General features: G+C 44.2%; 1 protein-coding gene and 1 long non-coding RNA gene across 3 annotated transcripts; one reads left to right on the forward strand and one right to left on the reverse strand.

The window, feature by feature from the left end:
• Nucleotides 1–14,041: 14,041 nt before the first annotated feature.
• HAND2 (heart and neural crest derivatives expressed 2) lies at nucleotides 14,042–19,985 on the reverse strand. The gene is made up of 2 exons (XM_053257942.1): nucleotides 18,708–19,985; nucleotides 14,042–15,020 (listed from the first exon to the last, which is right to left on the reverse strand). The coding sequence occupies exons 1-2, from the start codon at nucleotides 19,287–19,289 to the stop codon at nucleotides 14,922–14,924; spliced, it is 681 nt and encodes a 226-aa protein (XP_053113917.1). The 5' UTR covers nucleotides 19,290–19,985; the 3' UTR covers nucleotides 14,042–14,921.
• A 131-nt stretch (nucleotides 19,986–20,116) lies between these two features.
• Nucleotides 20,117–48,931, forward strand: LOC128328196 (uncharacterized). Of its 2 annotated transcripts, none has more exons than XR_008309072.1 (5): nucleotides 20,117–20,219; nucleotides 21,053–21,108; nucleotides 25,991–26,139; nucleotides 46,923–47,027; nucleotides 48,676–48,931. It is a non-coding gene; the product is annotated as an uncharacterized LOC128328196 (long non-coding RNA). The 2 variants fall into 2 exon arrangements; XR_008309073.1 differs by lacking the exon at nucleotides 20,117–20,219 and adding an exon at nucleotides 20,270–20,338.
• The last annotated feature ends 23,158 nt before the right edge of the window (nucleotides 48,932–72,089 follow it).

The following is a 72,089-nucleotide window of genomic DNA, read 5'->3' on the forward strand; positions in this document are numbered from 1 at the left end:
GTAAGTTCTATTATTAAGTTAAATGGGGCTTACTCCCATAAGACATAAGAACAACCCTGCTGGGTCAGGCCAATGAAGGCCTATATCTAGTCCACCATCCTGTTTCACACAGTGCCTCACCACCAGATGCCTCCAAGAAGCCCACAGGCAGGGGATGAGGGCATGCCCTCTCTCCTGCTGTTGGTCCCTGCAACTGGCTTTTAGCGGCATCTGAGGCTGGAAGTGGCTTATAGCCACCAGACTAGTAGCCACTGATAGACCTGTCCTCCACCATGACTTTATCTAAGCTCCCTTTAAGCCCCATCCAAGCTAGTGGTCACCACCACATCCCCTGGCAGAGAATAAGAAAGTGTGGACACTTACAGAGCAAGCACAGTTACTAAGGGATAAGTCCTATTGAAATAAGTTGAGACATAAGCTGTAATCAGACATTATGTTGTCCAGATATTTGTACACTCTCACATTTGTGTGTGTGTGGGTGTGTGAATGACTGTACCTACATTCATTTTTAAAGTGAACCAGGGTACAGGCCCCTCAAGTGCATGATCCAGATAATATCATAGTGCTGTACGTTCAGCACAATTGTTCCTGTGTACAAGTATGATCCTGTGTACATTGTGCATCCTTGTATAGTGTGGAACATCAAGTGTGAATAGGGCCACATTTCTGAATAAACACACTTTGTGCTGCACAGGTTTCAATCCTGTCCCCATATATTTGGGCGCAAGTGGCTTTAAATACAGTAGGATTTAGTTCTGAGTAAATGTTCATACTGTAAGATTGGGCCACCTGATCCTTCCTGATTGTAACCCTGAAAGAAAGAGTATTGGCAGCGGCTAATTGCAGTTTTTGGAAAGCTCTTTTGGGTTCTTCAAACACTGGATTCTTCCAAGAGCAAACTGTTTGTGGTGCACTTCAGAAGGAAAGTGTCTTTCCCAAACCGTCATCAAATAACCCCAGGACTGCTGCACATCCATACGTACATTATCATTTTGTTCAGTTAACCAGCTGGTTCTCTAACTTGCATCACCAGCTGTTGTTGGACTACAACTCCCATCATCCCCATCCCCACTCACAACGGCCTTTGTGGGGACCCGTGTTTGAGAACTCCTGGGATAAAAGCGAGAGAAGAAATGGCTTCTGTTCAATCCAAAATGCTTTCAGTTGATTCCAGCAGGACTTAACTTTCACCTAAATGCGTTTAGGATCTGGTATCAGCCCTGTAACAAACTGACCCCGAGAGCATCATAAGCTCTGCTTTGCATAGCTGAAAGCATTAAAAGCTCGACATTCTTATAAGCTCCACATTCTATAGCAGAGGCTTAGAAGAACCTCATTGTGTATCCTTAAGCATCTAATCTCCTTTAATTCAAAAGACATTTGATGGATACCAATTAGGAAAGCTCTCCAAAAGCGTGCTGAGGGCTAGGCTTCTCTTTTTCGCAACTAGTGACTCGTATCCTCCTTTCTATCTGGAGTTCAAAATTAAAAGGGGGAGGCTTCTGACAAGCCACAACACTCCTTGTTTTCCTTGTGGATCTGGCTGGATCAGAACCCAAATCCTCCCTTCTAAGAAAACGAGGGTTTGGATTTAACCACGTCTCACTGTCACGGGCATCCGGACTAAGTTACTCGGTCGTACTACTCGGGAGTTACTCTAAAGGGCTGCTGAATTCCAATAGGACTACTCAGGGGGTAATTTAGTCTGGATGCCAGCCAATATCTCCAAAGGCAAAGCCACAACTCGGAGAAATTGTGGCTTTGGCTTTGGAGACAGTGAAACCTGGCGATGTTATTGGCTGGCCCCCAAAGAGGAGAGGCTTTCTTTGCGCCAATCAAAGCTCTGCTGGAGGGCGCTTTAGCCAGGCTTCGGCGTCTGGCCTCCGCAGCTGTTTAATCCAGCGCAGGGACAACACAGCCCATCTCTGCAGACAAAAGCACCTTCTCCCTCAGATTTACCAGTCCAAAAAGACCCCCTTGGCTACGAAAAGCTAAACGTGGCTAAGGAGAGTCATTGCATAGTGAACTTGGGGACCAAGGTGGCCCACCTGGGGTGTAGCTATAATTGGGCAGATGGGTTCAAAGAACCCGGCTCCTGAGGGCCCCCCAGCTCCACCTCTCCTATCTTCTTCAACATCTCCTTCACTCGAGGGGCAGGGCAGCCAGAGAGAGGGTGAACACAGGCCCCCTCTCCCCTAGCTACGCCCCTGTGGACCACGAACAAAACGGGGCTTAAGCGGAGTCAGGGTTCAGTCTGGAAGCTGCTGCTGGCAACGGCAGGCCTGAGATCCAGAGCTCAGAAGTAAAGATACAACACGGGTGAGCACTTACAGAGTGCGTTTCTCATTGGTCAAAGATCATAGGCAAGTGGTAGCAGAGGGTAGACTAACCACCCCCTATTTAGCAGAGAGCGATTGAGCCTCTGCAGCCCAGCATAGCCTCTCTCCAGTGGCTTTGGATTTGTTTAAGATTGTGAGTTCTAGTGGGACCAGGAACTTTTTATTATTATTATTCCGTTTACTCAGCAACCCTCTTCGAAAGCATTTTTGTTGTTGTTGAAAGCGGTGTATCATATTTTTCAAATGTCTATGATAATTTGTCCTGTGATTGAGTCACCACAGCCCACTCCGACACCAGGATTTGGAGCGGGATGGGTTGGATCAGAAGTTTCTGAGCGTTCTCTCTTTTTAGATAGTAATGTAGAAAGCAAGAATTATAGAAAGCACAGAGGAACATAGGAAGCTGCCTTATACGGAGTCAAAACATTGGTTCATCTGGCTCAGTATTGTCTACACAGACTGGCAGCAGCTTCTCCAAGATTACAGGCAAGGAAGCAGGAGTCTCTCTCTCTCTCTCCCTCTCAGAGACCTATCTTGGAGAGGCCAGGAGGGAACGTGGAACCTTCTGCATGCAAGGGGAATTTCTGACTGTGCTCACACAAGTGGTCTCCAATTCAAATGCCAACTGTGGCAGACCCTGCTTAGCAATAGTGGCTGGCAAGCGAGGGTGCAGAAGGGTTAGGTGACAATTTACCTATAATGTATCTTCATTATGTATTGTTTGTTTTCCTATATAACCCGCTTTGTAATCTTTGGTTGAAGAACGGTATATACATATTCATCTTCGTCCTAGTATTTGTGGAATCATGTTGTGCTTGAAAAACAGATTGCAACATTCGCCTCACTCATGCTCGCCGCACTCAGTGCCGTGAAGAAGATACTCTAATGGTCCTATAACAGATCGGGTGCACAATCCAGAGAGCATGAGGAGCACCGAAACCTCTTCCGAAGATAATTACAAGGGTCTTGTAGCATCGTGTTATGACATGGTTAGTCCTTAAGGTCCTACAAGACTCTCTGCTGTTTTTGCTGCAACACACGAGCAGGGCTCTCTCTCTCTCTCTCTCGCTCTCGCTCTCTCTCTCTCGAATGTGAAAATAATGCAAACTGCTGAGGGCCGGTTCATTTCGGCTTCAATAGGACTGTATATGCTCTGCGCTCATGACTAAACTCTAGGTGGGTCTTGTAGAAGAGCAAGGTTCTGCTACTGTGTTGTTCTTAGGTTCTTTTACCTTTAGTTCCATTACCGGCCGCTGTGTGAGAGGTAGATATTCAACAGATACAACATTTCCCACTTTTATGATGCAGAGACTGAGAAAGCTATATCTGTGGGATTTCTGTCTGGTATGCAGCTTGTTGAAAGTGCGGCTAGTCCTCACTCTTAGAAAAAGGTGGTCACACACACACACACACACACACACACACACACACACCCCTTTTCATGGATCTGTGTTCTGAAAAATACAAGGTGGGGGAAGTAAGGTGAGGAAGCCTCCGTAATACTAAGTAGCGTTATTCTCCAAACCCTCTCTAGTTTTGCGCGCCATGTGATCCATTAAGATTCGCTAACAGGCAAAGATAGCCTCCTTAGGATGCTGCTTTTTTCAGCAGGTCCCACCTCCCTCCCTCCAGGAAATTCTTCTAACAGCTGTACAACGGTTCTGAATTGAAAACAAAGCAACACCAACATGCTGTTGGATTTCTTTGCTTCAGCTAATAAGTCAGAAGAACAGTCTGGTCGGTACTGGTTTTGAATTTGCAGCAGAACTAATCAGATAAACAATAAAATAAAAACTGGAAGGATTTATTAATATGCTCTGCTCAGTTAACTCTCCTGCTATTCTGGATTAGCAGGTGGTTTGGCTCTGCTCACAAGCATTATTCTTCCTGATAATCGCCTTTTTCCTCACTATGACTGTCCTTATATGTCAACTCTCTTTAGTTCACATATAGGGGTTTAAAAACATGTATTTCTCTCTATCCTCTTTCCCATCAGGTGGCTTTTCAGATAAGCGTTTTCCAGTACATCATCATCATCATCTACTATTTTTGTTATTACGTTCTGCATCGAGCGTAATACTGGGTTGCAACAGTCTCCAACCCACGAACAGAGAATCAAATAGCTACTTCATTCTTTCGGTCCTTCTTGGAAAAGAGGGGAACAACCATGGTTTCAGCGTCTTGAAAGTATATTCACTAAGAACCTGCTGAAAAAAGGGGACTTCAACAACCTTCCTCTTCTGCGAGTTAGTATCTAGTAAGACGGTCGAAACTGAAAGCGAAAGGCATCCTCAAAATCCTCATCCCTGGTGGCGCAGTGGTAAAACTGCTGCCCTGTAACCAGAAGGTTACAAGTTCGATCCTGACCAGGGGCTCAAGGTTGACTCAGCCTTCCATCCTTCCGAGGTCGGTAAAATGAGTACCCAGAATGTTGGGGGCAATATGCTACATCATTGTAAACCGCTTAGAGAGCTCTGGCTATAGAGCGGTATATAAATGTAAGTGCTATTGCTATTGCTATTGCTAAAAGACAGCCCTAGTACTCCGGGACTTCGATCAACAAGGAGTGTTTCCCGTGAAAGAGACTACACAGGACAGCCGGCCTCTACAACATCTAAAGCTAGGTTGGATGGAGGAGGAGACTGCTGAGCAGTCGCTGCTAAGCATTTGAAACGATGAGTTTCCATTATTCCAAATGGACGTTTTCAAAAATAATTTTGAAAATCGCGGGATCTCATTTCTACCTGGAAGACATTTCTAATCTGGAATGTCTCAAATTGAGATGGGGAGGGGAAAGAGTTAAATGAACTGTGTTTACTCGGTAGGAAAGCAAATGAACTCTGCACATACTCAGAGGCCTTCTTTAATGGTAGATTCTTATTGCACATGTTTCAGGGCAGAGTCCTGGCATTAAATAAGATTTTGGAATCATCTCGAATCAGGTGCCACGTGGGCCAATTTAAATAAATTCTTTGTCACCGATGATCGGTTTGACACATAAAACATCTCCACACCTTTGTAAGTCTTGGAGATTTTTCTCTGTGCGTCTTCTCTAGCTGGCCATAAGTCTGGATTTCCCTCCTCTGGTTGTCTGTGCTAGAGACTTTTATTTCATAAAAATAACATAAGCTCACCGGTTAACGGGCTGCAAAACCTCAATAAGCAAAAGTTGTCTTGGATGAAAATGCAGAATTAAAAACAGAAAAAGAAAAGGCGGGGCGGGAGTGGGTGGGTGGGTGGGGGGAGAAAGCCTTTCCATGGCATCCGCATTCCAGCTGGTGGCCTGGACTTCAGCTGGGGTTTGGAAAGCGGCTTGGTGATTACAGCCAACTCTGGAGTAGGATGGCTCCTCGCCGTCTGATCTGACGTCAGGCTGTCCATAAAGGCTCTCCTTGCAAGACAGAGCAAGCGCGGGAGTGGTGGGCTGGGGGGGAGACGGTTCTAATCACTGCCAGATGGCCTTAATAGCAAATATCAAGACTTATATGGTGCCTAAGAATAAATTTGTAATCAATGCTCCACAAGACCATCATCAAAGCAGCAACATTGCTTGAAGACTATTTGGAGGGGGGGGTGTCACACACCCAGAGCTGCCTTTGGAGGAAACAGAGGGAGGGTGAGATACAGACTGAAGGGTCACCAAACAACAGCCCTCCCCTGAAAGCCACAGCTAGCTAGCTAGCTCGCTCGCGAGATCGCATTCCCTCTCTCCGGGTAGGTTCCCTCTGGTTTCGATGCTTTTCAGAATTTATGTGAATATATAATTCAGATAACAACTGCGCTTTAATCTCCATTAGAAGGGGGAAACTGAAACAGCTGAACCGTAATTGGCCAATTAGAAATCGAAAAGATTGAAGCTGCTTGGGAAAGAGGACATATTTCCTAGCCAAGAAATAAGAGTGGGGTGGGTGAATGAATGACACGTCTTAGTTATAATAGCAGAAAGCGTTTTTAGAGGCAGAAATGTGGACAGTGAGCTCTTCTCCAGTGATGGCGAAGGCATAGGATTAAAAGATGTCCCGCACCTCAGCCTCGAAGACTTTTGAAGTGCAGTCCACTCCCCATGGGTTACAATGGGCTGGAAGGAACCCTTGCTTGTAAGTGCATCCCTTTCGTTCAAGGGCAAGGGCACTTTCTTCCACTTTTAGTGGAAGCTCGAGTCGGGTGCAAATCCGAGAACCTGCTTCCGAGCGCTGAAGACTGAAGGAGCACACATAATAGCACATGCACATTTTAAGCGGCTGCAACTCTGCGGGTCTGGAAGCCAAAAGGGCTTGTTGTACAGAAATGACTCGCGGGTCGCAGCCCAAGGGGATGCCAAATGGCCCCTAACGTCATTCTGACGCCATCTTTGACGAAGAGGAGATTAACTATCATTATCTGGCTCCAAGTAAAGTGTCTTTCCATTTCAGGAGGGCGTTAGGGCGGGAATCGGATTAGGCTTCCATTCAGGCAAAGGGATATGAAGCATTCAGCAACATAACAAAACTCCTACAAACACCGAAAAGTCCCGTCTTAGTACTTGAAATAGGATCTATTAATTCCTAACACTTTATTTCTAGTTCCTACTAATAAGCCAACTTCTTCTTTAAAAAAAAAAAAAGTAAAATGCCAGGGAAGGAGTAATTGAAAGATTTCCTCCCCCCCCCCCACCTCTGTATCTGGACATTTGACATGAGCAGAACTACGTTGATTCCGAATTATAGATACACATATACACACGCACAATCACATAATGTCAACTATTTAGAACTGGGAACCTTTCCTTGTCTAATCCACGCAATTCTTCCATTAATTACCACTGGAGACTGAAGTTCTCCTACACAGATTTTCCTATGATTCCCTATGGAAGATTCCCATAGCTAATGGGAGCTGATTGGACCCTTCTTACAACACACTTATCAAATGGTTTTCAGTGCCGTTGCAAACCATCCCGGTGTTCAAACAGCGTAAGGTGATTTTGAACACAGGGACATATTCATTTTAGAGAATCCCAGGCCCTGGGATTGTTATAATTAAATCGCCTCCAAGTGTCATTTGCATCCAATAATTGCAAGACTTATTTTCATTTGGCTGCATTCGTTTTGCGTACTTGGAAGTAAACCCCATCCAGACCGGTAGGAATTTACTTCTGTGTAAACATATTGAGGGTCGGAGTGATTAAAGTGGTAACTACAGCAATATTGTTATTGTGGACGCGATGGGACCTGTCTATAAACACGCAGGCAAATCGACATGCTTTTGAACTTCTTTAATGCTAGCAGACCCGCCGATGATGTCGACCTGGAAGTCAGTCCTATTGAAATGAACGACTTCTTCCAAACAGGTGTAGCTGGGACTTCAGTTAAAGAAGGGAAATGTTCAAAAATGTGAATGGCACACCATCTTGGACATGTTTACTTTTAATAGCTAACACTGATAGGGATGTAAGTCTCTTTAAACTCAAGAATGTCTTCAAGTAGACGGAAAGAGAATATGCAACGCGTGGGTGGAAATACAAGTCTGTGCGGTCGCTTTTATGTTGAGATCTTGATTTGACATTTAAAATCAATGAATGCAATCCAGCCACACTTTTCAATTGCCATGGCAGAAGTTTGCAAGTTAACTCCCAGGCATGTTTACTCGGAAAGAAGACTCGCCCTGTTCAGGAAGGCTTACTCTCTCAGGGCTGCTTGCATAAGAGTCCAGCAGCCCCAAGCACGTGCTTAACTCTTCCACTGAAATCACTGGAACTTTGGCCGGATTGTGGCCACTGTTAACACGCGCGCCGGCACGGCCATGATTCAATGGGGTCAGCAATGGGATTCTCTTGATGTGCGTAATGCCCGCATCAACCCTTTAATGTTCAAAGAGGACATTAGGACAATTGAAGGCATTACTTGTTATTGTGCAAAATGGCGGGGGGGGGGACCAGGGAGTGGAGAGAGATTAAGGTCTGAACCGAAAAAGTAGGTAATTTATTTTGTAGCCTCCGGCTGGCCGACTTTGGATAAACATCTTCCATTTCCATTGATTCATATTTAAGTCGTTCTAAAGCAACGAACTGATTCTCATTCTCACATTTGAAACAGCCCGAAACTGATTTCAGATCAGGGGAGTTCTTAAAACCTGAAGGTACTCCCCCGCATAGTGCAGTCTATTCAGGATACCGACGCCTGACCTGAACTTAAGTATAGGAAAACAGAAAGGCCAAGAGCCCACTCAGTGACGCCCGAAGGGGGCCTGCCTTCACCGCATCCGAAATAGTTTTTATTTAGATGCAAGTCTTATAGATTCCCATGGACTCATCTTGACACTTTGGATCCCAGCGCAACGATTACCCTACACCATACAAAGAATGGCGCTGCCCACTCCTAAAATCACAGCAGCAAGGGCTGAAACCAAAAGAGAGTAACACTCCATATTGAAGACATTATGAGTAAGCTAAGTCCCATTGAAATCAAAGGGAGTTAATTCCAAGCAACTGTGTTTAGGATCGAAGTGCCTGACTGCAAACTAGGAACCGCGTAGTCCTGTTGTCCATTAAAAATCAGTAAGGAACTACTTCAAGTGTATACTCCTATCCCAGGGTCCCATTAAAAGCAATAGAGCTTAATTCTAGCAAGTAATGCGTTTAAGGTCACCGTGTTAAGAGAGAGGTTGGTAGTTTGCCGCCTTTTGTCCATCTGATCCTCATATTTACCCAGAAGTCCCACTGACTTCAGTGGGGCTTACTTCCAGGAAAGCGTACATTGGATTGCAGTCTTAAAGGTACTTCGTTACAAAAACAGGGAACATAGGAACCCAGCGGCTTGTGAAAAGACACTCTCATGAGTAAGGAGAACGCACAAGTTTTCCAGACACGATTATTTGCGTTATCCAATTAAAAGCGGGGGTGGGGTGGGGTTGAAGAACAGAATAAAACTCCTTAATCTTCCAAAATTAAAGCGCGTATGAACTACATCTGAAAATCGCTGAATACGCATAAGAGTGCCGAGATCTTTGAAAATGCGCATTGACTCCTCGCAGCACTTTTGCCCGCAAGCAAAATACTGTAAATGGCTTGAATGTATGCCCCGTTGATCTCAAGTCAATTGTGCTATTTTTAAAGAAATAGATATTAGCTCAAACGCCTGCATGCTTAATAAGATGGAAAGCACCGGAAGATGGATGGGATTTAATCAGGTCTACAGCCTTAAAGCACAGCTAATAGCTATGCAAATCGACGAGAGGTTTGCAACGGATTTAAGTAAGATGTGGGCTGAACTCGGGTACCGTCTCCAAATCACCATTAGATCGAAGCAAGTCCAGTGTTTTTCGGTGCAATTTGCTTCCCTGTGTAGGAACTGAGGGTTGCGCTGGAAGCATCACGTTCTGGCATGGCGCCCGATCCTAGATTTACTGGGAAGGAAAGTGCTCTTGATTTAAGCGATATATTCCTTTCCAAGTTAAGTGCTTAAATTGAAGAAGAAAGCCCCACTGAACTCAGCGCGACTTGTGAGGGGACGTAATTAGGAGCGGGTGGGAAGGAGGATGTCAACCCCTTCCTTGCCAACCCTTGCAGCCCGATCCTATGTACATCCACTCAGAGGCAGTAAAGATGCGCGGCTCTTTCTGTTTGCAGCCGCTTCGCTTTGACACCGGCTGCAATCCAAGCGCGTCGACCTTTCCGTGAGGCGACCGTTTCCAAAGCAGCTGCAGACGATTCTCTCTTTGGCCGTGGCCCATTCATTAATTTCCCTCTCCGATTACCTAGCAAAGAGGTCGCTCCAGCCTTTTAGCAATTACCAGCGAGGAGGCGACAGGGAAGAAGGATCCTTGTCTTTTCTCAGGCCTTCCTCTATCTCTCCACTCCCTGTGGCGCTCACTGTGGGGCAGATATCAACGGCGGGAGAGGTGGGGGTGGAGAGATGGACAAGGCGGCTGAGAAGTTCTGGCCTGACCTTAGCAAGCACTTTGAGAGAGAGAGAGAGAGAGTTTTCTTTCTTGCCAGGCTGGTCCCAGTTCCCAGGGAATCTCCTGCCGAAGGGCCGGACACCAAAGCGAGGACCTTATCAGGCGCGCAGCTCCAGCCGGGCGATCTGGGGCCAGGGCTCCTGACATCCCAATCGACCATCAATTTACCTTCTACCGCCCCGCTTCCCCATTTAGCTTTTAACGTCAAAAGCTACATTTTTGTCGGCTCCGGCCTGTCTAGGGCTCTTGCGATTTAGCTCCAGGAATGATTGCTCCTGAGAAAACAGCAACAGACCCATTACCGAGCAATTAAAAAGGTTCCCCTCTCCGCCCCCCCTTCCAAGCTCTCTCTATTCTTAGTCCTCACCCACCCGCCACTTTTCAGTGGGTCCTGTAGCCCCAGCAGCTGCGAATGAGAGAGAAAGAGAGAGAGAGATTTCAAAGCCAAAGGTCCTATTGAGCATCTTGTTGAAAAATGCTAGAAAGCCTCTACCTGGTATTTGTTTATGTGCCTACCGTTCTAAACAGACTCACTTAGAAATCAATTTCATTGAAATTCATGGATCTTATTTCCAAGCAATTGTTTTTAGGGTTATTATTTTTTTAAACTGGACATGTAGCGTGCATCCCAAGCCACCAAAAAACAAATCTAGGGCACGACCCACCAAATGTATACGCTTGCATGGTGCACACCAACTGGTACTGCTATTTACTCAGAAGTAAGGCTCACTGATTTCAGTACGCAAGTAAACGCAGGCTTTGGTTGGATTGTGTCCCTTCCCTGCTAGATTTCAGCTCTACTTCCACTGGTCGCACCAGGGGGAAAGAAATGGGGGGAGGGGCAGAAGAAGCAAAGTGCATTTAGGGGTGTGCCAATTCTGTCCCACATATTAGGTTTCTGAAACAGAAATGGGAGAGCAGGTGAGGGGCTTGTTGAGGGGGCACTTGCCCACCTTTTTGCCCCTCCCCCCACACCCTTGACTACTTGGCTGAAAACTTTAAACATGCATACTCTCTGTGATAAATTTCAACACAGAGAGATATTCAGCCCATTCCAAAATAAAGTTCAGTCTTAGAGACAGACTGGTTTGTAACTACCTGATCTTCTACTCTCAGCTTCAGTTTGAAAGTAAACCTGCATGGCATCCAGGGAACTTATCCTCAGGAAACTGTGCGCAGAATTGTATGGTGGATGTATAAGAAATGTGTGTGAATGCAGGGATCTCTAAAATGATCTCTGGTAAGTAACTAGATGCAGATTTCAGTTCTGTTGCTGCTTGTGAGGAGGAATATGCGAAGTGGAAGAGTCTGATAAGGGAATTAGGGTAGAAGAAAAGAAGTTTTATTCATTAAAGCAGGAAAAGCCTTCCTTCCTTCCTTCCCTCCTTCCTTCCTCTCAGTGCCAGATTTAGTCACAAGCTAAGGAAGCTACAGCTTAGAGCCTCCGGTTATAAGGTGGGGGTGTGTCTCTGAATAGGAAAAAACGGCAAAATTTCAGTTTTACATAATTGGTTGAAAAATAAAGAGGAAAATACTGTGAAGCAGACATCCTTCTGATAAGACAACAATATACTTATATTGAGTTTACAAATCGGTGCAGAAATAACTGTAGGTCATATCCAGTTTGTATTAGACCAGGGCCCGATTTAGACCAATTCCCACCCTCACGGTTACAGGCGGTGTTTACCACTTCAGGTAAACACTGCTGTAACCATGAGCAGGCCAGCAGGACTGTGTGAGAGTAATGCTATGGGGCCCTTTAAGTCTGAAATAGCTTAGGGCCTGGCCCTGCTTCCATAATCGGTCCTGCTTCCACTCTCTGCATCTATAGGGCATATCATAAGCCTGGCTCTCCTAAAGTCCTGGATATGTTTCGGTGAAAACATCATGCAGTCACCCAGAAAGGCGAATTGGTGTATGAGATAGCCAGAGATGTAGTTTCTAATCCAGAAGTGCAGGCGATCTCCGTGACAGCGCCCATGGCCATGCCCACCCTAACAGCCAGAGAAGCCGACCGGCTGCTTCCCTACGCGTCCCCCCGCCCCCACGCCCCATCACACCCCACAGAAACCCAATGCTGGTCCTCCATCCAAACTGGCAGTGCGATCTGTAGCTCGCGGCTGCTTTCCCTTGGCCCGCCAGAATCCAAAGCCGCCTATCTTTTGACATCGCCAGCAGCCTAAGTCAGAAATGGTGCTGCCGCGCTCTGCAGTGGCTGGGCGTGGGAGGCCAAACATCTACCAGCGGTATCGATGGGAGAGAAAAGCATAACTAACAGATACAGTTCTGTGTATTGGGGGGCGGGGGAGAGACGCTTCCTTCCAAGGCAAGTGTCTCTAAACACAGCCCCACCGGCCAGCCCCAGCCCAAACTGGCTGACCCCGAGCCGCGGGAAGGGCACATCAGGCTGGCCTAGTTGTTCTAACCTCGCAACCTTGCTATTGTCAGGGAGGCCTGGCCAACGGTGTAAAAGGCCTCTGCTTATCTTTTTATGGGCAACTGCAAACCTGCCTCCCCTCTCTGTCAGAGCCCGGCCACTTAAAAGGGAGAGCGAATAGAGACATCTGGGGAAGCGCCAACATGGATTTCAAGGTACATCCACGAGGGCAGCCCGCGGCTACAGAAATCTAAAAGAGAGCTTGAAAGAGAGGATGAGGAATTCTCTCGCTGAACCCTCCAAACCCGATTAAGACGCACGCAAGCTTCCTCAGGGGGTTCTACGCAAATCAGTGGGAGCCAACGTAATCAGGCTTGTGCCTTTCCTCACCCAAACGCCTTTGAATACTTGCCTGTTTCAAAGACAGGAGGAGAAAATGCCAGTTTTTTCCGTCCAGGGGACGCTGCCCTGCGGAGAGCGTCCGCCTTCCTCTTTGGAATCCTGGCGGTTCCAAAAAGTCTTCAAGTGCTGCGCATTTCGCCTTCCCCGAAGAAGGACCTGGGCGCTGGTCAGTTTCCAAGCCCGCAGGTCTGCTTGCTCGACTGGTTCTGTTTCACAACAGCCCTGATCTGTTGGGGGGGGGCAGGATCCAGACGGGTTTCTCTCCCCACCCCGGATTCCCCGCCCCTCATCTGAAACATTAATAAAGTCCAATCTGCAAATTCTTGCCAGGCAGAGCTAGATAAAAAATGGGCTCCTGGCAGCGAATTGGAAAAGTGCAGCCCAGGAGAGTTTTTGGGAACCACAAAGTTAATATTAAGGTCGCTGCAGCTCGTTGTAAATCTTACATTTTCCCCGTTCCCAAATCCCCAGACTTGTTCGCCGTTTCATACTTGACGTGAAATGCCTTGTTACATAATCACTTCTACCAAGGCTCTCTAAACCTCCTTTGGCCTTCCCCCAGCCAAAGCACTAAGGCCGTTCAGTACAAGGCCCTGCGGTGCCACTGCCCTTCTGGACACAATACACAAAACTGCCTTCGGGAGCAAATAGCTCTGAAAAGTAGGGATTCAACATCAAGAGGCGGTTCCATTCGTTCCTTTCCAAACATACCCTCCGTTCACAACCGAACACTTTACTAGCGGCCTACTCCCGCTTTCTTTCTCGGTGAAGCAAAGCACAAACTGCCTCGATGCAGAGTTGCACTTCTGCCCATGTAAAAGCAAAACTAGACCGTGACACACATTAGAAACGAAGAAATAGTCTTTCGACATAACTCAAAGGCACCCCCGAATTTACTTCCGAGTAAACGTGCTTAAAGTCCCCCAAAGTACCTCTTCCATATTCTTTCAACGTCTAAACAGAGAAAACTGCCGTTCTATTTCTCATAAAGCATTTGTAAAGAAAAATCTTTTTATTTTTCAATTTGCAGCCCGATCCTATAAATACTGACTGCGAAGCAAATCTCACCGACTCAGTGAGGTTTCCTCAAATAACATCCCCGCATAGGATGGCAGCTTATATAATTTACTTTCCAATATTATGTGAACCGTAACAAGGTGTTTGTTTTCCTCTCCGAGGTACACAAGGTAAGATTTGCTTTTAGTACAAAAACACACACACACAGTGGTTTATTGAATACTTACAGCGTTTACACCTTGCAATATTAATTCAGCTCCACGGATTTTTTCTTTTAATTTTAATTTTTGTTTTGCTGCCTTAAGGACCGGAGTGCACATAAACAAAAGAGCTGTCGAAAACCTTTCCCAGCTGTTAAGCGACCACGAGGAAAAGAACACTACACTGAAGTCCCATCCCAGTGAAGACTGGAAACCTTGGGGGGGGGGGGCAGAGGCTCTGACTCGAGTTTCCCATCCACACATTTACCCAAGAGGACAGGTTTAAAAGATATACACTTCACTTACACACACTAATGCCTGCAAGATTTTTTTTTGCCCCTTGTGTTCTATACAAAGCAAAATAACATTCACCAAAAAATAAAAAAATAAAATCACACACAGGAACACACGCACGCACACAACTATGGAGACCACGTTACCCCTTACCACGCTGGAGTTTTCCTCTTCATATATTCAAACATGGAATGCTTTTCTTCCAAGATCCACATTTTTAAGGGGAGATTAGGGGGAGGGAAATTGCACATAAATAAACCAGACGATTCCAAAACAACAAGTCCTCCTCAGCTCAGCCATTTCTTGTGAAGGTCCAGAGTCCTCCTCAGATATTCCCTCCAGTCCTCCTCGTCTTGCTCACTGCTTGAGCTCCAAAGCCCACACATGCTGCGGCCAGCCAGTCCTTCCTTTGGTTTTCTTGTCATTGCTGCTAACTGTGCTTTTCAAGATTTCGTTCTGTTTGAGAAAGGAGGTAGAGAGGAGAAATAAAGAGATTATTTCCCGGTATTTCCCGGGGAACCTCCTCCCACCTGCACTTTTTGGACCACAGGGAGAAACTGCCAACTGTGAACTGACTTCGAAGCAGATTCAGGCTTAAATGGAGGCCTTCCAGCTACTGATCAATCCAAACGCTCCTGCTTTCCCATTCCCAGAAAGAGTGGAGGGCCAGATTCTGGCAGGCATTTCAGCATGCACGATGCCTCTGCACAATTCATTACACAGTTAAGCCGGAAGGATCTCCAAGTGAATCAATGCTGAGAAGTGGCACTAAAATCAAAGTGGTCTATCTCCACTGTCTTTATTAACAGTTTTCGAGACTGACCTGCTTCACCAGCCAGAGTGATAAAGCAGAGTGCTGTGAGAGCTCCAGGACTAGGTATGGCTAGCAATTGTAAACTGTATAGATAGACTGACACACAAGTTTGAAGACCCACCAACATCTACATTTAAAAACAAACAAAAACATCCCTCAGATCACAAAGTAGCCGAACTGTATATCATCTATCAGAATCACAGGTTCCTAGATAAACAACAGTCTCAGATACAGAGACGCTATATATATATATATATCCAGTGGGACTTATGTCAAAGTAAACACTGGGCCTACAAAACAAATCAGCAAGTAATTTTTAAAAATTGCATTGATAATACATCATTTCCCACCTGCATGATGCTATTAACACAATAACGGTCTCACTGCATGGAAAGTTAATTTATTCACTTCTGAGATACAGTGCACACATCTCACATAATAGCCAGTCTAAATCACAATTAGGATTGTGCATTCATGGGCAGCAAATTCTTGAAGACATTCCGTGCCTTTCTGCTTTTTCCAGGATTCTCACCCACCACAAGGAAATGCAAATTTCCCACCAATTAGAATGGGGAAATATTGGAACTGTGGTGTAACATGTAACAGACCCTGTAGTAGACTCCAAGAATTTTCACTTAGGCCCTGATCCTAAAAACTCTAACTTTGAGGCAGGGTCTATGGATTAATTCCAAATACATGTTTAGGATCTGAGTAAGGTTCCGTTGTGGTGTATGGACATGCATTTGACCCCTCAAATAATGATTGATCATTTATTTTAATGTGGGGTCTTCTCTTTGGCTTATGAACTACCGTTTCTTTTCACCTCAATTCATGGTGGTTTAAAATCTTAAAGGCTTTTAAAATCTTAAAGGCGTCCAGTTTACTGCACTTGTACAATCCCTTTGATTGCAATGGAACATGCTTCCAACATCACAGCCTTTAAGATTTAAGGCCTAAGAGAAAATTGTTGGGGCCCAGTCTGGAATATGTGTGTATGTATATATTTCAAGTTTCAAGATCCTGAATTTAACTATGCAAATCCAGGTTGAGGGCTGCTTTCCAGTCTCTTAGCAACAGCTAATTTTCTGCCCTCAGTAACTCTTCTTCAAAACAACATTACTAGAAAATTTATGATGGTAAGCGATTTCCCCCACGTGATTACTAAAGTTTCTTGGTTTGCATGAAATCAACAGGGTATAATACTGTGAAATGTTGAGAGAAGAAAGAACCGTAATTGGGCCGGTATGGGCCGGTATTTGCATTTGCGTATGACTTGCGAGGTCAACTCGACCATTGTTATCACTCAAACAACCATGTGCCTATTGGAGAAAGGGAGAACCACAGCGCCCAGTTTACTGTACTTGTACAAGCAGAAACGTTGGAGTCAGCCGAAATGCAATCAAAAGGGTCTTTACTGGGAGTGTCAGCACTCAGAGACTCCAGCTAAAGTAATAGCAAAATCCTAAACATGTTTACTCAGAAATAAGTCCCACTATGTTCAGTGAGACCCACTCCCTAGAGAGTGTGGTCAGGATTGAAGCGAAAATCCTGCAGGGGGGGCGGGGGGAATGGGGGGGGGGATCCCACCGGGTGTTATAAATCTGAAATCTGCAACTCACAAGGCAATCTTGAACAGAGCCACCGGGATTCCAAGGTCTTTGTGGGATTTTTGTTCCCCAGGAATTCCCAAGGATATGTATTTCCCAGTTGATCTTGGAAAACTGCTGAAAAGCCGCCCCCCTCCCCTTACTGGAGAGAAGGATCCGTGGAATTGCTTCCTAAGGCCTCAGTCTACAGCTCGCTCATTTTAGGTCTAACCCCTTTTGGTTTTCGCTGGAGTTTCCTGAAATCAATGAGTTGTGGATTGCAGTCTGACAGCTCAACCCACAAACGAGTTCAATCCACAAACCGGAGGTTTAGAACATTTCCCGTCTGGACCCGCAGTCTGGTAAAGCTGAAGGCGCAGCTTCAGCGATTTAAACGAAACCTCCTATTTAGTGGGCCGGAACAGACTAAAATTCAAGAATTTCGGTTTTATGGGATTGGAGGACGCCCGTCCCAAACAAATGACTTTCAGTTCTCCAAGAACTCTCAGTAGAGTCTTCTTGGTCATTGATCACTTCAGTTTTAATTGAAATTTCCTTTCCAAGGAATTGCACGTAGGATCAAGCTTATGGAGATAGGGTACGAAATAGCTTCAGTCTGAGCGCTCAGGATTAACCGTTTTGTGGCTCTCTGAATTAGGTCTATTACTAAGAGGCGAAAGTTCTCAACACACTTCCTTGGAACTGGAGGTCATTTCCTTTGCAATGAAGCAAGTTTCACTCTCCATTAGAACCCGTACCACAGGGCGGTAAAACTGCAGCCCTACACAGTGCCTCGGAAGTAGGCTCCAGTTCACAGAATGGGAAGCCAATATTTTTGAAACGGCCTGTGAAGATGAGACTGTGCGGAAGAGCGGGAGGTAGGTTCACTCTAGTCACACACCTCCGGCTCAGATCTGAAGACGGAGTTCTTCCTGCTAGAAACTCCTCTCTCCCCGACCCTCAATATATTTTCCGGTTTCAGAAAAAGTCTACCACCTTCCGTGATCTAATCAGAAAACCTACATTTCAGGGGGTTGATAGGGAAGAAACAATACTGCCCACGGCGAGTGCCCACCAGAGCAAACTTCTCAAGCAGCGATCCGAATTTAGACCTCGAGGCTTTGCGGGAATGACTGGGAATTGCGGCCAAGGAAAAGTGCTTAAGACGGGGAGGGGTGTGTGTTAATCTGCGGCCCCTAGAATACTTATGGAAATAAGTCCCCTGGACCTCAGTAACACTCAGCACTCCTTCTCCCACACGAAACGCATGAGGTGTGGGTAAATCTTATTGCAATCAATGAGGTTCCCTACGCAGTCGCTGCCTTCCTCTTTCCGGCTCATTTAAGCGGAACCCCGGTGTTCAGATTCGCTCCTGTTTACACCGCCTAATATTCACACTGATAATGGAGTGGCGGCAGTCGTAACACCACTAGCCTTAGGATCGTAATGGTGCTTACTTGGAAAGCCAGCCCCACCGAACTCCACTGGGCCTTTACTTCCAAAGACCAGCCCTTCCCCATGGAACTCATTTATTCGGAAGTCAACCCCAGTTCAAGAGGGCTGAACTTCGAGGAAACTCGCTCTAGGATCGGGCCGTTCTGGGGAAGTAAGGCTGGATCGCCTTCCAGGAAAACGGGCTTAGGACCGTGGCCCCCATTCCCAATGGCGCTCGAGAGAGGGGGGGTGTCAGTGGGGGTGGTGATGTGCCCTCCCTCCCTCCCTGCGCCGGCGGGCGGTACTGACCAGCTCTTTCTTCCTCTTGTCCTCCTTGACGTCGGTCTTCTTGATCTCGGCCTTGAAGGCCTCGGCCTCGCCGTTGGCGTCGTCCTTGGCCAAGAGGTCCATGAGGTAGGCGATGTAGCTGGTGGCCAGGCGCAGCGTCTTGATCTTGGAGAGCTTGGTGTCGGCCGGCACGTTGGGGATGCACTCGCGCAGCTCGGCGAAGGCGCTGTTGATGCTCTGAGTCCTGCGCCTCTCCTTGCGGTTGGCCGTGCCGCGGCGCTTGACCGGCCGGGGGCAGCCTCCCAAGCCCGGCGGCCCGCCGCCACTGCCCGGGGGGGGCACGCCGCCCACGTAGTGGTGAGGGTGCTCCAGGCCCGGCGCCCCGTTGGCGTACTCGGGGCTGTAGGACAGCGCCATGCTGTAGTCTGGCGGAGACATCTCCGAGGGGTGGCTGCTGATCAGCCAGCCGTGGAAGTAGGGGTTCTCCTCGTGGCCGCAGCGGCTGGCGGCGGCGGCGGCGGCCGCAGCGGCCGCAGCAGCAGCGAACGGGTAGCCCTCATGGTGGACCACCGGGTGGTGGGGGAAGCCCCCCACCAGACTCATCGCCGCCCTCCCGGGCGACCACCACCCCCGATCCTGCCCCCTGGCTCTCCGCTCCCGAGTAGACCACCGCCCTCGCCTCGTCTTAGCACAGGGGGATCGCCATAGGGTGGGCGCTGCGGCAGAGTCCCCGAAGCCCCCTGGAGGCAGGATCAGGGCCTCCCCGGGCACTCATGCGGTGGGCGAAGAGGGGGATGAATCTTGGAAGTGGCCAGCCAAGGGGAGCAGCCCCCCTCCCACAAGAGGTATCCAGCCCTCCCCCCACCGGTCGGTTTGCTTCGCTGACTGCGCTCTTCTTGGCTCTGAGGCAAATCTCTTGTTTTTGTTGCGGTGGTTGTTCAAGAACCTGGGGACGTTTACTTACACCTGCATTTTCTCCGACTGAGCAGAATCGTCTGCCCAAGCCTGTCCGGTTGCTTCTCCTCCCAGGACGGGAAGCGATTCTTTCCTTTAGATCAGGTCATGAGGGCGCCCATTATTTTTTCCTCCTCTGTGGGGGACAGAAACCAAACAGTCCGCCTCTGGGGAAATCCGCAACTCTTCCTGCTCCGATGGAGAAACTGCTGAGAAAGATGATGATGGTGACGCCGACGACGATGAAGAAGAAGAAGAAGGGGGGCGGAGGGGGGGAACAGTAACACTCAGATTGCCTTCCAGTCTCGGCGCTGTGCAGGGCACTGGTCGAATTTCCCAGCCTGATCTCCATGTACAGCTACATCTTTAGGGCAGCTCGGGTTAATATATGTCGTCAGAGGCTCTCGCTGCCAATCAGCGAAGCCGGGAGGCGGGGACTCTTGGTCTGAGCCATAAAACTTTTTTTTGATCTTCGCGCTGCTAATTGTTCAGCTTCTCTTTTAGGATTGGCTCCTGTTCCTATCCATAATATAATTAAAACAAACGAGGGAAAGGTCCTCCCCTTTCACATCGACAGAGGTTAATGCAAGTATTTAGCAATGCTTTGCTCTATGTGTATGTACGTGTACGTGTGTGTATGTGTATATATATATATATATATATATATATATATATATATATATGAATGAGAATTTCAGGTAGGTATGCCTCAAAGAGTTTTGGTGGAATATAATTATACTATTATAATATAATGTAAGAATGTGAGTGTGTGTGATTATCATGTAACTAATAGAGAGGTGGTAATAGTAATACTAATGTCTCTAGTTAAAATTATGTTTAATTTTAAGATCAGTTTGATTATGTTACAAATACAAACATGTGGCATATAAATATTCTTCGTAATAGTAGCAGTATGTGTAGTAAATGTACAATTGCAATGGGAAAATATTGTGTGTGGGGGCGGAAGAGACTATATCAGAGGATTCCATATATATTGAACAAATTAGCATCCACTAGAAAGTACATTCTGAAATTGATGAGATTCATTTCCAATGGAAAATGTATTCAGAATTGCTGTGCCGGTGAGGTATTGTCTGACTATACAAATGTAATGTATTTGAAGAGGACCGTGTTAAATGCGTTTTTGTCTACAATCCACATTACTCCAGGCATCACCTGCTAGGTTTATACCACCACTCTGACATAAATGGATTGTGGATTGGAGTATGCATGGAGCAGAAATTAATGAATAAGAACAAATTACTATAATATTTGTAAGCCAGTGAATTTGCTTCCTAGATGCTAAGCAATCGTTTGCCCAAATGGCCAAGGGAGTGGGACTTTAAGGAATTTTTTTTTGGGGGGGGGGTTTCAAGATAAAACGATGTAAATCCGAATATTTTTTCTTTCAGCTTGGGTGTTTTTCCTTGCCTGAAATCAGTTGTGCCTTCCTTGCCAATCCAGTTGGGTAAGTAACCGAATCGTTTTTACACCATGTCGAGAGCTTATTTTCTCGTTTCCATTAACAAAGTTATAAAGATCTCTCTGCATCTCTCCTGTTTCATACACACACACACACACACACACACACAGAAATGCCCAGACAGCTTGCAGCAAAGGGGTTTCACTTATGGGCAGGGAGTCATTAAAGAGATATTTAATAGGCAGGCCAGGCAGAAAGCCAGCAGATATATAGAAAGCTTTATTTTCTATTTCATCTTTTACTTGGGGAATGTTGAACAAATCCTAAGAGGAAAAAAGATCCCAAGTAGCAATTCACAGAGAAACTGGTAACAGGGAGGTAAGGTCTGAGCCAAGAAAGTGGCTGTCGCCCTCCTTCCAGAAGACTCAACATCAGGGCAAAAAGAATATCCGCCGACTTTTCAGGAAGACTAATGGGGTAGAACGTTCCAAACATAGCGGGAGAATCGTGTGGACAAATTACAGAACGCTCCAGAACAGCGAACATGAATCCTTGGATGAAATATCTGTTTTTTTCTTTATTGTCCTTCATATTGGCTTTATTCTGAGCACATAAGGTTAAACGTTGTTCTTTGCAGATGATCGTAGTTTGCAACTCCCCGCCCCCTCCCAGTGAAAACCAGTGTATTGTATTCCTGACGCTTGGAGGAAAAGCCCAGAAAGAACTTTAAGGCATATTTGGGGCAGGGGACATATGGAGAGTAGTTACCTACAAGGACGCTTCCTGTTTTTATCTGAGTGCCACGAGGTTACAGGCCAGGGGCCAAAGTGAAGACACAATATTGAAACATTGGATGACACTCTGGCTTGGGTTGGAAGTAGGTGAGTTCCATCGAACTCCGGGAGACTTAGTCCCGAGTAAACAGGCTTTCATTTGCGGTTGCCATGTTAGCAACAGGATCTTTCTTGGTGCTAAGGCAGCCTTCAGTACACAAGCCGCTTACTCTGGAGCGGTGCCCCTTCTTCTGCTTAACTGGGAGGAAAACGGCTTGAAAAGGGGTTGCGATTGGCAGCTTCTGTTTCTTGAGGCACGAATGTGGCGCACCTTGACCGGGTCCTCTTGAAATCAGACCTCCAGGCCGAGCCTACGTGTGTTCGTTTGCAAGTAAGCACCACGTTCAATCGGACCTATTTCCAAGGAAGCGTGCCTAGGATTTGCAGTCTCAAGCCGAGAATGTCAGAAATGACGTTCTGTGACTTCTGATGCCGTGATTAGGAAAGAGCCCGCTTACTTTGCAGTGTTGATCCCTTTATCTGAGCCATTTCATCCAATATATTTTGCGTTTGCAACAAGCATATGTGTATGCGGACCCTTGTGTGTAGTGCTAAATCTGGCACTGGAAAGTTGAATCAAATGTGCAGAGCAAATAGTAGTAGTATGATTGGTGGAAATATGAAGATGCGCCTGTGAATGTAATAATGAGCCTGCCGGTCCGTTCCAGAACATTGCAGCGCGTTCCTGTCCAGCATCCTTTCCAGGTTAGCTACTCTTCGCATCAAACGATTCTGTTCAATCCTGAGAGGGAACAGTGTGTGCGATCCTAATTATTTACAGTCACAGGAGAATTTTGCCATGGTTTTCAATGGGACCTGGATTGCACTCAAGGTGAAGAATGGCTGTCAGGAGAGCATTCAGAATGGAGAAGTTAGAGCCCCACAAGCAATTCCTTGCATTGGTCTTTATCCCGATTTTCCAGTTAAGGCTTTAAGTCGATTTACATCCGAATCCTAAAGCCACTTTTGGAAGTAAGGCTCTTTCTTCCAAGCCACAACGGACTGGCATCTGTGTCTTGTGTTGCGATCCTGAGCACACTTACGGCGGTGCCAGTCCCCATGGAGGCCCCAGCTTTTTCTTCCTAATCATCACAACACATTTCCTCGCATGTACAATCCTTTTGTTTTGGGATCAAGATTGTCCTAGGAATCGTCTCTGAGGTTGTGGATCTGGAGATCCACAACTGAGCAGGGTTTCCATTTATTTTAATTTGTATTGAAATATTTGTGCCCTGCCCCTTCAGTACAATACCGCTCGAGGCGGCTCACAAAATGTTCCTAGCTGCGGAGAAAAAGAATGAGCGGAAACCACCCAACCATGTCTTAATAATGCTGTGGTTGGATGCAGTCTTAACAAAACAGATAATCAAAACAGAGCTTTGGACGTCACAGGGGGCTGAATGTCCTTATTGGTTCTGAAAATATTGTTGACTCTGAATTAAAACTGGGCTAAATCGCTCAGCTGCGGGACCTGCCCAAAGCCAAATCTGAGAAGAAGAGAACAGCGCTGTGGTAAACCGCTGCAACTGGTTCGCTAATATCTCCAGGGATGAAAGCCACGGCAAGCAGGCGGCAGAGCGAAAAGTGATCAGGGCTACCTAAGATGCTGATCGCAGGAGCAGCCTTCATAACTGTTTAGGAAGGGAAAAGAGTCCTTGTCCTTATCTAGGCACCCAACCAACGGTCATTTACACACCGCCGTCCGCGGGTTATTTATTTTCAAATGTGCCAATAGGGCGCAGCCCAAAACAGCGTCCCGCCGGCTCTGAGAGGTTCTTGGTTTATTTTCACCAAACCTCCCGGGCGAGATCACTTCTTCCTTCCGATCCTCTCCTTTGAAATCTTCTCCAGCCCCACGAAACGTCAGCTGTCACAGATCATGTCTTCTGTGCTTTCCCTGATACACAGATGCTGAAGGCATGGCTTGGATGTCCCATGGAAATCAATAGCACTTAATTCCCACTTAATGCGTAAAGGCGCAGGATTGTGGGGAGGACGTAAGGGGGTTCTTAGTTTTAAACGATTAATCTTTTGGCTTTTCAACGGCTTTGGGGATTTCTTGGTTCAATTAACTAATGCTCGTTATAAACCGCAAACAGATAGAGGGAGAAGAGGCTCCAATCCATCGATGGGGCTAGCCTGATTTACAATTTAACCCAGTTAAGCTTAAGCATATGTTGGATACAATCTTGCACACATTGAGGCTGCTGAAATTCCACCGAAAGACGCGTATTTCATTATTATGATTTATATTAAGCAATGTAACCGTGTGTAGGAGCGTAGGCAAATCTGTCCTGGTATTTAGCCAAATTACACCAGCATTCGAACCGTTTGATTACCTTCTAGGTGAGTTTAGAATGGAGGGACAATCCGTTTCACTTCCAGTCTTTCACTTTCCTGGGTGGGTGGGGTGGGCGGGCAGAGAGAGAGAGAGAGAGAGAGAGAGAGAGAGAATGCACACAATTGCGGGTTATGAACAAAGAAGAGGAAGTACTGAGGAGGAAAATTAAAAAAAGAAGAGACACTATCAAATACATTGATGAATATAAGAAGCAAAGGAAATAAACATTGAATGACGAAGATAAAGGAGGAGAAGAGAAAGGAAAAGGAAAAGAGGAAGAAAGGGCGTTCTTTCCTTCGAGTTCTTTTCCACTTTGAATCTGCATCTTTGTTTTCAAGGGGAGCTTCGGATCATCCAAGCCTGGCGTGTAGCTTGGGCTGTTTTCAAGAGAGCAAAAGCAGCCTGGGCTAAACTGAGCGAGCATTTCGGGGGGAAGCTCCTTGGTGCGGACCTGAGGGAGTCCTTGGGAGGGCGCAGTTGTCCAGCAACATCTTTCGCTTCTCAAGGTACCCAGACCAGGCAAACCGCGTCTGCCTCTGAGTTGCAAGTAGCAGCAGCTCTAGGACCTTCCTAACTAGGCTCTCCTTGCTACGGATGGAGCGACTAGTGCCCCTTCACACAGAGTTCTCAGTGCTCAAGGCGCAGGACAGTACATAGAAGGTCACTCATCTCAGCGGATGGGTTTTTCTAATGGACGTTGGGACACACGATCTTCTTCGCACGAAGTAACTCCAGGCCGCAAACCCATCAAGCACATTTCTCTGGAGCCTTGATTATATGTCCTGCTTTCTAGATTCCCGAAAATCCGTTTTTGTTTTGTTTGAAAAGTTCCATATGTATGAGATAGAACGGGGAAAATATTTTCTTATTTGGTCATTTGGGCAATGGGCAGAAAAGGAATGCAGCCTTTTGTGAGCATTTATTTTTGTTTCTTGCAAAATTCAAATAAACTGAACGATAGAGGTCAAAGAAACAGAAACTCACGTTTTAAGCGAAATCTATCCATCCTCCTTCGCTTGCCGCTCCTGACCTAATTGATGTATTTATAAAGGCAAAGAGGACGCATTGATTCGAAATTGCAGCTATTTAAAAGTCAAGCAAACAAAGAGAGGGAAGTCGGAATAAAAAGCGGTAGGTTTATAATAGCCCTAGTTGATGAGATGTAACACAATTACCTTTCCCGCACAAGCCCCTCATGGGTGATCCCAAGTCCCTCTACATTGAATGAGACTCACTTTCGAGCAATTGTGCCTGAGACTGCAGACTAATTGTGTGCAGAATTGCGACCATTCCTATATATTTTCAGATCGTTGCTTGAGATCCTAATGAGAGCAACAGACATTTCTAAGTATATTAAATTGCCTTCTAAGAGAAAAGATCTCCCCGCACTAAAAATGCTGCGCGATCGCCGTTTCCTGCGCGCAGGTTTCACCCACGCACAGTGAGAGGACTTCTCGTGTTCCCCTTGTATTCAGTCTCTTTCCTCGGGAAACAGCCTGCTCTATAATAACTCAGTGAAGAAACACTTCAGTTTATAAACCATACTATTAACCCTTGCATTCCAAACCTTTCCCGGAGAAGTTAATCCTATTGTTTTGAACTGAATCTATGAGTTCCTCAATTAAGAAGAGCGATTGTAAGCATACTTACTGGGGAAGCATATCCCACTAAAACAACTGGGACTTACTTCTAAATACACGTGTTTATGATCATCAGATTCTATGTGTGCTTCACAGACATGTGCTCTTTGCAGGTTTGTTTGGAATGTAGTCCCCCTGATATACAATCAAGTATTCAGGCATTCATCGGCTTTAAGGTCAGTCACTTCTACTTAACTGTCTTGTGGATCGTGCAGGAAGGAAGGAAGGCCCTTGTGTGATGACTGCATTGCTTCCAGTATGGGTAAGTGGGTAAGGATTTGTAAGGTGGTGGCACACCACCCAACGTGTATCCTTCCCTTTTAATCTTCGCCGCAGCCAGTGCATGGCGTTTTCTTCCGCCCACCAATCTTAAAACACCTTTTATTGGGAACACAGGCCCCTGAATTTAGCGAATGCACCGCCAAGGCGCTGAGTGTGTGTAGCTTTGCCTCCCGCATCTGATTTTGGAATAATCACATGGCCTCTACAGTGTTTGTTTCATAACTTTCAAATGCAGCTTCTTTGAATGAGAGTTCTACCAAATTTACTTGAGATTATTCAGGGGTGGGGTAAGGAGATTGCAACCGAATACCACCCACCCCTGGCCAAAAAAGAAAAGAAATAAAAGATCCCAGTTCATCTGTGCTGTTGAATTTAAGGCCATTCTGTAGCTCTAACTGGTTTGTCTTCCTACCCTCCTTATTAAACCGATCAGGTGCAAGCCAATGCAAATTATTCTTGGCCTAAACTCTGCAGAAACAAATTCAGTGGAAATAAATGGGCTTTGCCTCCAAGCTAACTTATATTTGAGGGTCGGGTATAGTCAGACAGGTTTGTTCTCTGAGGTTCATATCAGCTCCCTGCCAAACTTTCTTTTCAGATTATTAATTTATGCAGAAATGGGTGAGGCTTGAAGGCCAGCTGACATCTGGCTGGCTGCATCTACCCCTCCTCTTTCCTGCCGATCCCCTCCCAGCAGTTCCAGTCCCACTAATAGACCAGGAGTAAGAAGTCCTGTGTGGGTAGGTGGTACTACCAGCCTTTTCAAGGCCATCTAGAAACCAGAGTTCTTTGGTCCTGGTCAAGGCTGGAGCCCTACACACATTTTCTCACTTTACAATTCAGTAAAATAGACGTGTGGTTGTGCAACCTATGCACTAGTACCACAGCCTAGAGATCAAGGGATCCCACTCCAGTCCAGTGTCAGGTCCTGTTGAAATCAAAAGGACTTTCCTTGCCTGCCCACATGGTTAGCACTGAAATCCCAGGCTCTGAAATCCCAGGGACACCCTAACTGCAGGGATCTCTGGTCTGTTGAAAGACACTGAATGATCCTAGAATAGTCATTTTTCCTTTCCTTTCCTTTCCTTTCCTTTCCTTTCCTTTCCTTTCCTTTCCTTTCCCTCTATGAACAACACATTGAAACAAAATCTGATGTGACTGAAATGGTTTTTTCTCCCTGCTCTAATCTTACCATTGAAAAAGAGTCCCTCTAACTTTTTTGGCTTGTGAAAGCCAGAAATAAAGGCCTATTTTGCTATTGCCTCTCCCTCCTGTATTTACGTTTACAAATCACTGAGAGATGGAATACTTGACCATAACCCTATCAATACCCACAGCCTTGCTTGGGAAGTAACTGGCGGATCCTAAGTATTTGAAGTGGGGGTCCCATTGATTCTTCCCAGGACACCTGTGGAGGATGGAGATCCTGCTGAAATTAATGGAAGGTGCAGTAGCAGCCAAGGCCTGCCTACTTCTGAGTCCCACTGACCTCCTGACACATGACCCCACAAGTGCGTTTGGGGTTTCACAGGGTTGTAGTGGAGGGAGGACACTAAAGGGCAGAGCTCTAGTACTTCTCGGCTTATCTGGCGGCTTATCTGGCTTTTAGGGTGGGCATAACCAGCAGAACTGCAGAGTGCCTGCATTTCTGAATTTGCAACAACATCACTGGGATTTCAGCCCCAGTTAATGGGACTGATTTCCGACCCCACTGACTTCAGTAGGGACAAATTCATGTTAAAAAAAATCACTGGGTGCTGGGTCAGCCTGTATACCACCTGAACATAACCCTCACTTGCTTTCAACGGACTTTACTTCAGAGTGTGCTTTAGTAGGGTGGCCCCTTTGGCCCCACTAAATCAGGGGAACAATATTCAGTCCAGTCCCAGTACTTTGGCTTGGCTGCATTGCCCCGAGCCAGCTTTTGCCTTGGCAGCGATTGGCTCACACCCTATGCTTTGTTCTATTGGGGAACTTATTTTAAATGCAGTCCAATTGCATTTAACAGGGCAAGCAGGACCTTAACACTTCTAGCTAGTAACAAAACCTTGAGACAAGATCCGATGGGGAAGGGCAGGTGGGCGGGCGGAAGAAGCCTGACCCATAACTAGTACTACAAGGAATATTTATGTACTGCTTTTCAACAAAAGTTCCCTAAGCTGTTTACATAGAGAAATCAATCAATAAAGATGTCTCCCTGTCTCCAAAGGGCTCACAATCTAAAAAAAGAAAAAGAAACACAAGATAGACACCAGCAACAGCCACTGGAGGAATGCTGTGCTGCTGGGGTTGGCCAGGGCCAGTTGCTCTCCCCCTGCTTAATAAAGAAAAACACCCCTTTTAAAATGTGCCTTTTTGCTCAATTAGGTAAATAGATGAACTTTATAAGATCCTCTTGTGTTTAGGATGGCAGCTCTGCTGAAGTCTGATCCTAAGCATGCTGCTGTAGTCAGAAGTGCTCTTACCCCCGGACTTTTCCAGGGCTGAAGTCTAGGGCTTCCAGCCACAGCCCTTGACCCCCCCCCCTCCTCTTTAGTCTGTCCTGGATGGTGTGGTCACCCAGCTGAGCATGATGATGCTTAAGAGGTGGGAGGGCTCCAAAGGCCTTTAGGTCGAGTCTCCAAAATTACCTAGGTGCACCTTTGGCTGCAGTCCAACAATATCTGGGGACCCAAGGCTGGGGCCCTTGATCTAGGCCAGCTGCTTTTGGACTACAGCTCCCATCATCCCCAGCCACAGTGACCAATGGTGAGGGCTGGTGGGAGCTGTAGTCCAACATCTGCAGGAGGGTCTAGGACAGTTGTGCAGCCCTGACCCAGGCGAAGTCCTGCGACAGGATATCCTAAACATAAAGAAGCTGATCCAGCCAACTCAACCTTGTCTTCCAAATACCCGTGGAAAGACTGAGGAACAAGAACAAGGGGGCAGGCAGGCTTCATGCTGTGTTTTATGATACAAGGATGGATTTTGCTATGGTGTGTGTTCCGGTTTTGTAAACTGCCCTCAAAGCGCTGTTAAAGGGTGGCCGAGACATTCTTCGGATGAGTGAACGCGCTCAGAAACAACTCCACAACTATACATAAACAAGCAACCGTCCACTTCAGTTTCCCACTGTCTTGCAGGCAGCCTTGCAGTTCTCTTGTCTCTGAACAATGCAACCTTTGTGAAATCAGTAGCGCACGGGGGTTGCCCTGGAAATATAGGGGCGGGGAGTTGCTACTCTTTTCCTTCCGGTGCTTGTAAGGAGTACGTGATAGGCAGAAATTCAGCAGGTGAAGCTTTCTCCCATCAGCGCCTCTCTATGCTGTTCAAGTTCTGCCTGCTCCGCAGTTGCTAAAGGAACAGGAGCCATGGGGGTGGGTTGATAACCCCAGGTGTAGATATGAACTTGGTCTAGGGGCATAACAGTCTTTTGCGTGGATATCGGGAGTCCTGGAAGGAAACCGGTATGGGTTCGTTGACAAAGGAAAGCGTGGAGAACCGCCAGAATCCGAGCTGTGTAGCTTGTGAATATATTTTTGTATAAAATTGTGATTTGTGATTCTTTTGGGTTGCAGCGGTTAACCTCTTGGGAAGGGGAGGGTTGGCAGCTGAATGTTTATTATAGACTACCGAGGCATCCATTTTATTACTTTCAAAAACGCAATTGCGTTTGTATGTGTTGTTAGCCGTCCTAACCTATAGGGGATTCGTTGACCTATAGGAAGACGTGGGGACACGATTCAGCCCTACGGTTTTTGTCCCATTGATGTCACTGGGATAGATAACGCATATCCTTCAATCTGGCTCATTGATCCTGCTCTGTTTAACTAGGCACTAAACATTAATGTAGCCTTTTGAGGGGAATCAAAATAGCCTTCTAGAACGTAAAGTTGTGCCGTCCAGTCGATGTCGACTCCTGGCGCCCACAGAGCCCTGTGGTTGTCTTTGGTAGAATACAGGAGGGGTTTACCATTGCCTCCTCTCACGCAGTATGAGATGATGCCTTTCAGCATCTTCCTATATCACGGCGGCCCGATACATAGCAGTGGGGATTCGAACCTGCAACCTCTTGCTCCTAAGGCAAGTTACTTCCCGCTGCGCCCTACAAGCATCAAAATATAGCATGATGCCCACTCATTACAGTATGTCCACCTTTACAGGGTGCCCACGCATTTCATACCTTTTGGGGTTAGCCCACCCTACGATACCATCTTGCAGAAGCGGTTGGTTTTAAAATTAAGGCTTTTGCAAGGCTCTGCAAGGCTCAGCAACACGCACATGTTCCTAGGGAGGTGTCGGCGTGTGTGTGCATCTGTATATTCAGTCTCTCCCCCGCCCCCCGTAATTGATCTGGCTGAGTGAGGCCGTTTTGGTAATTTGGATATACCAAGGCTCCAGATAATGACATATAATCAGACTTCAGGTCACTTGGTCATTCTCTCATGACAAACCCCTCCTGCTCTCTCTGATCTCCTTTCAAACTAAATTTCACACAAACAAATAAAGCAAGACAGGACAAGTTCTTTATTTTTCCCTCCTCCCCCTTAAAAATCAGGACATGGAGAGTATGGGCGGAGGAGGGGGAAGAAAAGGAAATATTAGAAAACTCTGTTAATAGAAAATACATAGTAAACATGTTCAGAAACGGGGGGGGGGAAGTATACCAAAGGATAGGAAAGAACATCTTATCATAAAGAGAGCCATTGTGTACAAAACGCGAAGGGAAAAAATGTTCTGGCTCATGTTAGAAATGACATAAATTAAAATAAAAAAATAATTACAAACAGAAATGCCATAACCTAAACAGAAGAGGCTTAGTGGAAAAGCGGCGTGTTGGGAGCGACTCCCTTCCTACCCGCTGCCTGCGCTTCTGCCTTTACAAGCCCGTCGTCAAACAAGACTCCCGGCTTGAATGCCTGCGGTTGCTTAGCTGAAGGCAGCGGTGGTGCTGGTGCTGGTGCTGGGGGAATCCCAGCAGGAATCCCACCTTTTGCCCAGATGTAGAAAAGGAAAACAGAAAAGTGAATCAACGGGAGGCGAGGGACTGTTGCAGGGTCCTGAGCGTCTGAGGTGCAAAGCCTCCCTATGCATTTGAGGAGTCCTCCCTCATTCTACTGAGCTCCTCCAAAACATATTGTCGCCTCCAAAAGTGTCCCCCAGAAATTTGATTTGCTCCTCAAGCTTCCCATCTGCACCTCTGCTTGAGCGTTCCTAATCTCAAGCAACACTGACGAAACAGACCACCAAACACACAAAGGAAGAACGAAAGGACAATAAAATGCTGGAATCGCGCTTATCTGGGGAAAAGTCTTACTCCGTGAGGCTTACTTCGGAGTAGAAATGCATAGGCTCGGGCTGTATCAGATACATGAAGAACGCAGCGAAGACGCTGTGTACAGGTGGATGGATGGAGGGATGGACAGGGCATCCCAAGATAGGAATATCCAGGTTAAGGTGGGAGGACTCAGTTTTGCAGATGAGACGGAAAAAGGAATGACCACATATCGAAATCAGACATACCATATAGGAAACGCCACCCCCCCGCCCCGCCCCAATACCCCAAACAGAACTCCTATTAGTGTCGACACGGGTACTTTTAAACAAACATTTTCAGAAGACGTTTTCTGTGCAGGGGTTCATATTTTCTTGCCAACAAATATTCTACCAGCTGGTGTGCTTATTTTACTATCTTTCGCAGTTGTTTGCAGTTATCGCTCCCTCCCCGTCTTTTGCAGTATCTTCCCAGGCTCAAACCACGTGGTAGAATTTTAGGGCAAATGGACATTAGCCGTCCTTCTTAACAGTAACCCCGAATTCTGAACACATAATATGCAAGACCTATTATTCAGAAATCATAGCTTTAGGATCAGATGTTGCATGTTGCTAGGAAGAAGCAAGCTGGCAAAAAGGAGGAATATTAATAATGCCACCACCACCAATTAAAACAACAATAACATGGAGTTCAGATGGTATACACAATTCTGGCAGTACAATCAACTTATTTGTTTGTTCTGTGGAACCTACACTCTATTAAAACCATTCCCCAAACGATCTATTATAACAGTGGAGGACTTAGCCTGCAATGTACACTCACATGGAACACCATGCACACTTACATGGGGGCAGTTACATGGGAGTAATCCCAGTGAGCATTGTAGGGCTTAATTCTGAAAAAAAACCACACCCAAGTATAGGGTTGCATCATTTGCACAACCATTCTATGAACTGTCATACAGTGGCCTTGAATAAATTTACTCAATATTAGCCCATTGAAAACAATGGAACCTATGTCTATGTCTTCTGTGACTACCTTTATGTCTGTCCTGTGTCTGGTTACTTCATAATTTGATCACTTTTTATTTTAATTTAACTGCATGTGGGAGTGTGGGCCAAAACTGAGCAGTAAATCTATGGAAAGGAACAGCCCAAAGAAGTCTCTTCCAAACTGAAATACATGCATACATCAGTAGGCATGCTTTTATTTACTAAACTATGTTTAGAACCCGATTTTAGAACTATGTTTAGAACCCGATTTCACTGGCTTAGAAACATACCTCTAAGATATGATTCTAAGCTATTTAGAATCACTCCCCTCCTCTCCACAGTTAAATGTGTGGAACCAAATGAAAGGTCTTGTAAATGTTGTGAAGAACTAGTATTCAGATGTATATTGTATATACTAAGTTCATGAACTCTTTGCTGTCTCATAGCCCTTAAGGGTTTAAATTCCCAAGTTTAGTTCCTTCTTTCCCAACCATTTTTAGAAATATCACAAAACTTCTACTTACACTGGAGTAATTCATCCTCGGAGTGATGTATATTATGAATTAATAAATGGGAACTAGGGGCTTCATTGGGAACTAAAAAAACCCCTAAATAAATGGGAACTAGGGGCTTCATACTTACTACCACTTGTAACAAATTAGAGCAATTCTACATATAAATGTACACTGAGAGAGGAAAGCAAATTCATGACAATACCCCCACAAAATAGAGTGAAAAGCTGTGATCCTAAGAGCTAAGCCCCGAAACCAGTGAGTTTGGACTTGCAGCTGCCTTGAAGGCAACAGGACTATTATAAAAGCAAGTGGGTTGAAGATGGCTTAATCGTAACAACTTTCTGGATCACACCCTCTGGGTGGGGCACTCTCTGGATAGGGGCATATCAGTGTACAGTGCCTAACTAGAGCTACAGAAAAGTTAAGCAGTGAACAGTCAGTTACAGTATCCTGTAACTGACAAGCACTTTGTCACAGAGAAGTAACCCAGAGCTGGGGGGCAAACTGTAATCCTGAGGGGCCTCCTCTGCCCCCACCAAATGCTGTCAGAATAAACCAATATATGGAAGGGCTTGGGACAATTTCCTTTGCTCATTCTTTCTGGACTCCTATTGCTCCCTCTCACTCATACCAATTTATCATCAGGGAGGCTGGTGTAGTGGTGGAAGGGTGGGCAAGCATCCCCTCAAAAAAGTAGTCCCCCCATCATGTGGGGCACAGCACACCCACCTAAAAATGCACATTGCCCCTTCTGTGCCCCCCTTCCACAGGGCGGGTTCTAGAAATCTTGGGGCGTACAGCCAAATTAGGTTGGGGGGGCTATGTAAAGGGGCTAAAGACTGGGGAGGTTGTTGGCTCCTTGATCCCTCAGCTGCTCCTCTGCCTCCGCTAAGTTGGCAACAAGCTAGAACAAAATAAAGAGAACTAACAACAGCCTCCATGCAACTTCTCCTTTCCTCATTTTTATTTGTCTCCGTTTTCCTTGCAGGGGTCATCCAATGAAGCTGACGGGCAGGAGATATTTAGGGTGGGAAAAAGGAAGGACTTCTTCACACTGTGTATCATTAATCTAGGGAATTCAGTGTGCAGAACACACACTTTGCATTCAGAAGGCCCTAGATTCCATTTCTAGCCACAAGGTTCTTGGGTAGCTGAGCTGGGAGGAGCTTCAAGAGCCTGTCAGGGAAGATAAACTGGGTGGACCAAAGTTCTAACTCAGTGCAAGGCAGCTTCCTATGTCCAGGGAAAGCTTATGGGATAGAGTCCTTGCTTTGCAAGCAGAAAGTGCCAGGTCCTCCCCACAGCTGGTGTCATCCCTGGCTGCCCCATAGCTCCTGCCTCTTCCCCTCTCTCAGTATCTGCAGAGGGCCAGCCTCTCTGGAACCCTGTCTGGAGAATGAGACTTCTGAGACTCTCTCTCTCCCCCCCCCGCCCCACCCCCTCATGTTGCCTTTCTTGTATACAGATCCCAGCCCAGCATGTATAGTAAAGTTGTGCCATCAAGTCGATTTCGACTCCTGGCGCCCGCCGACAGAGCCCTGTGGTTATCTTTGGTAGAATACAGAAGGGGGTTACCATTGCCTCCTCCCACGCAGTATGAGATGATGCCTTCCAGCAGTTTCCTATTTCGCTGCTGCCCAATATAGGTGTTTTCCCATAGTCTGCGAAACATACACACGAGCCCCCCCTCCCCCAATGCTGTGGCCCCCTGCAGTAAACGTAAACCATCCCCGCCACAATTTCTTTTCTGCTGCTCCCACTGATATTTACAGAGTTCAGAAAGTTTGAGAATAATAACAATAACAGCAATAATTTTACCACCTCGGTATTGGAAAAAAGATCGAGACTAACCAGGGTGGAATGCGTGGGAAGTACTGAAGTTGCTTTCCCTTCGTACGAGTATGATGATCACCTATACAAGACCAGAACCTGTTACTTAGGAACATAGGAAGCTGACATATACTGAGTCAGACCTTTAGTCTATCTAGCTCAGTATTGTCTTCACAGATTAGCCCGTCTTCTCCAAGGTTGCAGGTAGAAACTCTCTCAACCCTATCTCGGAGAAGCCAGGGAGGGCACTTGAAACCTTATTCTCTTCCCAGAGCAGCTCCATACCCTCACTCTTAGGAACATAGGAACCTGCCATATACTGAGTCAGACCATTGGTTTATCTAGCTCAGTATTGTCTTCACAGACTGGCAGCGGCTTCTCCAAGGTTGCAGGCAGGAATCTCTCTCAGCCCTATCTTGGAGATGCTGCCAGGGAGGGAACTTGAAACCTTCTGCTCTTCCCAGAGCGGCTTCACCGCCTGAGGGGAATATCTCGCAGTGCTCACACATCAAGTCTTCCATTCATCTGCAACCAGAGCAGACCCTGCTTAGCTAAGGGGACAAGTTGTGCTTGCTACCACAAGACCAGCTCTAACTAACTAACTTCTGATTAGTTAATTCGGAATAATCAGCACCGTGACACCCTTGCTCATCAAAGGGGATAGAAACAGCTCAGAATTACCACTTCACCTAGGAAAGTGGACTACCGATTCAGAGGGTGGTTCGGTTTTAAATCCTGCTTTTGTATATGGAAATTAATCTAGAGAACACCGTAAGGTTCCAGCCCCGCCTCTCTTTCCCAACATGCGCCTCTCTGTTCCGATCTTTCTTGCGGCCTCCCTGGTTCAAGCCCCGCCCACGGCGTGCTCCGAGCCAGGCTTGGCTGCTTCGACGCCGCCGTGTTATCTAGGCGCGCATGGAATGAGCCACGCGGGCCGGGCTTTCGAGGGTGTGTTAATCCCTCCAGCAGCTTCCAGAGGGTCTGAAACATTCTTAGGAAGTTGACCTAATAGGGTGGGCTGGGCTCTGTGGCTGGGTTCGCACTGGGTGTGCATTAAGAAGAAACATGCTTCACAGACTATACTGTGGAGGCTTCTTCATCCGAACCGAAATGTGGCACTAAAACGAGTGCACGACACGTGCCCTGCAGACCCGTGATGTGACGTGACATGCATACAGTGGGCGTGTAAATGCATATATTAGCCGCCACCCTCCCGCGCTATAGATTTGAATGTGAAAGGCTAAAGCAGGACAGATCCTGCTAATGTCTAAGGTTTAAAAATCCTCGCTGTTCATGGTAAAGAATCGTTGTTCATTTATAATGAGAATTAGCATTCTGGCAAATGTAGGTGTTCGGTGTGAAAACGCCTTAGACTGAATGCATATTCTATCCATTGGAGATCTTATATTTGCATTAATCATACAGGGAATGTGAAAACTAATCTAAATATTACATTATAGACATGGGGAAGCATCCTTTGACAATGATCTAAAGCAGGCTCCTTTCAGTTAATGCTGAAATTCTAAGGTTTATAATCTAAACCTATAGTTGGAAGCAAGTTCCATGGGTCGGTTAAAAAACGGGATTTGAATTATTGTAATGGTGGTGATACTTTGTTTTGCTAATGTTTCCTCAGCAAATTGCTGGATGATGTTTTGGTTGGCCAACCATCTAATAATAGACCTGCTGTAGAGTTTTTAATCTCTAGAGGTATACTTGATTTTTTGGTTTTGTTTTGTTTCAGTAAGATCTACCGCCGTGTACACATATTTAGGGCTGTGGGTGTGCAGTTTACATAAATCCTGGTGACTTCCCCCTCCCCTACTATATTTTAATCTTTCAGTTATAAAACTGGGCAACAGTGTGAGCTGATCTGGTTTTAAGATGTGATGCCAACGAAAGATAAATCTTTCACAATAAGACAGAATAGAAGGAAGTGGGGTGAGGGGAGATGATGAGAAAAGGAAAGATTAATGCATGTATGGCTGAAGAAGTGGAAAGGAGAGAAAGAGGGAGAAAACTAATGACTCACTTTTCAGATGAGATGGTGAAGACGGTAAGATCTTTCAAGTGCAGTGGGGTAAAAGGAAAGAATAAATACAGAAAATGGATAATGCTGAAAATAAAGATTTTATTCTTCCTTACCAATAAAGGGTAAGGAAGAATTAAGAAAAGAGGAAGAGATTTCTGTACTGAGATGAGATGCTGAGGGAAAGGATCGTTGACAGCAGCACAGAAGGTGTGAAGTCAGCTTCACAGTCTGAGGGCTTCATGTGGTTCTCACAATCAGGTGAGTTAAAAGAGGTAGAACAGCAGATCATATTCCTCTTTGCTTTGTATAACAAGAGTGTGAATTTCAGGCGGCATGAATGACTGTTGCAATAGAACCACAGAGTTGTAGTTATTCTAGGTTAATTAATTTGGACTCAGGGAGTGCTGTTGCATTTGGAGTGCAAGAGAATAAAGAGCAAACAGTTTTGTTTGGAAGTAAAACAGCATCTCAAATTCAGTGTGTGCCTTCTACCATCACTGCCAATAATAACAGAATGCTAGATTTTCCAGACTGTGATTAGAACTAAGGTGTCGATGGAAAATTTTGCTTTGAATGCAGGATACCTCCACTATGCCTTACATTGCTATATTTAGTCCGTGCATAAAAACACTTTAGCCTAGAAAGGGTTAAAGCTCCTTTGCCCAGCCCTTCCATTCTTCCTCCTCCATTCTTTCCGAGCCCCTTGAATGCCACTGCATTCCTCTAGAGGTCTCATTAGGGAAGCCCTAGCTGCTATTTGCAACATTTCCTCAATCAAGTGCTTTTAAATATAGCTGCACAAACAAATGGGCGGCAAAGAAAATGCAAGAATCTTGTCACTGGCAGGACGAATCCAATATTTCATCTCTTGTTTGGCTTGTAATTACTATTTGCCCTCCTGGCTAGAAATGCCCTTCATCCCTCCTTGTGTATGAAAATCAATGTTTAAAGCATCCATTCTAAGCGTTAGATGTATCCGTTCAATATTGTACCATTTTCCCATGCAGCTAGCACAAACTTATTGTCTTTACTTGGAAGTAAACCCCACTGTATTAAGTGCATAGAATTACACTGCGGATATGCTAACCTGAAAGTAAGTACACTACTTTCAAGGGTAATCAGTGATGGTCTTTGAAACTTCTGAATAAGCATAAACAAGGTTGACTATGAGAGATCTTAGATTCCTTTGTCCCTGATAATTCTTTCATTTCTTGAATGAGGAGGGGTTAAGGTTAAGACTCACGCTATGGTATCCCTCATTATGGTTGTTTTAATTCAGTAATTAAGGAAATATACTCTGCATCTTCTCAAAACCACTCTCCTCTTTGTTACTGTAGCTGAAAACAGTTTCTAGGATCAAATATTGCACTCTTATCTCAGTCTTATAGATATGTACTTGGCCGAGAGTCTGTTCTTCTCTGTGGGATTTATCCTCTTGCAATGTTTTCAGGATTGGTGTGCCGGAGACAAACAACTGGGCTATGACATTTCTAAGTTCTTCTCATCATATCCAGTCCTTCAGCTAAACTTTAAAGCTTAAGCAGAAGTGACATCTCGGAGCACTGCACACAATTTCCTTCTGTCCCTCTCCAGAATCTCTCTCAAATCTCTGTTATGATCTTGTTAGGTTTTCCAGAGCTGCTTATTCTGGTTTGATTGACTGTTGTTCAGTCAGGCGCTTTTCATTCTATTGCAGGCAGAATCAAATTCCCAGCTCTGTTTGAAAAGTTTCTGTACACATTTATATTTGATTGATTTGTATCTCATTTGTTCTCCAAGGAGCTCAAGGCAGCATACATGCTTTCCTCCCAGCCCTACATTTTATCCTCACAACAATCCTGTGAGGAAAGTTAAACAGCGCAACTAGCCCAAAGTGAATTTCAGTTGAGGGGGAATTTAAACTGAGGTCTCCGCAGACCAAATTTTACACTCTGTCTATATTCACCAGATTGGCTCTCACATTGGTTGCTCCCAGCCCATTTTAGTGCCTATGTAATGACTCCTCTTTATACAGTGGAAATCAATGAACTTTTGTTTGATCCTTGAAGGTGATGGACTGCAAATCCTGATCGCAAAAAAACAAAACAAAACAAAACAAAACACCTTGGATGGGCATAAAAGAGCCTAATTTGAGCCAAGCTTCATTTGAGCAAGGATTTGGCCCTGGAATGTTGTCAATGTTAGGATTCAGCCCTAGAATATATAAAGTAACCACCAAGAAAAATGCCTCTGAGCATAGGAGAAGTTCCTTTCTTTCATTTCAAAAAGGAGAATGGAGAGAGATCTTGCAGATAAAGGAGTGTGGTTTCAAGGTAGCCTTAGGCCCTGATACCACTTTTCCAAGAAAACAATCACTATCAGCTTTGACATAGCTGCGACCCATCCCAACCCACAACGGAGATTGCAAAGCTCCACCATGGCCAGGGTGTCTACCTTTCAGAGTTGTGTTGAAGGGAAAACTTCACCAGGTTTAGTTCTTCATATCCTAGTGTTGTAGTAGTATTGGGACATACAAAGAGGTTGCACAGAGGGGAGAAATTGTTCTCTTTTTAAAACATCATAGACATTTGCTGCAGCCTCAATCTTTCTGGCAGGTGTGTTGAGCATATCTGACACACCTGCAAGATACATAGGAACTGAACTGATTCATGTGCTACATTCCCCTGGCTAGTGTCATTACTCAGCAAAACTCAACAAGGCGCATAGATGTCTGGAATGCCCAAGGTTCTAGATCTAATACAATTCCTAATCCGCACTTTGCTTGCTTGTCTATCAATGGCTAATAGTCAGAGGGCTGTGGGCCACCTCCAGCCTCAAAGGCAGGATGCCTCTGAGTACCAGTTGCAGGGGAGTAATGGCAGGAGAGAGGGCACACCCTCAACTCCTGTCTGTGGCTTCCAGCGGCATCTGGTGGGCCACTGTGCGAAACAGGATGCTGGACTAGATGGGCCTTGGGCCTGATCCAGCAGGGCTGTTCTTATGTTCTTATGTCTGTCATACAAAATACAAAATTGTTTGCTGTGTAATAGCTGCATGTTCTACATCCAAGCAAAGCACTTGGCAGCATAGCTCACTTTCAGTGTAGAGACCAATTAGCTGGACAAAGAAGCTGCGTGGTGTTTCCTAATGCAAAGTAATTTTGCTTGCAAAGAGCTGAGCTATGATACAAAGTGTTTTGCCTTGATCAATCACAGCTCATTTCTTTGATAGTTTTAACTGCCTTTGATGTTGCTTAGGAAGTCTCAGTAAAGGTGATCTTGATCAAAACAAAGGCAGAATTTGCGTTTCAAGGGAAAAGGGTAGGGCTCTCAGCCCCTTAAATGGCAAGTCTGCCTGTCAGAGTTGAAAAGGGTGAGATATCCAAGTTGAACCCAAGAAAGAAATGGATGTAGAAGAGTGGTATTGAACCACTGTGAGCTCTTTCAGATAAATATTAGGTCCTGGAAAAGGCCATGCTCATGAACCATACTTAATCATGCTTAGCATTTGTATAGCACTTTTGAAAGATCAAAGCACTTTACAGGTATTATCTTGTAATCCTTACAACTACACTGTCACCTAAATATTATTATGCCCATAATGCAGATGGGCACCTGTGAGGGAAAGGCCTGCCTAAGACCACCTAGTGAGTTCATAGCAGAGGTGAGACTCGAGCTGGCTTAATTCATAGCTCAGCCTCTACACACCTTGTAGCCTTTACTGTAGACTTCAGCTCTTTCATCTCACCTACTGAAGAGCCCCAGTCAGGCCCAAACCCCAACTGGGCCCCATGGAACGCTCCACCTCTCTGTGGTGCTGCTTCAGGCTTTATCGATCACAGTGGCTGTGCCTGCCATGCACCTTTCATCTGCTAGGGAGCTACACTCACCATTTTTAATTAGATCCTTGTGTTAGCATCTCAGTCGTAAGAGGATGGACAGAAATAACGTGAGTAGAAACATGTGGAGAGCATTTGGAGAATCTAAAAAAGCACTCTGGCATTTCTAGGACATGTTGTTTCCAGGAATGGAGTGTACTGTCGGTAGCGAAAGCAAGGGCCTGTAATGCCTTAGTTGTAGAACGCCATTGTGGTTTTTTTGGCAGAGGAGTGGGTGGGTGGGTAGGAGGCTGTGTTTTTGAAGGTCTGTTTTCCTTAACAAAGCTGATAGTGAGAGTGGATTTGAGACACTGAACTGATGCTTAATAAAGAGATACAAGTCCACACAAATAAAACTAGCAACACTGTAGTTCTAAACCCACTTGCTAATGCTGTTGTCCCAGTAGTTCCAGAGAGTTTATTCCACAAGAATTGTGCTAATTGCAGCTTTATTACCTTTAACTCCAGTCCTGAACAAATGATTGGGCATGAAGTCTTTCAGTTTATATTTAGAACTAGCTTGAATTCATGTAGCTTCATTACTGTTGGTGTTTTTTCTGAACATTTGTATCTCTCTCTCTTCCCCCCCCTCCAAGCAAGAACTAAGACAGTTCTTTTGTTTTCCAAGGAAAACTCTGTACAATTAATGCTAGTGTACTGCCTTAAGTGACACAGCAGGAAAATGCTTGACTAACAAGCAGAAGGTTGCCAGTTCAAATCCCTGCTGGTACTATATCAGGCAGCAGCGATAGAGGAAGATGCTGAAAGGCATCATCTCATACTATGTGGGAAGAGGCAATGGCAAACCCTTCCTGTATTCTACCAAAGAAAACCACAGGGCTCTATGGGCGCCAGGAGTCGAAATCGACTTGACGGCACACTTTACCTTTACTGCCACTTAAAATGATGAGTTGTTTCTGTGATCTTTTAAAGAAGGCAGTAATTGGACACCCCCCTCCCCCAGTTCTCCAAATACTAGCTGGAAGAAATGTCCTGTCCCCCAAAACACCTACACTTAAATCACTTGTTTTAAATAGTCTCCCAATCTTTTTTGTGTAAAGCCCCAAACATTTTGTATCTAGTTTAAATTGTAGCTCCTGGTGTTCTGAGGTTTTGAAGGAAAGGGACATGCAGTTCCCCTCCCCTACAAGCCAGATTGTACCCCAGAATCTTTCTGGCAAGAGGGAGGCAGTATATGGGTCACTGGATTTTGAATTTTTTCAGAAGACTATAAAAGTCTTATTGGGTGTGATCTGAGCAGCATACCTTGGATCTGAAACTCACACTTTTAGATCTGAAACTAGAATATTACCTGTGGAAATGAGGTTCATTTGTATCTTTCAAGCACTGGAATAAATTAATGTGTTTGTCTGAGGACAGACTTCCAAAACTCTGTTTAACAGAACAAATTCAGACTTATTCAAATGTCCTGATTTCAGAGGTTATTGCAAATGGCACAATTCTGCAGCTTCTTTTCTTCCCCATTATTAGATGAACACTGGTCAGACTGGGGGGAAAATAGACTTCCAGCTGGCAAACAGCAATGTGGATTCCACAGAAGTGGCAATTTTCGCTGTATCTATAACAAAACAGTGAGACAACTATTTTGATACTCATGTAATTCCTTGTTAACAGTGGCTGCACAGCCCCCCCCCTGCAAAAAAAGGGATGGGCTCTGAAGGGGCAAAGTGTATTTAAGAGGGGTGCAAATTGTCTACATTTTAGATTTCTGAAAGAAAAATAGCCTTGGATTTCACATTGATGCTTCTATCTTAAATATAAATGGAAGTTAGCCCATGGAGAACTGTGCTCTCTCTGTCTATGGCAAGCTCTTTGTTAGGAGGTGCTTGTTCCCATCTCCCCCTTATTGCCACCTACGTTGTTACCTAGAGGACGTCTATTTAATTATATGGTAATGCAATATTTACACTCTGGTTAAGAAAATTGGTTTTTGTGCTGATTATAAACAATTCTTCCTTCGTTTAAGCTGTTTTTGTTATAACTGTTCTTTCTTTTTATGCTTGGAATTATACTTGAGATTTTTGTTTTGGCTGATGCCCAAGAGCAATACACTTGAACTTGATCATCACACTGAGGAGCAGCCTCCACTTAAGTCAAAGTAGTTAGATACAGTACCTGTGGCCGTATAGAACAGGGGTTCTCAAGGTTGGGTTCTCAGCTGTTGGAACTGCAACTCCCATCAGCCCCAGCCACAGCGGGCCAAAGTCATGGAGCTATAGAGCTGTAGTCCAAAAACATCTGGCTATCCACCAGAGCTCCTGGTGGCGCAGTGGTAAAAACTGCCGCCCTGTAACCAGAAGGTTACAAGTTCGATCCTGACCAGGGGCTCAAGGTTGACTCAGCCTTCCATCCTTCCGAGGTCAGTAAAATGAGTACCCAGAATGTTGGGGGCAATATGCTAAATCATTGTAAACCGCTTAGAGAGCTCCAGCTATAGAGCGGTATATAAATGTAAGTGCTATTGCTATTGCTAAGTGCTATTGCTATCCAAGGCTGGGAAGGGAACCCTTTCAATAGAACCTCGGGGACGAGCATCTCAATATTCCGTTTTAACTCAAATCTGTATTAGGCCCAAAGGGTGTGATTCCAAAATTGCTTCAGATGGCACAGTTACCCTCAGTCCCTCTTAAAATATCCTTTAAAAGAAATTTACATATATATTTATTTTTATTACTTTTTATTTTATTTGTTTATATTTATTTTTTACATTTATATCCTGCTCTTCCTCCAAGGAGCCCAGAGCAGTGTACATGGTTATGTCTGTCCTCACAACAATCCTGTGAGGTAGGTTAGGATAGGACTGATTCCCATATATTATATGAGCACATAGGAGCCAGCTGTCCTAATTGCCTTCCTACTTGTAGCAAATTGCAGCTACTGTTATGCCTCTCCCTGCACACACACCCTCGTCCAACATCTGCACAAAAAGCCCCACATTTACAGTGGCATGCCAAAAGCCAAATCCCACACGTGGTAGCAGTGGCACATGACATGATTAGCAGGCCATGGGCAAGGAGCTAACATTTCCAAACGTTTGAATGGTTCTCAAGTAGCCAGGCATTGCTATAGGATTCTTGTCCCTTTAACCGTTACAGGCCTTTCTTGGCATAGTGATGCAGTGCTCCACCTGTTGAATTGCTCCCTGTCTACAATTGTTTAGTGCACAGAAGCCATGTGGGGGTTGGAAGAAGAAAGCAATTCTACTTTGTTTAGGCCTGGAAAGGTTTACAGTGGGACTGGTATTTCAGTCCTATATACATTAAGTACCATCGATTTCAATGGAACTTCCTTGCCCATAAATGTGACGAGGCATGTCATTTATGCTTGCACATCGAAATACATTTGTTTAAGTCATTTATGAATCGCAGCTGAAGAATGATTTTAAATATGATCCTATGTTTGACTTTAATAGTGCTGAAAAGGCACCTTGGGGAAACTATAAATCTGTAAGCTGTTTGAGGAAAATAATATAGTCAAAGGCAGGTATAAATGTATAAAATAAATAAAAGCAGCCTCATATTTGGGGCAAAATGTCTTGTACCCCATTCATAAAGGCATTCCATAGAAATGATGCAGGTTGAAATCGGTGGGGTTGATGTCTGCTGTAGTGTTTAGAACTGGTCTGGTATCTTTAACAAAATGTTTGTAAAGTCTTTCCTGAAATTTCACAGACATGAACTGTTATCCCAAAGCAACAAAACACATTCTATAACCATTCTGTGTTTAGAAGGCCACTTCTAAAGTCTGACCTTCTTTCAGTCATGTAAATATATTTTTAGATATGAAGATTTCAAGATGGGAATAATCTCCGCAAATAAGACCAGCTTTTCATAATGCAAGGTTTGACTCTAAACAGCCACTGCATTATTTAAAACAGTAGCCAGGGAAGTGATGCAGCTCCCTTTAATGGTTTAGTTGTTCAAACAACAATTGGAATTGGATAAATGCTTTCAGCTGGGATCACTTTCCTAATACCTTTGTAGGTAATGGGATTCCCAGAGTGTTCTGCTGTGTGAACATTAGGCTGTATGCATTGGACAGGCAGGCAGCAGGTCCCTTAATAAAGATACTAAAGCAGATACATTACAGTTTTAAATAATATTAATGGAACTTTAGTGTCACATTCGACTTTAATGTTTTATGTGACCTTTTAAATTGGGACACTTGTGTAATTGTAGGATTGAAATTTAGTGTTGGGGAGTATGTTCAACATTTTGCTTGTTATGCCAAGATACTAAAGGAAGAGGAGCTTTTAAAAAAAAGGCTGGCAGCTTTAAGTGCTAGACCCACCCTAACACAATCCATTCCACAGTGTTCTATAAACCCAAAGTAGGTACATTGCAGAGAAAAGTGCTGACCCATGCTGATAAATCAAGTCATTCATTTCAAGGAAGAGAGCAATGTTTGCCCCTTCCCCAGGATCATTGTCAGTTTGACTTGTGATCAGCCAGAACCTGCACTTGAACAAAACCCATCAAGACATCTTTACCTCCTTTTAACGTATATGTCACGTATTTCTTGTGGCTGTTAATCAAGGACCCTCTTTTAATTTTCTTTGTGAATTCTTTTCATTGTATATCAGGCTACTCTGTCTGCAGCCACTTATAAATGACTCAGTTTTGCATTTTAAAAAAATTCTTAATTGCTTCATATGGCTTAATAGTATGTTTTAAATGTGAATGTATTGGTGTTTCTTGCTATAGAATTTTGATGTGTCAGGAACCAATGATCCAAGTGCAAATTATGTGGTAGGATTCCCCAGGCAATGATGCTACTAAATACTACTCTGTGTTTCACCAAGATAAATCAAGAGTGTCTGTCTGTCTGCCAGTGGCGGATGGTGAAGCCTGCTATGGTGGGGAAGCAGGGTGGGGCAATGAGGGTAGTAGGATGCAACTTTAAATGAAAGCAAACTCACCTGCTGCCAGCACCCAGCATCCTAGAGGGACCAGTGGTGCCTGACCCAGCATCCCATGGGATTTGCCATGTTTTGCTGTGCTGACCCCTCAAATGATATCTGTGCATGCACAGAGGCAGCAGGGGTGGGGTGGGGCAATCCTCCCTGTGAGATGCTGAGTTGGGCACTGCCAGTTCCTGTAGGATGCCGGGTGCTGCAGATGAGTGAATTTGCTTTTATTTCAAGTTGTATCTTGTTGCTCTCACCACCACCCCCGTCCCACTGCCATTAGCAGGCTTCACCAGTTGCCAGTGCTATCTATCTATCTATCTATCTGTCTATCTGTCTATCTATCTATCTATCTATCTATCTATCTATCTATCTATCTATCTATCTATCTATCTAATCACTCTAGCAACCACAGTTTTGGATTTATTATAATGATTACAATTAAAAAACAAACAAACAGAAGATATAATATATTGGTCAAAATGTTCGCCGAATAATATGGGTTCAATTGCTAGCATTTGAACCAGTCCCAAGGAGAGTCTGATCTGTAACAAAATTGTTTAACTCTATGCCATGAAGAATTTCACCTGTTGAGTTTGGTAGATCAAACCTCCTGTGAAAAGCACAGGAGCCGCCCTAGTTGTTTTTGTCCCTGACTAGCTGGCTGGCTGACTCTGTGGCTGGGGATGTGTAGCCCAACAGTGTCTGGGGACTCAAGGTTGGGAACCGTGTTCTATATAATGGGAATGGGTCTGATGATATGCCTACTAACTGATAACCTGTAGATATTTGCACTGTAAAATAATTTTATCCATTACATAAATTGCTGTGGGAGGCCAGATTTTTCCAAGTGAAAAACTGAAAAAGCTTTATCTAAGGCCTTATCTACAAACTGTGAAGGCTCACTTACTCCAGGTATAGTTTAACAAAACTATACCTTGAGGATCTGAGCCTGCAGTTTTTACTGATATATACATTAGGCAGATGTGATCGTATCTTAGTCTCATTCATAGAAGACCCACATGATCAGGATGGATTAAGGATAGTAAGAGTTCTTGCAATCTTATGGTTAAGATGGTGGATAATATTTTAAAACCCACAAATTACAAGGAAGTAGTTCTCTAACTGGCAAAACTGTCATATCTTTCTCTGGCTTATTTCAAAGTATTTCAAAGATTCTAGCCTCTAACATAGATGAAGGCAACCCAATGGCAGTTTAAAATGTTTTAGCCATGCAACGCAACTCACTCTGAAATAGTTTGTACTATCTAGCATGAAAGCCATTACATTACATGAAAGCCATTACATTTGGACTTTACATTTGTAATGACACTGTCTGTTTCTAATTCTGTTACAGGTGCTGTGTCACCAAGGCCTCCGTTCCTCTCTGGTCTAGTGTTGGAACATCAGGATTGTTAAAGAATCGCTGGAAATCTTCCTGAGAGGAATCAATTTGTGCCTGGTATAAAGGCATATTAAATTGTCTAATTTGTGCAAAATGTTCTTGAATTTGGTATATCTTTGGCCCTTACCTTGAAATTAATTTCTAGAGTGAGAGCTATTTTGCTAATTAAAGCAAAAGATTAGGAGCTTGTTGATCTTTTCACCTGTTTTTAAATAGTTTTTTCTTGTGTATATAAAATCAAAACGCTATTCTATGATAATACAGTGAGGTCGTTCTCACAATAAAAAACTGTGTTCTACCCAGGTTTGGGAGCTGCATGTACTTCCCATTTTCAGTTGTATGGTGGAAGCAAGGTAGGAGGAAGACCTGGGTATCTTTTTCCTCCTACCTTGCTTCTACACAATCACTTCTACCCAGGTTTTCCTCTTACCTTGCTTCCACACAGCTGAAAATTTGGAGCTCCCAGATATGGGTAGAACACAGTTTTTGACTGTGTGAATGACTTCTCTATGTTGATATGTGGTCTTAGCATTTGATTATTACTTTCTAGGTGTGGAGAGGTATAATATTTCAAAGCTTAACTGTAGGGATGTGCAAAAAATTTCGGGCACAGAACGATCTGTGCCCGAAACGAGCAATTTCGGGTGATTCGGGTCCGAACCGAATCACCCCCGATGTCCCCCGATATTTTTCGGGGCGGAACCGAATCACCCGAATTTTGGGCCCGAAAAATTCGGGTGATTCGGAAATGACATCTCTTTGAATTTCCCGCCTTTTTGCATCCATTGATTTGAATGCAAAAAGGTCTGAAGTGATGTCAGCCCACATTTTGGGTCCCAGGGGCAAAACAGTGGGGTGGGGTGGTAGTGCCTAATGGTTGGAGGCTATCATCCAAATTTCAGGGGAATTAGGCAAAGGGCTGATTTTGGGGAAATTTTTGAAGTTTTAGTGTCTTTGGGGCAGTTTGGGGGCATAGAGTGGGATCTGAGCAAAAAGGGTGGGGTGGGGTGGTAGTGCCTAATGGGTGGAGGTTACCACCCCGATTTCAGAGTGATGGGGCAGAGGGCTGATTTTGGGGGAATTGTTGAAGTTTACGCATCTGTAAGGTTTTCCCCCATAGAGAAGCATTGAGGTGTCAGCAAATGGATAGCTTCACGCGGGGGGCAAAGGGGTGGCCTAGAGCAGTGTGGGGTTGGTGGTAGTGCCAGGTAGGGTCAAGGAAGCTACCTGAATTTTTTCAAAGGATTTGGGCAGAGGGCTGATTTTTTTGGAATTGTTAAAGTTTACGCGTTTTTAAGGCTTTTGGGAGCTTTCAGCAGCCCCATAACTGCACTTGGGGGTTGCTGGGGTGGCCCAGAGCGAGTGGTAGTGTAGTGCACACAGGGTGCTAACCACCCCCCATGGGTTTCTAACCCATGGGGTACAGGGTTCTGTTGTTTCAGAGGTATTCTGAGTGTGGATTCTATGATAGCTAATGAGAAATCTCATTATGTTATGGTAATGGGACCTGTTATAGTAGTCATGTTAGAGGGGAAAAAATCTAAAACTATACTCATAAAGAGGAGAAATAAAAGTATAATTTTGCACTTCTGGCTGTGATATATCATAGATCTAGGTCTAATCTATATATAATAGAAGTAATCTAGATACAATATCTCTCGAAGTTGTACATGTATTCTAAGAATTGCCTTTCTATTTTTAACAGGTTTCTTTCTGAGAGAGGATAAAATACATCATTAAATTCTTCTCCTACAAACCTGGGATGTGGATAGATCATGTCAATTAGAGCAGAAAAAACTTCATGAAAGAGGTCCAGAGTCCCTATTAGGTGCATATATATTTACTAATATCATAGGTTGCCCTGCCAGTTCCAGATGTTTTCAAAATCTGGAATAATATTTCTGTGCCAGTTACACAATCTGATCTATTAAAATCTGATTTTGGCCATTACTATGGACAAACCTCTGGTTCTTGGTTATCTCTTCATAGCACTAGCTATACCAACTCATCTAAGTTCTAATTTGTATGTCTCTGCTGTCTCTATGAGAGTTTCCTACAAAGATGTAATACTAGCATTCCATTCCTTCAGTTCTGTGAATGAAAAGCTTGGGAATATTTGTTGCGGTCACTAATGCTTCTGACATTCTATGAAACATACACAAGAGTAGTCATGGCAAAGATAGGCATAATTGCATCATATCCACTCTAGAACATGAATGATTTGCTATACTTTAATTTGTGAGTATATCCTTTCCAAGTCTTTATTTGCTATCATCTCTTATTCAGAAGTCCAGGTGCTTTTACCAGGTGCTGGTAACAATTCAAATGTTTGTACCAAGAACAAATTACGAAATCAGTTACCTGCCCATTACACTCTATAATGACAATCAGTGATTTATTCTGCTTTAAGATATATTGACCAAAACAACAAACAAAACAAAAGTGTTAGGTAGCTCAGAATTACTGTAGATGTTAAAGCCACTCTGTATAATTGTATAGTGAACATCAGGTTTTAAAAGCAAAGAAAGGGATCAGACCATATATAAAGGGGGGGAAAGCTAGAAGAAATTTAACAAGGTTTTATAGCTGAAGCTGGCAATTTGGGAACTGTCATTTGAACACACCACTAATTTGGAGCCCTCCACCAGTTATTAGCCCCATCAGATAAAGAGCAGGGTTCTTGACTTGTCTGTCCAAGTGAACCTGCTCACAAAACTTGATATTGAAATTTGCAATTCAGACCCAAAATGCTGAAAGAAGGTGATGCTTCTAGAGTTACTCCAAAGGATGCTAATAACTCAGTGGCCAAGGTTTCCTGGAATGGTTCTTAGGTGCTTACCCACCCTGAGTCAAACAATGGTAGGACATCTTATAAAGCAATCCAGCTTCTTCTCTCTAGCAAGTTCATATTCCTTTTCAAAAGTCCTCTGTCTGAAGATTACTAGTGTGGCTATATTTGGAAAGAGCACAACAGGCCTAAAGTACACAGACTTTCTCATGTTTCTATGTCATCACCAGAATGTCGTCTTTAATAGTGAAGTGTAAGAATGTTACAATAAATGCTTGAGGATACACACCAGATATTGGTTTAACTGTCAGGATAAATGTGCTCAGGCTGTTTATGAAACTGCCCCGGAGCGATTGGTGAACATCCCTAAATTTGTGTTTGGGCTTGTGTGGGGAAAATTAGCTCAGAAAGGACAGTTCCTCATCAGATTAAATTTGCGCAAAGTTGTGAACCCAGGAAATGACTGGACTGAGCGAAGGTTTAAGTTTTGAAATCAAAAGAAAGTCTTCATTGGAAGCAGGGGTACAGTGGAAAGAAATGTGTGGTTAAATCAACATTATTATTAAAAATACATTTAACTGCAATGAGGTGTTTTAGCTTGAATTCCTAATTGTATAAATTCCCAGGTGGGCAAGAGAAAGAGGCTTTTTAGAGAGGGAGGCAGCCGGATTTAGGAAAAAGGAATAGGGATAGAGATGAGCCCAGTGAGGGGCAAATGTTCGTATCCCCTGATCTGGATGAAGAGACCTCAGGGCTCCTGGAACAACCAAAGGACCTCATTCCTCAGGGACAGCTCAGTCAGCGGTAGGGGCGAGAAGGTTGGAGGGGTTAGTTGCTAGAGGTGAATCCAGGAGGGTGCTTCCTCCATGGAACCAGCTTCCTATGTTGGCGAGGAAGACTGGGCAGATCAGGCTGGGCAAGAAAGCCAATCCGGGGAGGGGTACGAAGAACTCAACAGAGCCTGACATGGTGGCCTGTGAACAGTAAATTGCCCACACAGCTGGTGACTCCAAGGTTGCTGGTATGCAAAGAGCACACTGGACCATGGAATTGGGGCTAGATATACCCCAATTCATGTCCTGGCAGAACATTCCAATTTACCTTTTTTGTTGAAAGGTGTGTTAGGTGGAATCAGCAAGGATTCCATTCGCGCTTCCTGAGTGTAACAATATGGGAATTGCCGAGGCATGCCAAGGCTTTTTTGTCATGAAAACAGAGTGCATAGATGTGAGAAGAGGACATTTGCCAATAATAATCCAATAATTCAATCGGTACTTTTAATGGGTGCATCTCTAGGTCCTTAGTGCTGACTCAACCTCTTTTGTAAGGGGGAAAATTTCCCTCCGCAAGCCTTATCTGTGTTCTTTCTGCTGAGTTAATTGGCACATTAGCTTGCTGCTCTTCTTTGCAAAAGGAGGAGAGGGGCCGAAGCAGGTTGACTCTGAGTGCAGAGTGGCCTTGGCAGAAAGTTAACCTGCTTTAGTTAACTTCTGGGGTCTACTTGTGTCCCAGCACAGTGAGGGTGTGCATCTGCTCCCCTTTCCAATTTGCTTGTTTGGAGCCAAATCTAGAGGCGACTGGCCTGCTGTCAACTAAGTGACCTGTCCCCATGTGCCACAAATGGAAAGCTCAGGATGTTGTGAGGCTTCTGAGCACGTCAAGAGTGAGATCTCCAAGCCTGAAGACTCAAACACAAACGAGAGGAGTTCCTGGAAGCTGGAAGAACAGCATTGCTAGCAACATTTCAATGCTGTATGAAATTCTGAGACAATTCTACAAGATGTCAAAGTCATTTATATTACTCAGACTGAATCACTGTCTTCCAGTCCTCCTGGATTCCAGTCACTGCGATATTTGGCTAAGGGTTCAGTCCTCCAGATCTACAACTGAGGCTTGCAACTTTCTTAACAGTCAATCTAGATGCGATGTAAAATGCATAATTGCATTTCATTTATTATTTTTTTTAAAAAAGCAATGGAATTTTTTTTTGCAAATTTGAAAATGGTGTGTGTGTGTGTAGACAGATAGATAGATAGATAGTGTGGGGAGCAAAGCACATTTAGATTTATTTAAAAGAGAGTTGTGCAAAAATGTCCTTAATTGCACTTGGACAGGTCAATAATTTTCCTTTTTTAATTTTAAGACTTGCAATGATTGGTGCTACCTACATAAGATTGCTCATTTCTATTATAGATAAATTACGCATCAGTAAGAATCTGCCCCCTCCAAATTATTACTGAAGGTTAGAATTGCCCTATCAGGCTGCAAGAAACAAACTCCTTAATATCCCAATCTGGGTGTACAAAATGGCAAGTCATGTGTTAAGGGAAAAAATAAGCCTACATTAAGCAATTTAGAGTATATGACTATAAATTTAAGGTCTGCTTTATGATAAAATTTGTGCAAGATATAGAACAGTTATGTGCTGAAAGTACCGTCCATTGAAATCAAGTACTATGTGAAAAAAACCACAAGAGATTGTAATGATTACATCTGTTAATCAGTGGGACATGTCCCAGGAGGTTTCTCTCAACTGAAGCAGGCCAAGAAGTTCTTTCAGAAAATATTGCAATTAAAATTGTGATTAAGCCAGTATAAATAATGCAGGGAAATTGTCAACAATCTTTTCTCTGCCTTTCTGCACTTTTGATCTCACTGCGCCCAGTGCTGTTTATCCAAGGATTATCTTGTTTATATTATGGTTATTGCTCTTCATAGACGCTAATCATACTTCATTTTTTAATGACGAAATATGGCCGTGTTTGTACAGCATTCCTGGATTTGAGATAGTATGATGTTTAATAAAGTGTTTATAAGAGAAGATTATAATAGTTTATCAGATCTCATGGTAATCTCATAATAATAAAGCTGCCCTGAACTTGAGTGCCAAGGGCTGCATTTTGTAATTTACAGCATAGTACTTTATAAGTTATTAGACACAGAAAAGCTGCCTACTGAGACATAAGACTTAGGGACCCTTAAAATCACCTTCAAAATACTGTCAGTGTAACGGTTTTGGAAATGTTATTTCGGTCCCTGGGTCATCAATTATACCTCTCTTGCTTCTAGGTTAGCATTTGTGCAGCCAGCTGGTACTTGGTAGGAGGCCAGTCTTGGCCCTATGGCCTCCACTTGCTGACCCCCATGCTAATCATCCCCTTCAACATAATATAGTTAGACAACAGAAGATTTTGCTGAAGCCCTGTCTCATTCTTTTTTTCCATTTCAAAGGAGCTGCTTCTAGCTTTCTGTATGGTCTTGTTCTCTCACTACAAGGTCCTGATCTAGCTAAAGTTAGTCATGGCTAAATTTTGTTGAAGCCAATGAAACAAGTTTAATTTAAATCTCTAGTCTAATTTGTTTTCAGTGGGACTTACTGATAACGAACTTTAGCTGGATTTTTAATATTTATTTATTTACTTACTTACTTACTTACTTATTCGATTTCTATACCACTTTCTATACCGCTATACTGGATTGGGGTTGAAGAATGTTTATCTTGTAATAATACTCCCCTGCAGGGGAGTAGCAAGGTTGGAGTGGGCTCAGAGACAAGATTTTAAAATGGGCCCCTCCCTGATGTACACACACAAACACACTTCACAATATATAGTGCATTCACACTCACATCCCCATTATGAATACGGTGAATATCTAGTTCACAATGAATCTAGGTTTTTTAAACTCTCTGGTACTGCCAATCTCCAAGAAACTCAACATAATTCATAGGGGGTACAACATGGGTGGGGAGGGAGTAATGTGACGTGCCTCTGGGTGGCCCCTTGAGGCAGTGGGAGACGACTGTCTCCACTTGCCTAATAGTACTTATGCCCCTGCTACCCTGATTGATTTGGAAATAGATAGATTAGATTAGATAGAGTGTGTGTGTATTTATGTTTATACTAGCTGACCCCGCACAGAGCATCTGTGCACTCTTTGGGGCCGGTGGTTACCTCTCCCCCCCCACCTTATGCCTCTGTCTCCACTTCCTAACCACGGCCAGCCTGTGCTGGGCCCAGCTGCCTCTCCTCTCCACCACCACTTCTCTCCCCCCCCCCCCCATTTTATTTCCCTTCTTCCGGGCCTTGCCTCCGCGGGCGGGCTGGGCCTGCTGCCGCCTCTGGCCTCTGCGGCTGGTCCGCCACCACCACAGCGACCAATCCTCCTGGGTGCACCTCAGCCAATCAGGCGCCTCCGCCGCCCAGCCAATCAGCTTTCATTTCTGGGTGGTCCACAACACCATAAAACAAATTAGACAAGGATTAAAACACTTTTAACCACAATTCTAGTTAAAAGCTTGGATGAATAAATGTGTCTTTAAAGATTTATTAAAAGCTGTCAGAGATGGGGAGGCTCTTATAGAAGCAGGGAGTGCATTCCAAAGTTTTGGGGCAGCAGTAGAGAATGCCCATCCCTGAGCTGCCACCATATGGGTTGGTGGCAACTGCAGATGAACCTCTCCAGATGATCTCAAAGGATGGAGGAGCTCATAGTGAAGATGTCGTTCTCTTAAATACCCAGGGCCTAACCTGTTTAGGGTTTTATAGGTTATAACCAGCACCTTGTATTTTGGTAGCCAGTGTAGTTCTTTTAATATAATACTTTAAATATAGGAGTAATATAGTAATAAGAACATAAGAACAGCCCTGCTGGATCAGGTCCAAGGCCCATCTAGTCCAGCATGCTGTTTCACACAGTGGCCCACCAGATGCCACTGGAAGCCTACAGTAGGAGTTGAGGGCATGCCCTCTCTCCTGCTGTTACTCCCCTGCAACTGGTACTCAGAGGCATCCTGCCTTTGAGGCTGGAGGTGGCCCACGGCCCTCCGACTAGTAGCCATTGATAGACCTCTCCTCCATGAAGTTATCCAAACCCTTCTTAAAGCCATCCAGGTTGTTGGCTGTCACCACATCTTGAGGCAGAGAATTCCACAAGTAGATTATGCCTTGTGTAAAAAAGTGCTTCCGTTAGTTGGTTCTAGATTTCCTGGCAATCAATTTCATGGGATGACCCCTGGTTCTAATGTTATGTGAGAGGGAGAAGAATTTCTCTCTCTCCACACCATGCATGATTTTATAGAACTCTATCATGTTTCCCCGTAGTTGTCTTTTTTCTAAACTAAATAGCCCCAGGTGTTGTAGCCTAGCCTCATAAGAAAGGTGCTCTAGGCCCCTGATCATCTTGGTTGCCTTCTTCTTCACCGTTTCCCATTCTACAATGTCCTTTGTCTATTCAAGATGACCCAGAGACCAACCTGGCTGCTGTGTTCTGTACCAATTGCAGTTTCTGGACTATGTACAAAGGCAGCCCAACATAGAGCTCATTGCAGTAGTCAAGTCTAGAGGTCACCAGCATATGTCCCACTGTTCTGAGGTCATTTGTGTAAAGAAATTGATGCAGCTGGTGTATTAGCTGAAGCTGATAGAAAGCATCTCTTGTCACTGCCTCAACCTGAGACCAGAAGGAGGATTAGCACTAATTTTAATTTTTTTGTAGTATGCTTCAAAATGTCCAGGGAAATTTCCATTAGTTCCCACCTACCAGCCCTGAACTCATTCACAATACGCATTCACCCAGGAGAGGTCACAGTTAGGCTCTGCATATCATCAGCGTTTCAAGATTGCTATTGTGGGATTGTGAGTTCAGGGTTATTATCCTGATGGCCAAGCACATCATTGGCTCTGGCATATTTTGACTTTTGTTTCTTAAAGCAGGCCGGGCATGGTGTGGGGGAGGGGGAAAGGGTAAATTTAACCCTTTCCCCTCCACCACCTGACCAAGACTGGGTCCCCCATGGTTCTTACTTAAGAAACAAAAAAGTAATATAATTTGTCCTTGAGATAACAAGTGCTAGTGTAGTGGTTAGAGTGTTGGATTAGAATGGGGAAATCCCGCTTCCAATCTTCACTCATGAAGCTCATTTTGTGCCCTGGGTTAGTCAATGAGGCTATTCTCAAGAATACAGGAAAGTGTGCTAAGGGAGGCCAGCCCGCTTTCCTGTGGTCGTGTGCTGCAACGGGAGCTATGCAGCTCCCGGCAGCAAACCTCACTAAGTACCCCTCCCCCCGTTAAACGAGGTTAGTGGAGTGAACACGTCACTAACCCTGTTTCCCCGATTGTGAGATGCCGTGGTGCCGCTCCAAGCCGTGGCAACTCATAAGGAGACCCGTGACTGGGACGCTACAGCAAGCCTCCTGGCCTTGGAGGTATCCCCAGAATGCCATACACCCTTGCATGGGGTGTTCTGGTAATTCAGGGGCCCTTGGCCTTACTGGCTCCATGACGCAGCCGGTACTTGTGTGGGCGGCCACCCAGGGCAAGCTTCCTGCTCATCTTCGGGGAGAGCCCGGTTAGGCACTACACACAGATTGTGTGCAGAGCCTCAAGGTCTATCCAACCCACCTCACAGGGTTGTTGTGAGGATAAAATGGTGGGGAAGCTCCTGTTGGAGAGGCAGCTCCTAATGGCATTGACTCTTAGCACTAGCAGCCCTATTGACCATTAGGGGTAGAGATAGTGAGCAAGGGCATTCCCTCTCTCGCTACGTTTTCTCTGCTTCCCCTTTGTTAGACAGATAGCCTTAGTTTTCTTTCTCTCACCTGGAAAAAGAGAGAGACTTCCTTCTTGTCCCTTCCCCCCTCTTCCTGTATGTAGCTAGCAGCAAAGCATGTAGGCCTCGTCTATCTCCCTGATGGATTTCCTAAACAATTTACTTTATTTAGAACTTTAACTCCATGTCTCCAGACACTATTAATTAGCAGTGCTCTCCTTACCTGTGCACTTCCACTGCAGCTGAGGTAGATAAAGAAATCTCCCCTTCAAACTCTCTAACAACTCCTTGGAGAAAGGGCAGGATATAAATGAAATATTAATGAAATAAAGAAACCTATCTACAAACCTATTCATGCAACACTCATACAATCTGCATACAGTGTACATAGCTCTGTATGCATGTAGAGTTATTCACACATTATGTTCAATGCACTTCCTATCTGTACCCTTCACAGGGGGCTTCTGTACCCAAATTCACTTTTAAAGATAATGCATGTTCAGTCATTCACACAATAACATGTACATGTTATTGTGTACAGACATCTGTACACACATGCAACATCAGTAGGACATATATGGACCTTCAATGCCAAGAATTTTCAGCCACATCCATTGGTTGACTATCTGGGTGACTATCATGATTCTTTCTGGAACTATGAACTCTGTGGAATCTGCTCTCCTGGGATGAAAAAGATATACACTGAGTCTCTGGTTTAACCTTGTCATTTACCTTATTGCAACTCACTCAAACTTTTGTTACACTTAGAAATTCTGAACAAATCAGAGGTAATATTTAATTTAGAAGTTGGTATTCCAGAACAACTGCTCACATTTCGATTGGTCCATACTTTAACTGCCTTGTAATGATTTGTTTTCAGATACACAATGGAGCATGTGTCACAGGGTTGTGGAATTTAGAAGTACCAGATTCCTAGCAACATTTATCTCAAAGCAACAACAGGATTTGTTTTGCTCCTGTAAGCCAGCCTCAAAAGTTTAGAGTTGTTTTTCTCTCCCTCTGGCTAATTTCAAGCTGATCCTCATCCTTGTTAGACAGGTTTTAGCCTCCATCTTGTCAGGAGGCTAGGATTATGAAGGTCCAATGATCATCGGGCCCCTTTCGTTCACTATGAAATGCCAGGCCAAAGAAAAATTTAGAGAGAGGGTCATTCTGTTAAGATGTAGGCATAGCAGCTGTCATTCATGCCTTTACAGTCTCTGGACTTTTAAATATGATTGTATTGATACCCTGTTTTTCAGCTGGGTCTCAAAGCAACTTATAATAGATATAATCCGTTGCAAAGGTAAAATATCAGATATTAGGGATGCATGGGTTTGCATATGGCAGTCTCAGAGTTACCCAATGAACCTGATTGGCAGTAGAATCATGACAGACAGGAGAAGTGCTTACTGAGTCAGACCATTGGTCTCTAGATAATTTTGGACCATATGCTATCCTGATCTGATGCAGCACAATCCTATGCAGGTTCATTTGGAAATAAGTCCCATTAAGTCTGATGAGGCTTAATTCTAAGTGAGTGTTCATAGAATTGCAGCTTTAATGAGAGGGCCCCACTCTTTCTAGCATGTGGGTGAGAAAAAGAAAAAAACCCTGAAACATGAAACCACACCACCATTTTCTTACTCTTGGCCTCTTATAACTGAAATCTCAGTGAACTTGGGTGGGATAGATAAAATGCTACCCAGCTGTGAATAGTCTCATGGTTTCCATAACTAAAACCATCCCAGTTTTTCCTTCATAACTTGCTATAGTGGAACTCAAGCTCTATGTTTAAATAAACATGTAAACAAAAACGTTTATCCCCTACAAAGGAGGGGAAAAATATGAACAGGCTATAAGTTAAGCTGTGTTTTGCGAGGTTGAGTTGAGGTCAGCGGGGGGGGAAATCAGTTGCAACTTTGGAGATGAAAACATCATCAAAGCTAAAGGAAGCATTTCAAAGTGGGGTTTAATAGCAGCTATCATATTGCCTTCAGTGCTTTGACCATTTCTTATGCAGCTGTTTTATTTTAGAAAGATCCAACCCCCACCACACATGCATAGTTCTACACACTGACCTGAGTACGCACACCCAAGCACTTTGGTCACTCACGATCACCATAAACCCTTCAGTGAACTACTAGAAAGCTAGTTCAAATGGAAATGGTGAAATTCAATCTAGCGTTTAACTAAGTCATTGACTAAGGGCTAAGCCAGAAGAACAGTTAGTAAGGAAGGCAAAGGGGACAAGAGACAAATATGCCAATTAATTGGTACATGGATGCCAGAGAGATGAAGATCATTTTTTAAAGCAATGATAATGACATTTGAGTTTAGATAGAAGAAATGGACCAGCACAAGTGTTGTTTCTTTCATTTATGTACAAAAAGATTGCCATCCAGATTTGGGCAAATATGGGAAAAATTTGACAATCAGATTTCTTTGAAGAGGGACTTCTGTCTCAAAACATTGACTTTACCACTTGCAGAAGTAAAAATGTGATTTCATCAGAAGAGAGTCTACAATCTGAGTTGTCAGCCCCAACTGAAATCAAGCACAACTGCATTTACTCACAGCCATTCATTTATTCCCTGTTGCACTTGCCTCTTCTTCCATCCTTCCGCTACCCCACCCCCCACTGCCCAGGGACCTATCTTGTGAAGCTTAAATTACTCTGTGTCATGTACATTGACACAATCTATAATATCATCATCATCATCATCATCATCATCATCATCATCATCATCCTTGGGAAGGACTCGATGTCTGGATAAAACAAACCAGTCAATAACACCTGTCTGACTGTGTAAACAAGAAATAATAATAAAAAATAATTAATAATAAAACAGGGTAATAGAATAATATGAGGTCAGGTGACAATGGTTCAGAATCACGAATAGATTATTTGGGATCCAAAAGGCAGTTATTGTCATGTGATACACATGTGGGATTATCACAGTGTTTGGCCACTACAGTACTTCATCTCGTGGTCATCAGCATTGTTAGTAGTGGGCACAAGGGCCATGTGTCTCGATTGTTTGGCTGGGTGCCCAAGGCCTGTTGGTGGGCGATCTCATGCGTAGTGGGAACTCAGCTGTCAAACATTGTGGAGGGATGGCAGGTGGCCTTCCACCCAGAGGCAGCAGGCAGCTCTTGTACCCCGTAGCAATGCAGTTGTGGGCTGTGGGGAGAGGTGAGGAGTGGGTGGCAGGCAAGTATCCAGGCCATTTTTGCTCTCTCCATGATGTTATAATTAGCCAAGCCCATTATGAACTGCACCATGGGAAGTAGGCCTCTGCTTGAACAACAGTACTATCTACGAAGTACGCATGGCTTTCTTATTTCCATAACATTTTGTTTTTACTTTTTTAGATATATAGATCACCTATTTTGGTCATACGATAGTCTTGGAAGTTGCCTGTTGTTGATGAGGAAGAGCAAAAGGCTTAGTATAAAGATTAAAATCACATTTCAAAACTCCCTGGGCAGTTTTAAAATAAATATATGAGTTTGGTTCTAAATAATTTTGCTCTGCAAAATCACTGGCTATAAAATAGTTTATTCTTGAAATGTCACAGTCATCAGCATATGTTGTCTCCTCATGCCTGCCTATACTTATTTTAAAACTGCCATGTGGTCCTCCCAAAATTTATGAGGATGTTAATGCTTCAGTGACACCTACCCAGTCTATTGTTTGATACAAGAAACAATAAAGAACAATCACATTGCATATATTATGATTCTGTTCTTTTGCTTGTATAATATTATTAAATTGGCCAAGCAGATTTAAAAAAGAAAGGTAAAAATATTCATCCGCAGTTTGTGACCTTGCAGGTCAGATTTCAGTCTGGAGTGCACTTTTACAACCAGTTAATTAACCTCTGAAATGAGGGATTTAATGACGGAAACACTGACATACCTTTAAAAGATCTCATATAAAGGATCTACAATACAGATTTCTCACTGACAAATGAGACAGAAAGGTGAACAACTATTAAATGGCAGGATATGGCTGTGGAAGAGATCCAATCTTTGGACCAAAACTGGAAAGATTTATGATCCAGCTGTAACTGTTGGTCAACATGATAAAAATGCATTTTCTTTTATACTGGCTGAGAACATCCAGACTGAAGCATTGCAACTTTGATGCCAAAATTGTAGAAGCGTGTGTCTGTGTATGTTAAACAGGTTATGATGACCACTCTCCCCCATTTCCCAAACCACTTCCACAGAATACAAGAAGACAGAAAAAGACTGTGTGGCTGTTCTAGTTTTGAGTTTTGTCAGACTTACTGCATGGTAACTAATGAAAAGGAATGTTTAGTTGTAAACAAAGAGTTTACAGAACCCAACAAATGAGGGGTGGGCTGTGCTGTGCTGTGCTATACAGACTCTGGCTGTATGGGGTGAGAACCTTGGCTTTTGGGGGGTGTTTTTAATAGCTGATTTGGGTTTTTTTTAAATAGCTGATGTTTTTAGACTTTTGCCTTACATTATATATTGGCTGACATGATACACAGCATACCACAGGCTAAAATAACACTGGTGCTGTTGTGCAAGGGTGCTCTTGCGCTAATATGTAAAATTGTACAATTGTGCTTGCAGGACATGATGGCCATTATTTCCAACTACCACCATGCAAGCATGATTACATAAAGTTATATATTTGTGCAAGAGTAACTCTTGCACAACAGCACCAGTGTTGTTTTAGATGCATGGATCATGCAGAACCACCTCTGTTATGCTGCACATATTAGCCATCGTTTATATATTTTATGCTGTTGTAATCTGCCTTGTTGAATTGAAGCTATATAATAGAGCTATAAATGAACAGTATATTTTAAAATATGCCTATCCTGCCTTTCCACCACAATGCCCCTCCCCAAGATGTTTACAACAAAAAATACGCAAGCGACAACCAAATCAAAACAGCCAACGTTTGACCCAAAACAGCATGAAAGCAGCAGAACACACACAGTCAGGTCTGGACAAATAAAACTGTTTTAATTGGCCATCAAAATGACAGAAGAGATGGTGCCAAATGAATCTCTCCAAGAAATATATGCCATCAAGTTCAGGTAGGAGAAGACAATTCTTCAGGGATTACCACATAATACCAATCAGGCCACAGTACAGGAAACGCATACAAGTTAAACTAGATGTAACTCAGGAGATCCATGAACAGACTCTCCAGTGGTTTAAAAGTATTAACAGGATTTGGACTGGGACCATGATAGTGAAGGAGGGAGGTTTAATCCTTTCCCTGCACCATATTCCCGGTTAAAATACTATCTCCCCCGCCCGCCCCCACCCATGGCACACACTGCTATTTGCCATAGAGCAAATAGCAGGTTCAGGGTATGGGATTTTAATAAAGATGATGATGATGATGACGACGACAATGATGACGACAACAATGATGGTATGGGAGAAAATTTTAATCCCTCAGTGATGCAGACCTGGTTTAATTCACTTCCCAAGCAGCTATTAACACTTAAAAAAAAAAAAAAATCAGAGTTCATAGGTCTCCCACAGTGCATTTAGTTTGGAAAACTAGAAAAATACAAAATTTGACTACACATGCCATCTAAGCTGCATTATAAAAATTCGCTAGATCATGTCCAACTTGGACGTCTACCCCATACATTCGAAATCCACAAATTATCTGTCTGCAGGGCCTATTAATTTCTACAGAACACACTTCCTTTGTAAATATCGTGGCAAATATTTCTTCTTCTTTTATACAAAATGGCTCCCTCTCTCCAGGGACTGGCATTGGGTGGTGAACAAGAAGTTCTTGGTGGTGACCAGTGGTACTATTCCACATTCCTGGGGAGCAGCATGCCCATCTGACTGGGAGGAAGATAACAAGGGACAGTTCTTGCTGTTTGAATTTGACTGGAGAAAGAAAATAGTTTTTGAGCTCACTGGGAAAATATTACTAAGGTGTTTATGGTTGGCAGGAAGCAGCTTTGTAGGATCTTAGCAAGCTGGATTGTATCTGTTCAGTAGTTGGCAGTGATTACCTATCTGCCTGCTTGTGTGATACCTGGACAACCTCTATATTTGTATCCAAACAAATAATCAAAATACTGTTTAGGTTTCCAGTTCTTTCTCCTCTCCAAAGGAAGCTGACCTGTAAAGTTGCTTGCAGAATTTCATTCCTGTCACAGCATTACCCACAGCTGTTTTCCTTCTAAATGTTGTGATATGTGAAGCATCTTTTAAAAAACATTTTTAAAAAGTATCTGTGATTATTCATGTGAATAATAAATTTCACTTGTACAGCGTTGATAGTTATCTGTGTTCTTCAACATATACGTGGACTTATTGGGCTACATTTACCGAAAAGGCACAAGAAAAGTGACAGAGATTGGAATGTATCATATAAGATCAAAGTACAGAATAATGATACAGGAAATAACAACTGAAAAGGAAAACCTCTGTGGCTGAAGAACTCATTTATTAATTTCAAGACTCCCTCACTGCCACCTGGCCCTCCCCATGTAACAAATCGGCTTTAAAAAAACACAAAACCAAACTGTGTTTCAACCACAAGAATCCCCTTCCTAAACAAATTGTATAAACAGAACAGCCGATTTCCACATTAACTTTACAGAGATTCACTCTGTGGACAAGGATTTTTGAACACACAGAAGATGAGAGTGGTGATGTTCCATTTTGTTCACTGGGAAGCAGAAACAAAAAATGCAAATAGGCAGATCTTGCCACTTTCATTCTACAAAATACATACATCCAGGGACTCTGTAAGATTTGGAGCTGGAGATGAACCTAGTTTGGGTTTATCTAGCACAGGGTTTCTCAATGTGTGGGTCCCCAGATGTAATTGGACTTCAACTCCCATAATTCCCAGCCAAAGGCCACTGGGGCTGGGGATTATGGGAGTTGAAGTCCAATAACATCTGGGGAGAAACGTTGAGAAACCCTGATCTAGCACAATGGCTACACTGCCTCATCTGCTAGCATTCATAATATACATAATAGTAGGCACAGACAAATATAAGCATCCAGACACAGACACCCTAATTCCCATCCATTGATACTACTATGTCTATAAGGCCCTTCGCTGTATAGAGAGTTGACTGCCCCTATTGCCAACCAGCCCATCAGTGTTATAAAGTTACATTCCTATGGGAAAGTAGCCATGGCTTAATTTTGCAGGAATTTTCAAGTTTAGTACAAAGAATAAGGTGGGCACTTCCCTCCAGCACTCAAATTACAAGCTTTTGTAATGTACACCTTAGCTACTGGTTTTAGAAGGCTACCAAGGGGAGGAGATGACTCCCTCATAAAACTGCCAGGAATCAGACTTGCGGCTTGTGGATTTCATTGATTGTTTGTTTGATTGATTGATTAAATGCTGTCAAGTCGGTGTTGACTCTTAGCGACCTCATAGATAGATTCTCTCCAGGATGCTCTGTCTTCATCTTGACCTTTAAGGTCTTCCAGTGGTGCATTCATTGTTGTCGTAATCGAGTCCATCCACCTTGCTGCTGGTCGTCCTCTTCGTCTCCTTCCTTCACCTTTTCCCAGCATTATGGACTTTTCAAAGGAGCTGGGTTTTTGCATAATGTGTCCAAAGTATGATAGTTTGAGCTTGGTCATTTGTGCCTCGAGTGAAAATTCTGGATTGATTTGTACTATGATGCATTTGTTTGTTTTCCTGGCTGTCCATGGGGTCCTCAAAAGTCTTCTCCAACACCAAAGTTCAAAACTGTCAATACTTTTTCTATCTTGCTTCTTCAGCAAAGATTTCATTAAGGACCCCTTATTTCCCCCTGCATAATTCAAGCACTGCTTTTTCCATCTGGACATCCTAAACATTTTGACCACAGCAAAATCCTGCTCTGCAGCATTTTGGTTAATTAATCCATGCACATTACTTTGTAAGGGAATATGGACGTGACCCAACTTTGAAATTAGCCTAAACCCCCATAATTTCAATTGCAATATTCCCATGTCAATGGGTTGAGCAATGGGTTCCTGCAGTAAGCAGGGAGATAGAGTAGAAGACCTCCAAGATCGCTTTCCACTCTGGAAGTCTCTGAGTCTATTATCAAGATCTTCTCAACTTCGTGGGGAGATGACTACATGTGTCTATTTCATTTTAGATTCTTGACATGCACCTTGGACATTTGTTAAAGACTGCAAGCATTTGATGCAAGTTTAGGCTTCCAGTTTGGTAGGCTTAGGTTCCCTGTGTTGTATATTTATTGAAGAAAGATTCCCCAGCCTTGATTGTAGAAGCTGATTACTGCTTAAAAAAAAAAAAAGTCAGAATATTTTCCAGAAAAACAATTGACACATCTCTTCAGCCTCATAAGCATTTATCCCCTTATGAACAGTGATGATAACTTTCTTTCTTTTTTGCATATGAAAGAACCCTGGAAGACCGTGCCATTTGAAAGTTTGGAACTCATATAAGACAGTGTTTGTTTCAAAAGAAAGGAAGGACCCCAAACTAACCTGCAGATGAAAAGAGGTTCACAGAGATGTTTAATTAGATCGTGCTCATGGAAGACAATAGTATGATAAAGAAGATTTAGTAAAGCATTTTGTTCTTTTATTACTTTAATTTCAAGTAAGATGGTTAACTTCAAAGAATATTCAAGCTACCCTCCCTATTCCCAATGAATAACTCCCCAAGAAGTAAAAATAATATGTGTGTAGTTGTAGCTTGGCTGGTGCTGCTGAGTGGTGGAAAGATCAATCATAGTCTCTCTTCCTGCTATAACTAGGAGCATAATCCACAGGGAAGTTCTGCACAGGCCCCTTTAAAAGGAATGGGAGCAAATGAACACAATGTTAATACTGAGTGAAACTTTAAACCTTGCCTCGGTTCCTCTAGTTTCCACCCTAGCCAATCTCCTCATTGAAAACCACTGGCTGACATCCAGATGAATGCTTCACTAGTGCAATGAACAAAGATGCACTCACACAAGGAGGTCACATTACTGAGCAGATGCTCAGGGCTGCTCAGTCCTGTGCATACTTGGCCCACCTGCACAAGTGTTGTGCTTGCGCTATAACCGGGGACGTAGCTTGGGGAAAGGGGGCCCCTGTTTACCCCCTCCCCAGCTGGGCCCCTTGGAATGAGGGAGATAATGAAGAAGATAGGGAAGGGTGGAGCTGAGGGCCCTTAGGAGCTGGGGAGCCCAGTTTCTTTGAACCGATCCACTCAGTTATAGCTACACCCCTGGTTACAATGATGGTAGCTAGCTCTGCACAATCCCCTCTATTGTATATGGAGGACTGTGGAAGAAGTTGCACAAACGTGATTTACCATAGATTGCGCAGTGCAGTACTAGTCGGGAATGCAAGTTCCCAATTTAGCAGAACTAGCAATGCAGCATTCTTACACAAGTGCAGGAATTCCCAACAGGCACACTAACACCTCTCCAGGGGTGCTAGAAGGGCTCCCAGGGCGCACTCGGAGCTCTTCTGCCTCCCCATGCTGCAGCCACACGATTTGTTCCCCGTCTGAGGATCACCGGCTTGAAGTCAACACGTCCTCAGCAATGTGTCTACTGCAAAAGGGTGGAAGAAGGGTGAAGACCCTCCTCCTCTGCTTCTGATTGGCTGGCTATGTGCTGAAGTGCCATGCACCCCTCACCCCAGCCTGACTGACGGGCTTCAGAAAATTAGCACTGAGTATTGCTCAAGTAAACCTGCCCCATTAATTTCAACAATGGATGTGAGCCAGTCACCGTCTCATCATTTTAACATATAAAAACATGTGTGTGGGGGCACATGTGCATGTGTGTGCATGCATGTACACATATGCACGCGTGCATGCCTGTGCGCTTCACATGACATGTGTTCTGCGGAGAGAGCGGGCTAAGCCCGCTCTCCCTGCAGATGAGCAGCCGCTCGTAGCTGGGCAGCTGGATCAGCTGCTCACATGACTGCTGGCTTCGTCACAGAGCCGGCAGGGGCTGTGGGGATTGGGGGCCATGCAGCCCCTGGAGGTTCAAGGATGCCCCACATGAGTGCACGGGGCATCCTGGAGAGACCCCTGAACCCAGGAGGCTGCTTAGAGCCTCTCGGCCGGAGGTCTACTTGTGTGTCGCTGCACACCGTGGTGACACACGGGCAATGAAATGTGGTTAATGGAGCGCTCACTCCATTAACCTCATTTAAGGGGAGGGTGCTGTAGGCAGGCTGGCCGCCTTGGGAGCACCAGGCTCACCTGTGAGCCCGGTGGTTCCCAAGATCCACGGAAAGTAGGCTAAGCTCCCTTAGTCCGCTTTCCATGGATCGTGGGAATAGCCTCTCTATCTCTACGGGGTTCCTGAGCTGAAGGTTTGTGACAGAAGGGGTACACTTGTTTAAAAAAGGTTGGGCACCCCTGCACTAGTGCAATACGTTTGCACTAGAGCCGTGCTGGCTGGAAGTTCCCTGTAAGGCTCCATGGGGGAGGAGGTGTGTTCCTGGCTTTAATTGAACCCAGAATTACAGGATGGGAACAGACCAAGTCACCCTCAGAGTAAGCCAGGGAAGGAGGTTATTTCATCACCTCAGCCCTCCTCCTGGCTTGCTGCATCCAGCCGATTCCCTCTCCAGGGGAACTTCAGACTCCCATGCTTAAGAGCAGCCATCATCATCGGCAGCCTTGGCTTTAAATGCCCCAGTACAGAGCTGACAGGGCTTATAACCTCCTCCAAGCCCTGCCACCTTCCTGGTCTAACTTTCTGCTTCCTGCCAAGCCCAACATGGCTGCCCCACTGGAGCTGTACCCTGCAGCACTCCCTGCCTCGCCTGCTCAACCCCACCAAGACCCGACCAGCCTGGAATCATTTCACAACTGTTCCCCTTGGGGGAAGACAGAAGCCCCAAAGGAGAGATGCCGCTCTCTCTGCTGGACTCCACAGGGCCACCCAGGCAACCAGGTAAGGTGGCATCCCAACATTTCCTTTCCCTTTCCCTGTCTTGTTCGGTCAGTAGAAATTGTAACCGAGAGTGGGCTCGAATCTGTTAATATAACAGCGTGTACATCTCCTGGATGGGAGAGATACGAATGCTGTCTTCTAAGAAGTCTGGTGTTGCAAAGGAACTGGAAGCATAAAGGTTCATACTTCCTGTTAATGTCACAACTGAGTCATGCTTGGAAACTTCTTCGGAGTCATGTGACTTCTGCACACCAGCTAATACATCACTGGCACATTAGTTTAATGCCATAACCCTATTACTACTCCCATATAGGGGTAGTAATAGAAAACATAATCCTGCTCCACCCACTGCTGCATTGTGACCTGACCTCTGTACAAGTTACATCACATGTGCAATCAAGCTGTGAAATGTTCTCTCCACAGGAGAACTCTTTATTACCCAGTCAGATGGCCTGCCAGGTGGCTTTTACCAACTTGGTTCAACTTCCTTTAATACTGGGTGGGTTTTCTCCCCTTGCACTCTGGCATCGCTGCTGATTAAGCTGAAGAGTAATTTGTGACTAACCTTATGCTGAAGTTTATTTTATTTTAGTAGCTCTTTCGCAACGAATTTGAACTTATGCTGGAGTTTAGAGAAATATTTACATAGGAATATAATGCATGGTGTAAATGTAGTGCCATCCAGCTATGTAAATAGCTGCAACAATGTTTAATTGAATATATAACACTAGTCAAATATAAACACCATTATTGTTCCAGTTGGACTGTGCTTGAGGTTTGATGACACACATGAAGAGGGCTAATTGATAGTGCAAGTTATAGTTTTAAACAGGGGTCCATAACTCTCCGATATGTCTGGAAACCTTTATTGTAACCGCCTGTGCCTTTCTGTGCCCTTCAGTTGGCTTCACACATCAGTACCCTGCTGCATCCAAGGTATTCACTCATCATTCATAAACAGATTGTTCCTGTATTTGTCTTTACTGGCTGTTTCATGCCTGGGCTTTATCTTGAATCAGACCTTTAAGTGGTAGCAGTGGCAGCAGTGACTAAGGTTTTTGTTTCTTGTTTTGCCAACTCCACTGGGTGACAAAGATGTGGCCTTTTCCTCCTGGATGCAGACCTAGCAACTTCCATTCATGCCTTTACAACCTCAGGTTTAAATTTTTGATAGTCAAAGTTGGTATCAACCCTGCTGTTTAGCTGGCTCCCAAAGCATTTTATAGTAGGTGCAATCCATTGCAAAGATAAAATATGAGATATTAGGGATACATGGCTTTGTGTATGACAGTCTCAGAGTCACCCAATGAACCTGATTGGCAGTAAAATCAAGACAGACATCAGGGGTACTTACAAAAGAAGTTGTCATAGATGCAGTCAGACCACTGGTTCATTGAGCTCAGTATTGTCTACACTGACTGTCAATGGCTCTCCAAAGTTTCTGGAAAAAGTCTTTCCCAGTCCTACCTGAACATGCCAGGAATTGAACCTGGGACCTTCTGGATGCAAAGCAGACACACTTTTGATGAGCTACAGTCCTTCCTACTGCTTTCCATGAAGCATTATTAATTTATGCTGCCACAATACGTGGAGTTGCCCACTGGATTAGATGGTTTTAAAATGGGATTAGACAGATTCCTGTTGGATTGAGCTATCAATGACTGTTAAAGCATGGCAGCTAAAAGTAACCTCCACAGTCACAAGAAGTATGCCTCCAAATATAAGTTGCTGGACAACAACCTTCATGTCTTGTTTGTGATCTTGCTGGAGGTATCATGTTGGCCACTCTGGGAAACAGGATTCTGGAGTAATCTGGGAGACACAGTTTGATCCAGAAGAGTTCTTCTTATGCTCCCTTCTGGCATTTCCCACAGTGGCCAACCAGATGCTTCAAGGAAGCCTACAAGTACACCTCTATGTCCTTGTAAAGCTGCTCTTTCTAGAGAAGCAGTTTTGTTCCTGGGAATGTGCTTGTGCCAAGGTCAGAGATTTTGAGCAAGATGAGGGCTCATGGAAGAAGAATGGGCATATGTTGACCAAGCACATGTACAATGGGTGCATACAGTGGGGGAGCATGATCATGGCAGCCCCATTCCTGTACACACATTCATTTGCATATCTGCAATGGACCTAACTATGTACAAATATGTGTGTGCGTCTATTCTCATATATGTAGTATGGACTACATGTATGAGCATGTCAAATCCATCAGTTCCCACAGTATGGACTGTGTTTTTTGCAGAATTCCCAGCCTCATATATAAGCTGACACACATACAGTTTGTATGTATATATGTAGAGTAGTCACATAGTGGAAGAGCAAAACAAACATACATATGACAAGGAATAAGTCATGCCCCTGTGATTCTTGTAGAAACAGTTGATCGTCTGAACAGTGATAGTCAGTCTCCCTCTCTCTCTCTCTGAAAAGGAACTGATAGGTTTGAAAAGTTTGGCACTTAGGATGGCATAGGGTTCAGTGAAGATATTGCCAACACAAATATCCTGGACATTAACACATTCTAGAAGGCCAATAATTATACCACTGGTAATAGAATTATATGTTGATCTTGAGACTTCAGTACCTGAAGTCACTCATTCCTCCCATGAGCTCTGAATTCATGGCAGCTATCAAATTAGACTTCCATGTGTTTACCTGCCTAGAAATGTTTCAATAGGAGTGTTGTGAGCCAAGCCTGATTCACATTCTGTGTTTGCCCTGGATCTGGCAATGAGAATAAGGCTTGTTCACTCTAGCCACAAACTGGCATAGTTCTTTTAATATGGTAACCATGTATGATCTGGACACACAAGTAGGAGGAAGGACAGACACATTTATAAGTTTCAATGGGCTTTATTAAGGCAATGGTACTGATCAGGTAAGTCAAACAGGTCAATAAGATCACTTAGGTTTCTCAGTAGTGCAATCAAGCAATTCAATTTAATGAACAATGTTTCCCAGTGTAGTGTAGTGTAGTGTAGTGTAGTGTAGTGTTTCTAACTCATAAATATGTTAGTTGCATGTAAACTCAGTGTTAATTGAATTAGTAAAACCTAACAAAGGATAAAGGGTAATAGAAAGAAGAGAATGGAGGGTTGCTTAGCTGCTGGGTGAAAGAATGCCAGAGTTAGTAGGAGAAGGAGGTGAGGAGGCAGAGTTGTCTTCTAGGAAAGCATACTACTGGCTCCAGTCATGGCACATGGAAGTGAGTGTTGCTTGGGTCCGAGGCTAGAATGTGGAGAAGACAGGCTTCAAAAAGGCATGCTGGTTTGCAAATAGAAATAGACAGAGGTAGTCCCAGCTTACTCGCCCTGTGGCAGAAGCTGCGAACAGCCTCTTGTCTATCAGAGGGAGCTCCTGCCCTTTTGCTACGCAGCTGGGCAGAAGCTCATAGGATGAGCAAAGGTTTTGGTTAAGCCATCCCCCCCCCCAATTAGGTTCTTATAGTCGTTTGATCCTCAGATCTGGACACGAAGTTCTTTCAAAATGGCAATGTCCGTAAGGAATCTAAAAAGTGTCCATTAACTTGTGTCAGAAAAACTTGCTTACTCATGACAAGTGTTTGTCAGAGCTGGGTTTCAGGAGATGGAGTGCCATCTCCTTTGTGCTGCAGTCTGTTATCAGGAAGGAACCGTTCATTTCTGAGCTTTGCAGATTTGTCTCTACTGTCTGAATAAACCTGAACTTGAATTCTCTACCCCAAGAGGAAGTCAAAAATATGTCAAGGGAAAACACTAATCCTATATGTGAGAAACACTACTCTAAGTAGCTTGTGTGGGTTAGGGATGCTGATTTCAGATACAGACCTGGGCCTGGCCTTTTGGGGCCCTCAAATCCAATCCAATTGGGGTGACCTTGGCCATAATAGGACGGAATGTAATAGTTCTGGAAGTCTCTATCTGGAGTGTTGAATCCAAGCACTCCCAGAAGAGCAGCCAAGACCGGGCTAGAACAGCCAATTACCATCTACTTTACAAAGGAAGACAGGACACTGATCTCTGTCCCAGAAGAGAGTCTAAGATTCGACAACAGGAAAGACAACTGAAGAAGGAGAGGAAAATGGGGGCAGGCCAGAAACAGGGGAAGAATATGTGATTAATACGCATATATATATATGTGAAACATAGTAACTATAAATACAGTTACACATACCTAGGCTTAATTACAGTAGAAATGGAGACTAGGTGATTGTGCCAAGAGCTTCATGGAAAAGGTGGGTTTTGAGGAGGGATTTGACAAAAATAAGGGAGATGGCATTGTACAAGTGTTTGGGAGGCATCTTCAGTCCTAAGAGATGCAAGCGAAGAGCAACATCCACTATCTGTGTAGTGGTCCTGCCACCCAAATAGTGGCTTGTGTGTTCCTCTTGTCTCTCTGTCCCTCCTCCCTGCCTGCCATCTCTATGGTTTAATTGACATGTTTGGTTTCATTTGAATGGCAGTCCGATTTTAGGCTGCCTGGAACTCTTTGCCAAGATATCAGGCCAAGAGATCCCTGCTGGGATTTAAACTGTGGTTCAAGGGAGTATATTCCTTTCACTCCTTTGGCATGGAGCACTCAGCGTCCCTTCTAAAAGAAAGTAATTGAGCGTGGAGAGGCAACACACTTTTTATATGGCTTTAAACTGCAAAAGACTTTCCTCTTCAGACTCAAAGTACCTAGTCTGCACGAAGAACTTAACTACCCACAGTTTCTTAAAATTATGTTGAACACAAAGAAGTATTTTTTAAAGTGTCAGGAATATGTAAATTCCACAGGTTGGCTAATGCCCAAAGTGTTGGCTGCTACTTGGCGATAATATAAATTAGTATAAATTGCTGTTTAAGTTCTGGTTTTATGTCTGGAAGAATATAAACACTGTAAATTAC

The sequence above is a fragment of the Hemicordylus capensis genome, chromosome 5 (assembly GCF_027244095.1).
Source record: "Hemicordylus capensis ecotype Gifberg chromosome 5, rHemCap1.1.pri, whole genome shotgun sequence".
Lineage (NCBI taxonomy): Eukaryota > Metazoa > Chordata > Lepidosauria > Squamata > Cordylidae > Hemicordylus > Hemicordylus capensis.

Coding starts and splice junctions, on each gene's coding strand:
- HAND2 (XM_053257942.1), bottom strand. CDS start 19,289: ATGAGTCTGGTGGGGGGCTTCCCCCACCACCCGGTGGTCCACCATGAG. Junction 15,021..18,707: donor ACAAGAGGAAGAAAGAGCTG/GTCAGTACCGCC, acceptor TTTCTCAAACAG/AACGAAATCTTGAAAAGCAC.